Source organism: Sorex fumeus, unplaced genomic scaffold, assembly GCF_029834395.1.
Source record: "Sorex fumeus unplaced genomic scaffold, SorFum_2.1 ptg000003l, whole genome shotgun sequence".
Taxonomy (NCBI): domain Eukaryota; kingdom Metazoa; phylum Chordata; class Mammalia; order Eulipotyphla; family Soricidae; genus Sorex; species Sorex fumeus.
The window spans coordinates 17,945,153-18,017,241 of NW_026606060.1; the positions used below are offsets into that span (position 1 = coordinate 17,945,153).

Below are 72,089 nucleotides of genomic sequence, written 5' to 3' on the forward strand. Positions count from 1 at the left end.
AGTGCCACTCTCAAGAACATTATGCAACTACTGGAATGGGAAGGAATGGGAGTGAAGATAGAGGGCCGGCAACTATACCACCTCTACTTCACTGATGACATCCTTCTAATAACACCAAAGAATAGCCAAGCAGCACAAATGCTGGCCAACTTCGACCGTGAGTGTGGAAACGTGGGATTATAGCTGAATCTCATGAAGACAATGTTTATGAGAAACGGTCTCACTCCTGATGTTCCATTCACTCTCAATGGAACGAACATTTCCAAATGCAAGTTATGTGTACCTAGGTTAAGAAGTCAACATGATGAATGACCTGGCACCTGAGTTGCGCAGGAGGAAGAGAGCGACTTGGAACACTTTCAAGAGTGTCAAAGAAATAGCTAAGAGGACAAAGAACCTCCGGCTCTGGGCACATTCCTTCGATTCCACTGTTCTTCCTGCATTTATGCCTCAGAGACCTGGGCCCTACGAAAACAGGATAAGAAAGCTATTCGGGTCTCCCAAAGAGGAATCAAAAGAGCTATGCTTGGAGTATCACGCTTCACTGAAGTGAGAGAAAGAATCTGGAGTTCCAACTTTCGTCAATGATAAAGAATCAGGAATGCTGTCTCGTTTGCCAAGGCATTGAAAATCAGACAGGCTGGACAAGTAATGCAATATGGAGACGACCGCTGGACTACAGCCATTACCGACTGGATTCCACAGGACATCAAAAGATCAAGTGGCTGCCCACTTACGAGATGGTCAGACTTCTTCGTAAAGACCCTGAACAAACACTTTGATGTTCTTCATGTTCCTGGAGTGAACAGATGCTATTGGGCTACACTAGCACGTGACAGGGATGAATGGAGATGTTGCTAGTGCCTGCTCGAGCAAATTGATGAGTAATGGGATGTCATGTGATCAAGTGATCAAGTGTTTTTTTTAATTTGTTATTAGTCAATCACCATGGCATTCAGTTACAGCATTATATTTCATGCTTGCATTCCAGTCACACGATGATCAAGTACCCATTCCTCCACGAGTGTTCATTCTCTACCATCACTGATCCCAGTATCCCTCCCGCCATCCCCCACCCCATCCCCCCTTCACCCCATCCCGCCTCTGTGACAGGCATTCCCTTTCGTTCTCTTTCTCCTTTTGGGTGTTGTGGTTTGCAATACAGGTATTTAGTGGCCATCATGTTCGGTCTATAGTCTACTTTCAGCACGCATCTCCCATTCCGAGCGGGTCCTGCAAACACCCTTTACTTGATGTTCTCTTCTCTATCTAGCAGACATTTTCATTCTCTCCTCCTTGTCTTCCTCTCTCCTTCCTCCCCACCTGAGGTGTGAGAGGAAGCTCCTTCTTCTGGAGAGCTGATACAATTTGGTGCATGATTCCTGACGTTCATGATTTGGGAACATTCAAACCTAAAATTCTCTGACCATTATTTTTACTCTCTTTCTGCTCGAATAGCCATCTCTAGTTTCCCTGTTTCTGTGAGGTTTTTCTGTTGGTTTGGTTTGGGGGTCATATCCAGGCGTGCTCAGGGCTTACTCCTGGCTGGACTCAGGGTGGCCATATGGGGGTGCCAGGGATCTAACCCAGGTAGCCACATGCAAGGCAAGCATCCCAACCACTGTACTATTGCTCTGGCCTCTCTTGTTTTCCTGCTTCAAATGTCTTCACACCTCCACCTTTCTCTGGGGGAACAAAAAGAAAAAGGTCTCCAGTGTCAATTAAGTTGGCTCTTTCTCTGTGCTTGCTCACTCCACTTCTTAGGCCCGAAACCAGCATGAACAGTGATGATTCCTTGTGTCTCCAGCACTTTCCCACGGGATCTTCATTTGTCCTGACAGACCTGTTTCCCTTAGCCCACGGTCCAAGAAATTCTAGGGCATCTGTAGATTGGTTATTTTTAAAAGTTTATTTTATAAAGTAACACAATGGAAGACTAACACCTGAAGATAGTAGAGATAAGGACGAGGAGGGTTCCTCCACGTCTTGGAAACTGGCCTCACATGCTGGGGGGAAAAGCAGCTGAGACAGGGAAGGGACCACCAAGCAAAGGATGCTTGGTATGCTCGCTCGGGATGGGAGATGCTTGCTGAAAGTTGACTATAGACTGAACATAACGGCCACTCATTACCTGTATTGCAAACCGTAACACCCAAAAGGAGAGAGAGTAAAAGGGAATGCGCCTGCCACGGGGGAGGGGGGATTGAGGATGGGTTTGGGGTAGTGGGAGGGATGCTCGGAACATTGGTGGTGGATAATGGGCACTGGTGGAAGGATAGGTACTCGACCATTGTATGACCGAAATATAATCACAAAAGTGTGTAAGTCTAACTGTATCTCATGGTGTTTCATTAAATATTTTTTTAAATCCTGACAACATAAAAATTAAAAAATATATATTGTATGCCTAAAACCCAACTATCAGTAACCTTGTAAATCATGCGGTAGGGCGTTTGCCTTGCACGCAGCCAACGTGGCCGACCCGAGTTCGATTCTTCCGCCCCTCTCAGAGAGCCCGGCCAGCTACCGAGAGTATCTCGCCCGCACGGCAGAGCCTGGCAAGCTCCCCATGACATATTCGATATGCCAAACACAGTAACAACAAAGTCTCCAATGGAGACGTTACTGGGCCCACTCAAGCAAATCCATGAACAACAGGAGGGCCTTTACCTTTACCTTTTACAAGAAAAATAAAAGTTCAATGCTGCGTCACGTTCTTGAGGCCACTCTTGAGATGTGGCTTGTCTGACACTGTCCTCCATCCTGGCCTTTTTCACCAGAAGCTCTCGCTGTCCAGAGGCCTGTTTTGTATAAACGCTGCACAGAAGTGGCTGCTGGTGGCCTCAGTTGAGTGAGATGGAGAGAAAGTTTCTAAGGCACCTTGAAAGATGTCCACATACCGCTCTGCTGCACTGTCTACAAACAGTTCCTCTTTTGGTTTCTACTGCCCAAAACCAGAGTGGGGAACTCAGTCCTGACTTGGTTTCGATATGCCAAACACAGTAACAACAAAGTCTCCAATGGAGACGTTACTGGGCCCGCTCAAGCAAATCGACGATCAACGGGAGGGCCTTTACCTTACCTTCTCAGCACCACTCTCCCCAAAACAAAGATCTTTAAGTGAGCTACGTGATCAGGGCATGTTTTATAAGACAAGTGAGTGACTTTTTCTAAAGCTATAACTTGCTACCCAATGTTTACTTTTGTCCTTAACTGTCCTACAAATGTCCAGCAAATGCTGTGTTCATTTCTTCAACATGCTGATTAAATCCATGAGCACTGCAGTGTGGAGGGAGGGGTTTAGAATGATGACTGTAACTGACAGGCACCTCCCCACCCCACCCCAAGGAGCCTCCAATGCAGCCCTGCTCTCCTCCCTGGATTGCAAGTTTAAGTCACTTGAGGAGCCTTGAACTATTAAAGCCCAAGCCCCATTGCCATTAGGTAACTCAGAATCTTGATGAGGTGGGGTCCCTACTCTCACTATTTTTTTTTTGTTTTTTGGTTTTTTTTTATTTTTGCTTTTTTTGGGTCACACCCGGCGATGCTCAGGGGTTACTCCTGGCTCATGCACTCAGGAATTGCTCCTGATGGTGCTCAGGGGACCATATGGGGTGCTAGGAATCGAACCTGTGTCGGCCATGTTGGCTGCGTGCAAGGCAAACGCCCTACCCACTGTGCTATCACTCTAGCCCCAACCCTCACTATTTTAAAAGCTTCCCTGGCAATTCTGGCTTATACAATCTGTGTTCACTGACAGACAAATAGAAAATTTCAAGATGGTAGGATGCCACCAACAAGGGCTGGCCCATGGCAGCTTATAACCAACTTTTATCAGCCCAGAGACAGTCCTCCAGTGGAATATAGTCTGAAAGAAGACCTAAAATTGAAGGAGGATTTAGTAGGACTTACGGCATTCCAGGGACAGGGAGCAGGCTAGGCAAAGGTCAGGAGGAAACATGACTTAGTCTTGGTGGAATTCCATCAGGGTAAGAAAGGGAGAGATGGGGCTGGAGCGATACCACAGCAGATAGGGCATTTGCCTTGCACATGGCCAACCCAGGTTTGATTCCCAGCATCCCATATGGTCCCCCCGGGCACCGCCAGGAGTAATTCCTGCGTGTATGAGTCAGGAGTAACTCTTGTGCATCACCAGGTGTGACCCAAAAAGCCAAAAAAAGAAAAGAAAATTTTAAAAAAAGAAAGGGAGAGAGAAGTAGGCGCAGAGAGTGAGCTCCCTGAGCTGGACTGAGCACTCACTCCCATCCGACCGGCTTAGCAGAGCCTTCCCCGTACTTTAAGCGGAGATGTTGCAAATCAAATGGGAGCTCTAGAAAGATCACTCTCGGTGCAATATTGGGAGCTGGGGGCGGGGGGAGGGTCAGAGGGAGTAGAGAGGAAACAAGGAGACCAGTTAAGAGAGATAATGGGGACTAGGGAGATTGTACAGGGGTTGGACACTTGTCTTGCACACGGCCCACCCTAGTTGATTCCTGGCTCTGCATATACCGCACCCCCTCTCTCCGCACTGCCAGGAGTGGTTTCTCAGCACAAAGCCATGAGAAAGCTCTGAGTACTATCAGGTGTTGCCTACGAGAGGAAGAGAGATGATGGGGTGAGCTGGGAAGATAGCTAAGGAGTGGGGTTGCACACCTTGCTATGTCCAAGTTTGATGGCCGGAACCGTCTTCCCCATTTCCCAGCCCAGCTTTACTAACTAGAGCCCAAAAACAAAAGCAAAGACTTTTCATTTACCCCAGTCGCCCCTTGAACTGCCTTGCATTCTCCCAGCCTTCAACAACACGGTGCTAATCTCCACCTCAAGCTAACCCATTCTCTACTGCCTCGGGTAAATTTCCTTTGGCCTGAGCAGTGTGAAAACACTGCTGGAGCTAGTGACCTTTTACAAATTACAAACTCTAAACTCTAGGTTTTCTTCTTTTTTCTTGGTTTTGGAGCCACATGTAGCAGTGCTCAGAGGTTTCTCCCGGCTCAGTGCTCGGAAGTCACTGCTGGCTGTACTGGGGAGAACATGTGCGGCGGGGACCACACCCAGCCCTCCTGCACTCAATGCGCATGCTCCCAACCCGGCATTCTACAGCCCCTGCAAAGCTTTAGCTACTTAATCTGCAACATGGGAATAATTCGGGAATATGATTTTAAAGAGGAGCAAGGCTGGGGCTGGAGTGATAGCGCAGTGGGTGGGGCGTTTGCCTTGCTGGCTACCGACCCGGGTTGGATTCCCGGCCTCCCATATGGTTCCCCGAGCATTGTCAGGAATAATTTCTGAGTGCAGAGCCAGGAGTACCCGCTCTGCATCGATGGGTGTGACCCAAAAAGAAAAAAAAATTAAAAAAAAAAAGAAGAGCAAGGCTGGAGAGGGGATTACAGGCTGGAGAGATGGCGCAGGGTTACAGGCACCCACTTCGCATGCGGCTGGCCCCAGCTCATTCCCCAAGTCGTGCCCGAGAGTAAACCCTGAGCAAAGCTGGACGTGACCCCCCCACTCCCCAAAATAAAACCCTCTCAAGATCATAAAAAACGCGAAGAAAGGGGCTAGAGCAATAGTACAGTGGGTAGGGCGTTTGCCTTGCGAAGGGTTGACCTGGGTTCAATTCCCAGCGTCCCATATAGTCCCCCAACCACGGCCAGGAGTAAATTCCTGAGTGAAGAACCAGGAGTAACCCCTAAGCATCGCTGGGTGTAACCCAAAAAGCAAAAAAAAAAAAAAAAGCAAAGAAAGATGAAGGGAGAACAGGAGGGAGGAAGAAAGGCAGCGAGAGGAGAAATCAGCAGGTGGAAAGATGCTCACAAATGAAAGCCGTGACTTTCGGTCAGGGATACCCATGACGGCTGGTACACCTGCTGCCACGGAACTGGCCTTAAACCTGACAGAAGGGCGGGGGTTAGGGCAGGTGCCTTGCGATACCAGCTCCGTGTGCCCGCTCCACCAGTACTGGTGTAGCCCGGGTGGTTCCTGGCCCCGCAAGCCCCGGGCAGCAGCGTTTCCTGGGTCTCACACTGACCCGCTGGCCCAGTTGGCTGAATATCACCAAGCATTACCGTGGGCTCCCCAAGAACCACTGGAGACCCACCCCCCCAAAAAAATTCTTTAATCCGGGGAATAGAGAGATAGTTCAGCAAGTAGGGCACTTGTTTAAATGTGGCCAACCCAGGTTTGATCCCCAGCACCCCAGATGGTCCCCCAAACCCTACCAGGAATGATCCCTGAACACAGTGCCAGGAGTAAGCCCTGAGCACTACCAGCTATGGTTCAAAACAAACAAAATAATATATTTAAATCAGAACTGAGGAGAGAGCGCAGAGCCCCAAGTACAATATCCCCGGGCACACCCCCAAGCACCAGCAGCTGTGAGCCACAAATTTTTTTTAAAAAATTACTTAGATCTGTTATTTTTCTCCTTTTTAGTTCTACCAATGGACACAAGTCCTTGTACTGAAAGATGAAAATCAATGATTTAAGTGATAGCTTTGTGAAGTATCATTTGGCACAATTTCACACACACACGCGCACACACACACATATATATTTTTAATATAGCAAAATAAAACAACTAGATGCAGTTTTCACCTCACTCACTGGTAAAAATAAAAGCATGTTAGTGTCCAGTAGGCATGTAAAAGTTTTTGGGAAGGAAATGTGCACGCCCTGCCAGAGTGATATACTGCAGATAGGGCTCTTGTCTTGCACACAGCTGACCTGGATTACTGGTATCCCATATGGTCCCCCAAGCACTGCCAGGAGTGATTCCTGAGTACAGAGCCAGGAGTGATCCCTGAGCATCACTGGATGTGAAACAAAGAATTTAAATAGATAGATTAATTAAAATGTACATGTTCTTTGACTGAGAAATTTCACTGTAGGAATCTGTCCTAGGGAAATAGTGACACATGTGCAAACACACATCATATACACGCCTCATAGATGAGGAATCTCCTCGCTGGGTTCATGGCAGAATTACGACAGTGAAAAGTCTCAAACCATCCTTACAATTTAATGTGACCATTCAAATGAATAAGGTAGTTCTTCCTGTTCTGGAACTGAAGGGCACACGCCAAAATAATTTCTCCTCTGGGGAGGGAAGACAAGAAGGTGCTATAGTTTTCACTCCACTTCTTTTTTTGGTTTGGTTTCTGAACACAGCAGTGCCCAGGACTTACTCCTGCTGTGTTGGGTTCAAGATGGGACCCGGGTTGGCAGCATGCATGGCAAGCGCCCTACCCACTATACTAGCTCTCCAGCCCACTCTCCACTTCTGAGCTAGCCCGTACTCTGAGTTAGCCCGTTGGAATGCACCTTACATTTGCAACTCATCATGTGGATTAGGGTTCCAAGAGCTGGAGTGCTTTATATGTGACTGGCCCTGGTTGGATGCCCATCACTGCATAGGCACTCCCTAGGACACCACCAGTGTGGGACACCCAAAAAAAGACTCAAAAGGGGCTGTAGTGATAGCACAGCAGGTAGGGCATTTGCCTTGCACGCGGCCAACCCAAGTTCGATTCCCAGCATCCTATATCATTCCCTGAGCAACGCGGGGAATAATTCCTAAGTGCAAAGCCAGGAGTAACCCCTGTGCATCACCAGGTGTGACTCAAAAAGAAAAAAAAAGACTCAGGAGTCCTCTTATTCTTCCTCCCTGCTAAAGACTTGACAAACGTGGTCAGATTGCCATTCTTCAGATTGTAAGTAATGGATAAGGTAAAGGTAAAGGTAAAGGCCCTCCCGTTGATCGTCGATTTGCTCGAGCGGGCCCAGTAACGTCTCCATTGGAGACTTTGTTGTTACTGTGTCTGGCATATTGAATACTCTCGGTAGCTTGCCAGGCTCTCCGAGAGGGGCAGAGGAATCGAACTCGGGTCGGCCATGTTGGCCGCTTGTAAGGCGAACGCCCTACCCGCTGTGCTATCGCTCCAGCACCAACAAGAGACTTGGGGCTCACGAGAACCATCAGAATTAGTCTTGCTCTGGTTTAGGGCAGAGTGCTACAGCTGCTGTAAAAATCTGCCTGGGTCCTTTTCATGAGATGCCACCTGCTGCCACAGCCAACTGTGGCCGTGTCTGTGGCCGTCTGTCTGCCGTGACCCCTCTCTGGCCCGAGACCCCACCAGTCATTGGAATGCAACCCTGGCATCTGGCAACTGATAGTTTTTTTTTTTTATGACAGAGGAGGGACAGGGCTTCCTTGATGCTTCTTTTTTTCCAGAGGTCAATTGTTTCTCAGCCGAGCTGGTTCTTTTTAGCCACATGAGTGACGATCAATGGGGCGGTCAGACTGACATTAGAGATGTCAGCCTCAGCCTGTGAGGGAGACCCCTCCCACTGCCGGCCGTAAACCATCCAGCCTGAGGCTCAGACCTATTTCCTTCTTCCCCAAACCCTGCAAGACTTCTCTCTTTGCCATTTTTATTTCATCAAAGAACTGTGATTTACAAAGTTATTAATAGTTGAATTTTTTAATTAAATGATCATGAGATAAACAGTTACAAAGTTGTTCATAGTTGGGTTCTAGTCATACAATGTTCCAACACGCATTTCCCAGCACTGGTATCTCCAGTTTCCCTCCGACACCCCCCTCAGTCTGACTCGATGGCACTTCTCTCCTCTCCTCTCTTCTCTCTTCTCTCTCTCTCTTTCTCTCTTTCTCTCTCTCGCTCCTTCTATCTCTCTCTCCTTTTGGTCATTATGGTTTGTGATACGGGTACTGAAAGGTTATCATGTATATGATATCCCTCCTTTCAGCACTCAATTCTTGTCCCGAGTGATCATTTCCAACTATCATTATCATAGTGGTCCCTTCAGTAGTTGAGTTTTAGACACATAATGTTCCAACACCATTCCCATCATCAGTGTCAAATTCCCTCCACCAATGCTCCTAAGTTCACCTGCCACCTTGACAGGCACAGTTTTATTTGGTTTAGTACAGTATTTTGGGGGGGTTTTATTGTTTGTTTTTTTTTTTGCTTTTTGGATCACACTCGGCGATGCACAGGGGTTACTCCTGGCTCTGCACTCAGGAATTGCTCCTGGCGGTGCTCAGGGGACCACATGGGATGCTGGGAATTGAACCCTGGTCAGCCGCGTGCAAGGTAAACGCCCTACCCACTGTGCTATTGCTCCAGCCCCAGGTTTAGCACAGTTTAGTGCTCATGTTTTTGGTGCTGTTGAATCTGTGGTTTGGATATATAGCTACACCCCCCCTTCACATTACCAAAGTACCCAAGGCAGCTGACTCCTGCTGCCTCATTACTTCCCTTTCTCATCTTCCTTCTCAATTTCTTTCCTTCTCTGTTCTCCTCCCTATACTCTAGGGTCAAGGGTGATCTAGGAATCCCCCCTTTGCTACACTGCATTCCCTGGACCAGTTGATCCATATGCCACATGATAAGAGAGACCATTCTTTTTTTTATCCTTCTTCTGGCTTATTTTATTCTATGTGATACCTTCCAGTTCCAGTCAGGTTGCAGCAAATTGCATGATTTGCATATTGTTACCTGCAAAACTTCTTTCCAAAACTCCGGCCAGGAGACAGCTTCTCTCCAAAAGTGTATGAACATATTTCACTACAGGGACACTCAACAAAGAAAAATCTACTGTACAGTCTCCCAGAAATGAAACATCAATAAAAATCAAACAAACCTCAAATCAAAAAAATCTCAATCAAAAAAATCAATCCTCCCGTTGTTCATCGATTTGCTCAAGCGAGCACCAGTAACGTCTTCATTTTTTGAGACTTGTTGTTACTGCATTTGGCATATTGACTACGTAACGGGTAGATTGCCAGGCTTTGCCCTGCAGGTGAGATACTCTCAGTAGCTTGCCGGGCTCTTCGAGAGGGGTGGAGGAATCGAACCCAGCTCAGCCGGGGTGGCTGCACGCAAGGCAAATGCCCTACCGCTGTGCTATCACTATAGCCCTGCCTTGCTGCTTATTATAAATTATTTGTTAAAAGAATGATCAAAAAATATTTCCTTAGAAGAAAATTATTGAAGAGTTCTATCTCACCATGGGGGCATTAAGCCCCAGTATAAGAGATTACTAAAATGTTGTTACAGGTTAAGCCTTCTGTGTTTATATTTCGTTAATTGAAATTAGTTGACTTTTATATTACATCCCCTCCGATCTGTATTGCTACTGCTAGTTTATCAGTGTTACAGAGTTTGGGATGTCACTTCAGAAAGTTCAATTTTTTTTTCTTTTTGGGTCACACCCAGCAATGCACAGGGGTTACTCCTGACTCATGCACTCAGGAATTACTCCTGGTAGTGCTCGGGGGACTATATGGGATGTTGGGAATTGAACCCGGGTCAGCCACATGCAAGGCAAACACCATACCCATTGTACTATCGCTCCAGCCCCCAAATTATTTTAACCAGGTGATATAGCTGAGTTAAATTTTAAACTGGGTGTCGGTTCTGGGGAATGTTCATGACTTCTGGGCTTCCGGAAGTACAGGAAACTGGGAGGAGGTAGCCCATCCCCCATTCATGGAAGCCTGGATATTTCAGTCACAAAAACCCACATATCTGAGTTTTTCAACAGATTAATTTCTGGATGAGGCTCATCATGACCAGTGGATTCTGGCTGGGAGCATGGCCATGACTGTGGAGTGAAAAATCACTTTATTTTTATCCAGTTGGTTCTTGTATTTTTATCCAGTTGGTTCTTCATGTGTGCGGAGAGTGGTCTCAGCCTGGCCGTGGCTGGTTCTGGAGGTCTTCGGCTGCCGGAACCCTGGTCAGGGCGGGGAGGAAAACTCAACCTGCTCCCCTCCAAGGGGCCCCTGCGAGGACAGCCAGGCACAGGGGCAGGAGACTCTGCCCTGTTCTCTTCCGGGAGCTGGGTTTTATAGTCTCTGAGTCTTGGCTGTTGATGGGATTACACGGCGCCAGGGGACCAGGTGGTGGGTGTGACCCCCGCCTACTGGAATTTGGAGGATCTGGGTGGAGGATGATCAGCCCCAATCCAAGTAGGCTTGGAGATCTCAGCCCCAGGACCCGGGTGGCTTTGTTTCTCTGCCGGTACCTTCATGTGTGCGGAGAGTGGTCTCAGCATGGTGGTGGCTGGTTCTTATCATCTCATTCCTACTTTGGACGAACTGGCAGGCTACCGAATGTAACCTGCCCACACGGCAGAGTCTGGCAAACTCCCCGTGGCGTACCCAATATGCCAACACCAGTAACAATGAAGGATCCCATTCTCCTAACTCTGAAAGAGCCTTGAATATGGCATTTTTAAAAAAATCTCAGGGCTAGGATGAAGGAGACATTACTGGGGCCTGCTCGAGGCAATCAATGAATAACAGGATGTTTGTGACTGTGATTGATTGATTGATTCTTGTATAGGTACATGTAGGAATTACTGTTGGATTTCATGTTTCATCTTTTCCATATCCATAATTGCATGGATCTGCTGGTCTCTCGGTCCCATATCTCAGGTCCTCTTGCTCAGAGCTATTGTTGGGAAGCAGAGCTCAGTCAACAGAGCTTGGGCCAAGATCATACATCTCATAGGTGCTCAGTTTAAGTTTACACACACTAACACAGAGTCTGATCTCTCACCTCCTCCTCCTCACACTCCCAGCCGACATCTTCTTCTTGGGGGTTAGACAGCCAATATAGTGGCAAAGGAAGCAAGCTTTCATGTTTGGGTCCCTGGTTCAAGCCCTGGTGCCCCCCAGCACCACCAGGTGGCTAGTGGTCCCAGCATCACCAACCTCTCCTGCCTGGTTAATTAACTGCCTGTCAATGCCCCAGGACCCCCCCAGAGCACTACTTAGGAGACAATTAAAGCAAATTGAAGGGGTGACAGATAGTACAGCGGGTAGGACCCTTGCAAACCCACCCAGGTTTGATCCATGACACCCACTACAGTTTCCCAGGCCCTACCAGGAGTGATCTCTGAACACAGAGCCAGAAGAAAGCCCTAAGCTCTGCCAGGTATGTCTCCCCAAACTAAAAGAAGATGTATTTATAATTTTTGTTATGAAGATTTTTTCTTTAATTTTTTTTTCAGGAGGAATCAGTTGGGCCATATCCAGTGGTACTCAAGGGATATTCTTGGCTCAGTGCCCAGGACCATATAAGTGGTGCCCATAATTAAACTAGCATGGGCCGCATGCAAAGCAAGTACCAAAACTTCCGTACTACTTCTCCAAAACCTAGTGTTTTTTTTTTCTTTTTAAATTTAAAACAACAGGCTGGAGCAATAGCACAGCAGGTAGGGCATTTGCCTTGCATGCAGCCAACCGGAGTTGGATTCCTCTGCCCCTCTCAGAGAGCCTGGCAAGCTACCAAGAGTATCTTGCCCGCATGGTAAAGCCTGGCAAGCTACCCTTGACGTATTCGATATGCCAAAAACAGTAACAACAAGTCTCACAATTTGTTGTGAGATGTTACTGGTGCCCAATCGAACAAATCGATAAGCAATGGGAGGACAGTGCTACAGTGCTTTTTAAATAGGTCCCAGTCCCATTTGTACTTGGAGGTGGGGTAGGGAGAAATCATGTGGTACCGGGGATCAAGCTCAAGGCCTTGCAAATACTAGGTGTGTGTTCTGCCACTTGAGCTGTCCTCCCAGTCCCGCCCGTGGCCCCTATTACGAAGATCTTAAAACACACACAAAGAAGAAACAAGAGTAGAGTGAACTTGGGCTGAGGTGATAGCATAGCGGGTAGGGCATTTGCCTTGCACACAGCCAACCCAGATTCAATTCCCAGCATCCCATATCCCAACTCCCCCGAGCACCGCCAGGAGTAATTCCTGAGTGCATAGACATGAGTAACCCCTGGGCATTGCTGGGTGTGACCCAAAAATAAATCAATAAATAAATAGCACTGTAGCACTGTCCTCCCATTGTTCATCAATTTGCTTGAATGGGCACCACTAACATCTCCATTATGAGACTTGTTGTTAATGTTTTTGGCATATCGAATATGCCACGGGGAGCTTGCCAGGCTCTGCCGTGTGGGCGGGATACTCTCGGTAGCTTGCCGGGCCCTCCAAGAGGGACAGAGGAATCAAACCCAGGTCAGCCATGTGCAAGGCAAACACCCTACCCGCTGTGCTATCGCTCCAGCCCATAAATTAGATAAATTAAAAAAAAAAGAGTAGAGTGAACTTGAAGGCCCCTTCCTGTGACCCTGCTTTTGACCTGGGGAGGAGAACACTGAAGAATGACCTCGATGCCCAGACACACACAGGAAGCAAAGAGCATAGAGTGGGGGCACGGGTTTCAGGAAAGCCAGGGGAAGTGAGGGAGAACGTTCGGTTTTCTGGGGCCACTAGCAACATTCAAAGTTCAGCCCTAAGGAATTCTTAGCTTAAGTCATCTGGGAAGAGCTTCATCATTGTAACCTTGGAGGTTCCATTCCACTGCCACTTGATGGCCAATCAGATGAGAGATGTAGTGACAGAAAGAGAGAGAGAGAGAGAGAGAGAGAGAGAAGATTCATTGGCAGACATCAAGAAAGTCACTTGTCTACAGTGGACCTGGGTTCCATCCCTGGTCTAGAGCCCTGCCAGGAGCGATCTCTGAGCACACAGCCAGGAGGAAGCCCTGAACACCACCAGGTGTGGCCCCAAAAACAAAACTGTTGGGTGTGGCCCAAACCGAAAAAGAAAGAAGTAACCATCATCTAGGCTAAGCCACTGCAAGGGGTTCAGAGAGGAAGAAAACAGGGGCATGGGTGGGTCACAGCTCCAGAGTCATCAATAAATTCACTCGATGTCTGATCCCCGAGGTCCACTTTTGATGTGACTGCAAATAAAAATTAAAATTCCTGCTCTAAATTCGATGGTAGTGGGAAGGTGTAATGTTGGTGGGATTGGTGTTGGAATACTGAATATATAAATCATTGTGAGCAACTTTATAAATAAATAAATAAAAATTGTTGCTTAAGGTTCCCACCCTGTGATTCTTCATAATTAGGAGGAATATTCTCAACATTTTCTTGCACCCCTCACCAGTCAGGCTTTCTGCTCTCTCCTGTTGAACTTCTCATTTCGTTCCCTCTTGACGCCCGCCCAGATCGCCTTTCCAGCGACCACAGCTGACCGGGGTGCAGTCAGGTGTGGGCCTGCAGTATTGTCTCAGCTGCAAAGTGACCTCACCCTTCCTCAGGCATCTGAGCCCACCTAAGGCAAGTGGAGTTCCAAGGTCCCCCGGGGTCTGGAGGGAAGACTGTCACAGCTTGATGTTTCCCTGCCCAGTCTCGCTTCCTTCCTCCCCTTCAACAAGAGTGAAGCCAAGGACACACCTTCATAAACATCCTGCGAGTTAAACCATCTGCTTCCCTGGCAACCCAACCTGCCGCAGTCCCACCCCCTGAGGAAGTTCCAGTGAGTCTCTCTTCCTTACAAGCCAAAGAGCATCACTAGCAGCATCACCATCACCACGTTCGAACCACAGAAAACATACAAACAGCGGGAAAGGAGAGAGACAAAGGAACCAGGAGAGACTTTGTGTGTGTGTGTGTGTGTGTGTGTGTGTGTGTGTGTGTGTGTGAGTGTTTATGAGATTTTATTAAACCACCATGATCTACAAAGTTTTTCATTGCTGAGATTTTTGGGTTGTTTTTTGTTTTGTTTTGTTTTTGGTTTTTTTTTTTTTTTTGCTTTTTTGGGGCCACACACCCAGTGATACACAGGGGCTACTCCTGGCTCTGCACTCAGGAATTACTCCTGGCAGGTGCTCAGGGGACCATATGGGATGCTGTGGATCAAACCCAGGTCAGCCGAGTGCAAGGCAAATACCCTACCGGCTCTGCTATAGCTCCAGTCCCCAGGAAAGACTTCCACACTGAATGTATCCAGGGAGTATGCGGGCCCCAGCTGGGCTGGTAGGGGAGGGGCAGAGAGGCAGGGAATGCAGCTGCTTCATTTCTCTGGGAGGGCCTGGGCCACCAGTCCAGCAGGCCGGAAGTGGGTGAGCTCATTCAAGACGTCCGTACTGTGGGACAGCCTTTGTCTTGCACATGGCTGTTGCTGGTTTGATTCCCATACCCCACAGGGACCTCTGAGCCCCATCAGGAATAGTCTTGAGCGGAGTCAGGAGTAAGCCCTAAGCACCACCAGTGTGGCCCAAAAAAAGAAAGGAGCACACACACCAAAAAAATGGAACTCAGTCTCTTCCTGTTAAACAGTCTCCTAAGTCTTCATTCAACATGCCCTGCCCCTCTTCCCAGGAGATATGCTCAGACTTGGGAGATTTCTCTGCTTCTCTAGAGGGAGGCCCCAAGGCCCACGACTGAAGCATCTGCTGTGCACACACCTCAGGGTCTGTTTCCTTGTCTGAGCATCTGCGTTGGCCAATGACTAGAGGTTGCCTGCACCTTTCTGTAATCCCAGTCCTGGGAAGCCTTCCGGACCCATTCATCTCCTTGAGTAGTTCACAAGCACTCTTAGGCAAGGCGCCCTGGCCTCTGCGTTGTGTCATCTTGGCTAAGTAAGCTAGAGTACAAAGGGAAGAGCACTCAGCACACGAGCTGAAGCGTGCTGGCTCTGTCATTATCACCAGGCCACCCAACCTCTCCATCCCCTCCATGGAACATCCACCACTTATTGCCTAAGGCAATTAGCTCTCAGATTCTCCAGTTCACATCCCTCTTCCTCGGTGAACCACACTCATCAAATCTCTTACCTGAATCAGAGCAACAAGCTCCCAACTAACCTTCCTTCAGGTCAAATCCTTCTGTAAAATGCTAAGAGCAAACACAAAACAGCAAACACAGCCAGCCTCCACCCTGTACTGTCCAGACCTAGGCAATATTTAGCGTCATTATCCTCTTACAGACAGGAATGCAGAGCCCAGAGCTGCTAAGCGCAGGCCAGCTGCTCCTATTTGTCTGCCAGCTTCCAGGCCTCCCTTCCCTCTCTTCTCTGAAGATTCACACCAGTGTAGCTTCCAACTCCAGCTCTACCCCTTTGGACCATGAAGATCTTAGGCACGTTCCTTCAGTTCTGCCTTTGTCTGCTTGGGCTGCCAAAACATACCAGAGGCTGAACAGCTTAGATAAGAGATCTTTATTTCTCAAAGTTCTGAGGCTGGGAAATCCAAGAATGAGGGGCCAAGAATTTCAGTTCTTCATGAGGGTCCTCTTCCTTCTCACCATGTACCCATGTGGTCTTTCCTTGGTATCGCTGTGGAGCGAAAGTTCTGGGGTCTATTCCTCAGTGTGAAGGGCACAAATCCCACCATAAGACTCTGCCTTAGGGACCCCATGCAAATCTAATGTATCCCCTAAGGACCCAACATTGATACCATCACACTGGGATTTAGGGCTCACATATATGAATGTTTCAGTGCCCAAACACTGAGACATAACAAGGTCCTTAGGACTTTGTTTCCTATCTGTAAAATGGTTGTAATAATAAACCCTACCGGGATGCCATAAATGCTCAACAACGTGGTAGAAATTGTTGGGGGGTGATTACTATTATTGTGATAGCAAACAAACCTATAGCCCAGTGAGTCACATAAGAAAGATCCCATAAATGTCAGCTGTCATGAGTTGTACCATCACACACACCCTAAAGACTCAGGTGAAATGTCTGTAGTGTTGTGGGTCAGTCTATACCACCACTGAATCTGATGTTGCCTTGTCCTGCTCCACCCGTCAGGTAGCCTCCTATTACTTATTTATATGTCTGCTTCCTATTGTAGATCATGAACAACTCAAGTTCAGAGTCCAGATTGCCTCAGACGGCCCTTGCCCCCTGACTGAATGCCCAATACCTGATGGGTACCTCGGAAATGCTTCCTGACTGAGATACAAACAAAGGTAAGAAAGAAGGAAATCTGTGTGTTGGGGATGTAACTCAGAGTGAGCCCAAGCGAGGCCCCTAGTGCAGCCCCGTCTCTGACATCACAAACAAAATAAAAATTGAATTTCATGTGAGGGTCAGGGGACGCTCAGATTCCCAGACTCCCTGGTCCACTCCATTGCTTCCAGTCTGTGTCGAGCTGTATTGTACCACTTGGTGTTTGGAGCATGAAACTTGGCGCTTGCGTCGGTTCACAGGACAGGAGTAAGAGTTCCTGATCTGAGCCAGCACTGCATGAACGTGGCATTCAGTGTGGACGGTATGAGGAAAGCTGAGTTTTTTGCACCCCTGGAATTCCTTTGTTGAAGGTCTAATTCTGCACATCTACGAAGATCAGCGATACTGTTGGAGATAAGGCAATTAAGTTCCAATCAGTCCCTAATCCATTGTCAGTGTTGTCCTTAAGGAAGAGGAAGTTCAGACACAGACATCAGCACAGACATGCACCCATAGAGGGGAATCCAGGGCCACCTACCTGCCAAGGAGAGGAGCCCTGGGAGAAACTAAACCTCAACATCTGGATTTTGAACTTCTAGATTTTAGAAATTAATGTTCCTTAGTAAGCCACCGGCTGGGGCTCTTTGTTCTGGCCTCCTGAGCAAACTAATACGTGGGAAAGTCCATTCCCAAATCCCCACCCACCTCCATATCTGGCAGCCTTCCCAGCTTCCTGGCCAACATTTCCTGGTGAATTCCAGGTTGTCTGGTGTTAATGTCAGGACTCAGACATTTTCCTCTACCTCATCATCACTATGTCCTTCAAGAAACCCTGTCCTTTAGCATTTCCAGAAACCTCTTTCTCAGCATTAATATTAAGCTCAGGAACATTTATTGGGTGTCGTGAAAGGATAAAAATAGAACAATATTGAGACCAGCTCAGAAAATACTTCAAAGAAGTAATTAGCATAGTGTGAGAATAATTGTCTAAAGAAACCAAACTAATTGGTTTACTTTTTATATAATAACACTTTTATATAATAAGTCCTCTCAAGGACCAGGGAGATAGTACAGGGGTAAAAGGCACTTGGCTTACATGCAGCCGACCCTTGTTCGATCTCTGGCACCCACTGTGGTTCCTGGAGCATCTCCAGGAGGGATCTCTGGGCACAGATCCAGGACTGCTCTGAGCTTGCCAGTTGTAGCCTAACCACCACCCCCCGCCAAAAAAATGATTATAATAATACATCTCACCTACAAATGATGTCAGATATTTAATCTCACTGATCATCATGCCAGTTTAGCTTTTATCATCATTTCTTAGATGAGGACAGTGAAATTCAGGGATATAAAGTGACTGCAAGAGCCCCGGACTGGGCTGAAACGATAGCACAGCGGGTAGGTAGGGCTTTGGCCTTGCATGCGGCCGACACAGGCTTGATTCCCAGCATCCCATTTGGTCCCCTGAGAACCACCTGGTGTAATTCCTGAGTACAAAGCTGGGTGTGACCCAAAAAGCAAAGGGGGGGTGGGAATAGCCCAGCGCTGTAGATGATGGTGCCGTTCTCAACTTCACCTCCTATTCAAGGTGCTTCATAGATACGTCTCTACTTTCATTAGGAAATGGGGGCTTGTCTGAGAGCATTCATTTACCGCATTCCTTTCTGAAGGCGCAAAGATAGCAAGGAAAGCTTTTGTCTAATTGCCTGTTATAAATTATTACTCCCTCCCAGAGGAGCTGATAATCGTCTTTTTATAAGGTTTTTTTTTATAAGGTTTGATTGGAGGGAAGCTTAGAAATTTGATGTCAAGCCAAAGAGCAATGCATTGCACGGTAGAGAACAAAAAAGAATATGAATTCTGAAATGAACAAATTAAATAGAAAGGAAGTGGAGGCTGGGAATGTAGTTCTGGTAGAATGAATAACTACCAGGGTGAGGCTTTGGATCTGGATTTGCTCTCACACACTCCTGACCCCCAAAAACAATAACAAAAAAAAACCTAAAAATTGAAAAGGAAGTGAAGTTTGGGGGCTACTTTTCTTAAGGTGGGACATAAAGAAAAAAGTAGTATGCAGAAAGGGGTGGGAGTGGCATTTAACGTTTTGCAATTTATATAGAAGTCAGAAATGGATGAACCTTCCAAAGTGAATGAAATGGAGAGAGTTGATCCTACAGAGACAACTGCACCAATTTGCTTTGATTCTTTGCAGCAATGTTTGTAGTGGCTCCTTCTGGAGACTGGGCACATGGGCTGGCACCTTAAAAGACCACCTGAACACAATGCACACAGATTTCCTCTGTCAATGTCCCCAAGGATGACCTCACCCACAGCTGGGAGGCAGGTGCACTGAGCCGTTGCTGGCACTGAAGATGACGCGTTGCTGGGTGAAGGGGTATCTGAAGGAACGGAAGCTGGTATCGAGGCACTTCTGTCACTAGATCTTTCTCTCATAAATTATTATTATTATTATTATTGCTTTTGGGGTCACACCCGGTGATGCACAGGGGTTATTTCTGGCTCTGCACTCAGGAATTACTCCTGGCGGTGCTCAGGGGACCATATGGGATGCTGGGAATCGAACCCGGGTTGGCCGCGTGCAAGGCAAACGCGCTACCCGCTGTGATATCGCTCTAGCCCCTTTGTTATTATTATTGTTATTATTACTGTTGTTATTATAAAATCACTGTGAATTACACACTTACAGAGTTGTTCGTGATTGGGTTTCAGTCACACCATGTTCCAACACTTGTCCCTTCACCACACCAGTGTACCAATGTCCTTAGTTTCCTCCTGCCTCCCCTCTAGCCTGCCTCGACTACAGATGTGTCTCTCTCTCCCTCCCCCTCCTCAGGTTTTTGCTCACTCACTCTCACTCTTTCTCTCACTCTCTTTCCTTCTGGGCATTATGGTTTGCAGTACAGGTACTGCAAGGTTACCATGTATATTCCTTTACCTCCTCTCAGCACTCAGTTCTCATCCAGAGTGATCATTTCCAACCATGATTGTCATAATGGTCCCTTTGCTGTCCTAACTACCCTCCCTGCACCACTTGTGGCAAGCTTCCATCCATCTCTCATAAATTCTTGCATAGCAATGATTCCCAATAAAACCAAGTGCCCATTTTCTTGCTCCTTTTCTGGTTCCAGTTTATGCTTCCCAAAATTAACAATGGCATTCTTGTAGCTGTGGGGATTCCTCACAAGTTAGCACAGTATTCCCAGCAACTACATAGGATTACTGAAGAATATTTTGCAATAGTGAACAGTCTGTATCATTCTTTTAAAAAAAACATAAGGGGCTGGAGTGATAGCACAGCGGGTAGGGTGTTTGCCTTGCACGCGGCTGACCTGGGTTCGATTCCCAGCATCCCATATGGTCCCCTGAGCACCGCCAGGAGTGATTCCTGAGTGAATAGCCAGGAGTAACCCCTGTGTATCACTGGGTCCTCCCGTTGTTCATTGATTTGCTCGAGCGGGTCCAGTAATGTCTCCATTGGAGACTTTGTTGTTACTGTGTCTGGCATATCGAATACATCACGGGGAGCTTGCCAGGCTCTGCCGTGTGGGCGAGATACTCTCGGTAGTTTGCCGGGCTCTCTGAGAGGGGCGGAGGAATCGAACTCGGGTTGGCCATGTTGGCTGCGTGCAAGGCAAACACCCAACCACTGCGCTATCACTGGGTGTGACCCAAAAATAAAATAAATAAATAAATAAATAAATAAAAATTGCTCGAGGTAAAGGTAAAGGCAATTTTAAAATAAATAAAATAAAATAATAAAATAAAATAAATAAAAATAAAAAACATAAAACTTGGAGAGGAGGCCTGATGTGCTTTGGAAACCAAGTGTACTGTGGAACTGCCGAACTAGGGTCAGCTGCATGCAAGGCATGCACTTTGACCTTTACACTATCTCTCTGGCCCTAAGAATCGATTTTCATTGATAGATGTTCAGTATCCAAATTGCAATTCATTCAACTTTTATAAAATTAGTTATTGAGGGCCAGGGAGAGCTCAAATGGCTGAGCACAGTCTTAGTGTGCAGGAGAGCTGGGACTCCCCCACCAGGAGTCACTCCCAAGCACAGATCACCCCCAGCACCACATAGTGGGGCCCCCAAAATACCAAAGCCAAAATGACACAAAACTATTGATTGTGTTACTCAACGCTTTTGGGATTCTTTCTTGAATGTAATTAAATATTCTATTCATAAATCGTTGTAATTTTGTTAGCCATGAATAATCGTATTTTGCTTGGGAATACTAAATGAAGTTAAAATTTTGGATAAAAATATCTAGTTTAAAATGGAAAACTCATTTTAACTGTTTTTTTTTTTACAAATTGGATTCACATTTTTAATGAAAATTACAGTCAAGTCCTACTCATTACAGTCACCCACTTGTTGAAATTTATTTGTAACTCCAAAAGCAATAATCACAGTGATGCTCTGTCATTTGAAGATGTGCACAAAGTTTGAGTCCCATAATGTCCCATAACACTTGAGTTCCAGGTGTCTAAAACTCTTGCCAAGGTCAAGACAGGCACAACTCCCCCTTATGTCGCCTCTCTTACCATAAAATATTGTCATTTATACAGTCTATTTAAGGTCCTCTTTTTCTCCGTGTGTATGTGTGTGTGCGCGCGCGTGGGTACATAGATTTCACTGCTCAAGATGCCTCAAGCATGGCACTAAAGTGCTATGTTCCTTAGCTCCAGAAAACTAAAGTGCCTTAAAAAGAAAATGTGTGTATTGGAAGAGCTTTATTCGTCCATTTCATAATGCTATTGGCTATGTCAGTTCAATGATAAAGAAGCACCAAGATATAGTGAAGAAGGTGTCTTTCAATATAAATGCACATTAAATGATGTTATATATTGATTGCTCACAAATATATTATGAGCAAAGGATTACTCCTAAGAGTAATGATTTCATCCTGCTAATTCAGCATTTGTGTCGACTTTACAGAAAATAACTACCACAAACAATAGAAATCAACTGCACTGCACTGCACTGTCCTTCCGTTGTTCATCGATTTGCTCCAGAGGGCACCAGTAACGTCTCCATTGTGAGACTTGTTGTTACTGTTTTTGGCATATTGAATACATCACGGGGAGCTTGCTAGGCTCTGCCATGTGGGTAAGATACTCTTGGTAGCTTGCCGGGCTCTCCGAGAGGGACAGAGGAATCTAACCTGGGTTGGGCACATGCAAGGCAAACATCCTACACGCTGTGCTATCACTCTAGTCCAGAAATCAACTATAAACTTAAATTCTGTGCTCTGAAGATAATTACATTTTACTCTTTTTAAGTCACTACAATCTGAAGAATACAAGGTATGTGAAAATCTTGACAACAATTAGAGTTACTAATTGTTACAATTAATTACAATTTACACATAGTTAATGTGTAAATAAAAGCAAGACAAAAAATTTGGATAAAATTTCCAATAATAGATTAAATGTATATGAATTTATTTTTCTTTCCCAAGACATGTAATTTTACTATCAATATAATTATATTCAGAAAACTAAATATGAATCTATAATTTAATTTTATTATTTTCAAACATTCTCCAACCCACAAGTAGAACACTCACACCTGTATAGTACTTGCTAAATCACTTTGTCTATATCATTTTAACTATTTTCACATATATAAAAAATAGACCTTTTCACCAGTGACATGGCTCAGTAGTAAATCAGTAAACCAGCAGTAAACCAGTGACATGGCTCAGTAGTAAATACGCCTTGTTCCAGGCCCTGAGTTTGGTCCCCAGCATTGAAAAGAAGTTAAGCATATGATAAGTAGTTCTCCATCTGTACTCTTGCCCTGGGTCTTGCAAACATTATGGGTTTGATATAGCAAACTGCTGGAAACAATATAAATATACATTATTCTATAGAGCAGTCATCTGTCTTCCAGGTGTGAGGCCAAGAGTTTGATGCCTGGCACCAATCCGTGCAGTTGTGATCTCTGGCACTTCAGCTAAAGTGTTCAACTCCCAGAAAAATTGTTAAAAGCAATTTTAACAGTGTGAAAAAACCTCAGCCAAGGGGCTGGAGAGATAGCACAGCGGGTAAGGTGTTTGCCTTGCACACAGCCGACCCGGGTTCGATTCCCAGCATTCCATATGGTTCCCTGAGCATGGAGTAACTCCTGAGTGCAGAGCCAGGAGGAACCCCTGTGCATCCCTGAGTGTGACCCAAAAAGAAAACAAAAAACAAAAAACCTCAGCCAAGTGTGCAAGCTCCAGGCAGCACTGCATTCAACACATCCACAGGCACCACACTAGAGGGTGTGAGTCCCTGCATGAATGCAAGCGTCACGGGCAAGTGTGTGTGACCTCCAAACATGACAAGCACCACCAAGAATGAAGGGAAGAGAGTAGGACTGGGGGGTGGAGGGAAATTAATTGATGCATTCAACAATTTCAACAGATCTCTAGGACATTATCCTTAACAAGAAAGAATGGGGGGGGGGAGCCAATCTCAAGAAAACTTAAGGGGCTGGAGAGATAGAACAGTTGGTAATCACTTGCCTTGCACACAGTAACCCACGATTCTTTCCCCGGCATCCCATATGGTCCCCTGAGCCCACCAGAAGTGATCGCTGGGTACAGAGCCAGGAGGAAGTCCTGAACACAGCCAGGGGTGGCCCAGAACTCACCCTGCCCCAAGGGGGAGAAAAAAAGAACTTTAGAGATGAGAAATGATTTGTGGTTGTCTGGAGTTATAAGTGGGGGGTGGGGCAATGGCAGATGGAAAAACTCCCTTTGCAGTAATGGTTTAGGTCTGTATCTAAATTATAGGTCTGTATCTAAAACATGGAGGTGTTGTGGACACGCAACTACATACCTGTGATAAAACTGCACAACACACACATACATACACAGCTTTAATAAAGGGCAAAATTTTAAGACATTCTCTAAATTCCAGGAATATCAGCTAGCTTCCTGTTTTAGGTACTAAAGGTAAAGGTAAAGGTAAAGGCCCTCCCGTTGATCGTCGATTTGCTCGAGCGGGCCCAGTAACGTCTCCATTGGAGACTTTGTTGTTACTGTGTCTGGCATATCGAATACTCTCGGTAGCTTGCCGGGCTCTCCGAGAGGGGCGGAGGAATCGAACTCGGGTCGGCCATGTTGGCCGCTTGTAAGGCGAACGCCCTACCCGCTGTGCTATAATTTCAAGAGCTGGAGCAATAGCACAGCGGGTAGGGTATTTGCCTTGCACATGGCCGACCCGGGTTAGATTCCCAGCATCCCATATGGTCCCCTGAACACCTCTAGGGGTAATTCCTGAGTGCAGAGCCAGGAATAAACCCTGTGCATCGCCAGGTAAAGGTAAAAGGTAAAGGCCCTCCTGTTGATCGTCGATTTGCTCGAGCGGGCCCAGTAACGTCTCCATTGGAGACTTTGTTGTTACTGTGTTTGGCATATCGAATACTCGCGAGAGGGGCAGAGGAATCGAACTCGGGTCGGCCATGTTGGCCGCTTGTAAGGCAAACGCCCTACCGCTGTGCTATCGCTACAGCCCTGCATCGTAGCTCCAGTGGCACAATTGGTTAGCGCGCATCACCAGGTGTTACCCAAAAAGCAACAACAACAATAATAATAATGATGATAATTTCAAAATAAAATGATTCAGGGGTTAGAAAGCTTAAAGGACTGGAGCACATGCCTGCCAACTCAGGCCAGGTTCGATCCTGGCATCATCCACTCCCCCAAATATCACTGGGTATTGCCCCAGTGCCCCCCCAGAACTACTGGGGCCACCAAAAAAATGATTTTTTTAAAAAAATGGTTTTCAAAGAGAGAAATAGGCTTGGGATGTGGTTCCATGGCAGGATGTATGCTTTGCAATGTGAGGTCTGTGTTCTGTCCTAATCTCCAACAAGAAAGGCCAGAGAGTACATCGGGTAGGGCACTTGTCTTACACAGGTTCGATCCCTGGTATCTCATCTGATTCCCTGAGCCCAGCCAGAAGTAAGCCCTGAGCACAGGCCAGTGTGACCCTAAAACAAAAAGATTAAAATAGAACACAGTAGGGTAGAAAGTATCATCTGCCATAAGGAGTTATTGTTCAGATAAAAATGTTTCCCTTGTACTTGCTGTGAAACTGGGTTACAATATGAAATGGACTTAAAAAATAGATTTTAGTATTTCTTGGTAGGAAAGGGTAGCCTTTGAGGTCAAAACTGGTTTGACCTGGGATATGGTGCTGCCAGCAGGTCAAACTGTACCTTCAAACTTCTTGATTACCCCAAATTGCTATTATGCCTTTGGCCAGACCCCAACAACTTGGGGTCAAGTTTACCAAGAAAGTAAAAAGGCCAAAAGTTAGATATGTGGGAGACACACCCACAAAGCACCTCCAGCTCAGCTATATAGTTGGAGGCAAGGCCTCTTTGGTTCCTGATCAAACTGCTTAACAGCCATGATCCAAGAGACTCAGAAACAAATCTCGGAACCCAGCGGCTTTTGACAAAAATGCGTCCAGTCCCCACAGTAGGTTACCGGTGCCGGGCCACCCCAGGTGGAAATAGGTTTCGTACCTTGGCCTGTTTCCTCTGGCGGCTCAGTGGCTGCCATCCCCCAGAGGCCTTTAGACAGTCAGGTTTGGGCCTGCAGTTTAGAGACACACGGGGCCTCATGTAGTGAAGCTGACCCTTTCCTCCCCACCCCAATGAGACCCCGGGTCGCTGCCCACGAATGATCTCTCTGGCTCCTGATCAAGCTGCTTAACAGCCATGATCCCAGAGACTCAGGCACAAATCTCGGAACCCAGCAGGTTTTAAATCTCTCCAGATTTAATTGTTAAAATTTCAGAATTCCAAAATGGTGCAGCCACTGCTGCAGCCACATGACATCACATATTATTCATAATCAGCACTAGAAAACAAATTGTCTATGGTTGCCTTTTGGCAGATCTGAGTGTTGGGGTAAAATCCCAAATAATAATGGTGGGTCTGGTGTTGAAATATTGAATGTGATCAAAGTAGAGAGAGAGTAATATGGAAATCATCTGCCCCACAAGTAGAGGGAGGGTGTGGGATGGGGTTATACTGGGGTTTCCGGTGGTGGAAAATGGGCACTGGTGAAGGGATGGGTGTTTCATCATTGTATGACCGAGACTTAGACCTGAAAGCTTTGTAACTGCTCTCACAGTGATTCAATAAATAAATGTATAAAAAGAAAAAAATAAAGTAAGGTGGAGTTCATGCCCAATTCAATCAGCCTAATCAATGACTGAATAAATAGCAATACTCCTTCATTAAAATAAAAAAAAAGTGGTCTGAAAACCATGGCTTTTCCAGCTTGTTTCTGGTTCAAAACCCTACATGAGCCAGATATTCTGCATGAAGAAGTGAAATGACCCTGGTTCATGAAGATCATCCTCATGGGCCGGGGATAGTGCAGGCTTAAGGCACAGGCCTAGCAGACACTGGTCCTGCTTCATTTCCCATCACCACACGGTCTCCTGATCATCACCATGTACAGTTCAGAGAGCCCCCAGCACTGCCAGAGGTCCCGGGTAATACCCAGCACCACAGGGCCCGGATAACACTCCATCCCTCAGCCCTGGTATTGAACCACCAACCCCGTTGGCTAAGAATCACCAGCCCCCAGGGCCTCCTGAACCCACTTGGGAGGCCTCAAAAATAGATTGATTGACTGCCATGCCCCATCTTTGTATCTGCAGTTCCGGAGGGAGAAGCAATGCCATAAATGTCCTTTATTCCCACCGATGAAGAGGCTCTTTGTTTTTCACGCGGCCCTCCAGATCTCTGTGTTCTCCCCACTTTTGATAGCGAAGTAGCTTCTCTGTTCTGAGTCACAAATTGCCCCTGAATGTGAGCAACATAAAACTCACCGTGTTTCTGAGAAGCTTTGTTGGAGGGTGTGGCTCAGGGGTCTCCCCAGACTGTAGTCTGAGTGGAGCCTCCCATCCCCAAACTCACTTGTTGACAAGCCTCAGCTCCTTACATGCCGTTGGCCAGACTTGAGTGTCTCGCATTGCTGTGTTCTCAGGACATGGCAGCTGATACCCCCCAACCCCCCACAGAGAGATCAGAGGGGGCGAGAGGCTGGACGCTGGTACAGGAAGTCAGGCACTTGTCTTGTATGCGGTTGACCCCAGATCTATCCCCAGCCCCTATATGCCAGTCCCTCGAGCACTGCCAGTTATTGCCTGAGCACAAAACCAAGAATAACCCCCCTGAGCCCTTCCAAGCGTGGCCCTCTCAAAAAAAAGAAAGAGAAAAAAAATAGAAGAAAGATGGGGGAGAGGGAGAAAGTGAGGCACCAAAGTAGAAGTGACACCCTGTCCTCACTTCTGCTACCTGCACATACATGTCATCAGTCACTAAGCCAAGCCTGGTGCGACAGAGACTGGGCGTGGAGACAAGCAGAGCTCCTGGCACATGCTCTGGGAGACGGACTCCTGCAGAGAGAGGGACCTGAAGACAAGAAATATTTCTCCCGAGTGACACATTTTCAAGTAGGAAGCTTACCACAGAAGGAGATGGGGAAGTTGGGGACACAGGGGTCAGGGCACTGGGACAATGGTCAAGGGAATGGACACTCTGGGGGACGGGGGGGGGCGCATTGCTAAACGGTGATGTACATGAAATCCTAGCAATAACACTATCGTAGACTGCAATGTATGAATTTTTTTAATAAAATAAATATTTACTGTGTAGGGCCAAAGAGATAGTATACTGGGTAGGGCACTTGCCTTGCATGCGGCTGGGCCCAGTTCGATCCTTTATGGTCCCTGAGTCTGCCAGGAGTATTTTTTTTTTTTTTTGCTTTTTTGGCTCACACTCAGCGATGCACAGGGGTTACTCCTGGTTCATGCACTCAGGAATCACTCCTGGCAGTGCTTGGGGGACCATATGGGATGCTAGGAATCTAATCTGGGTCAGCCGTGTGCCAGGCAAAAGCCCTACCCGCTGTGCTATTGCTCCAGCCCCTGCCAGGAGTAATTCCTGAGTGCAGAGCCTGGAATAAATTCTGAGCACTGTTGGGTGTGGCCCCAAACCAAGCCAAAAAAATTTACTGTGAGTAAAACACAAGTATGCATATGGTGAATGTCTACTGATGCTGGTCTCCCTGCTCAGACTTGAGCATAATCCAGGGAAGCGAAGAGGACGCCCCTGGTTCACGTGTCTGATGTCAATCACTGGCTGAGTGCGCAACACCGTCTCCATGAAAATCTTTCGCTGTTGGCGTGTTGGCTGAAGTTTGGGGTTTTCCTCACCTTTTCCTTGCCTTCCCTTGTCGTTGCTGGCATGGTCGCAGGGTCCTGGATTTGCAGGTTTGGCTGTGGTGCCTGCATACCAGGGCTCACTCCGCAGTGCTCAGGACTCACACTTAGAGATGTGGAGCAGAGCCAGAGGTCAAGCTCACGACCTCGACTGTACAAGGCAGGGTGCTACCATTAAGTGGTATCATCAGACCCTGGGCTGAAGGGGCGTTGTTTTCTTTTTTTTGTTCTGGTTAAATTTAATGACAAAATATGTATGACAAGTAGATCTGAAGTGCATTAGCAAACCCTACCACAAGGTCTGGGTGGGTGGGTGGGTGAGGTAGAGGGTAGGGGGTACAGTGGGCACAGTGATTAAGGGTTCAAAGTTTAAGGGCGATCTATCAAATTATAGAATATCTGCCTAGCACGTGCGGAACCCTGAGTTCGATCCCTGCCCAGCACAAGGTCTTCCAGACTCAGCAGGAATGACCCCAGAAGCACAGAGCGAGAGACCGTCTCTGAGCACTACTGGGTGTGGACCCACAACGAACGAAATACACAAAACAGTGTCATTTCACACTATTTCAATGAGCTATAAATGAGAGAGACAAAAAGACTTTAGCACAGGACCTAAAACACATTATTGCTCAGTGTTATGTATTGCCGTGAATGCTGTTCTAGAACCAGAAATGAAAACTAGAATGCGACTATTCTCTCTCACACTCTCACACTCTGGACCTCAACTACTACCATGGTTTACTTAGCTCAAAAGGAGAGAGAGAGAGAGAGAGAGAGAGAGAGAGAGAGAGAGAGAGAAGTGCCTGCCATGGAGGCAGGCAGGGGTGGGGCATGGGGGGGGGTGAGACAGAAACTGGGGACATTGGTGGTGGAAGTGTGCACTGGTGAAAGGACAGGTATTGTAACCTTATGACTGAAATTCAATCATGAACAACTTTGGAAGGGGTTGTTTTTGCTTTTGGGTCACACCCAGCGATGCTCAGTAATTCAGGCGCTACACTCAGGAACTACTCCTGGAGGTGCTCCGGGGACCATATAGGATGCTGGGGATCAAACCCAAATCTGCCGCATGCAAGGCAAACATCCTACTATTGCTCCAGCTCCAATATGAACAACTTTGTAACAGTGTGTCTCACAATGATTTAATTTTTTAAAAATCATAAAAAAATTAAAAATAATTTTTAAGGCTTATTTAGGGATTCAGTCAAACATTTACAGAATAGAACCATCACTGACCCTGAAAAGCCAACTTTGCTTTCTTCCCAGGTTTATCTCGGCTGAGGCCTTAAACTCCCTACAGAGAGATACATTTTGATGAAACATGGTAAGAGAAGTACAGAGGTCACATCCTGGTATCTTCATTCCCTAGGCCACCTCTAGGTGACAATCACACAGCTATTTTCAGGCCAGCAAAACTAGCAGCCAGAAGGAAACTTTCACAACTGGAATAGCATGAAAAGGCCCACGGAATTTATGCAGGGAGACACACAGTTTGCTCACCTCTGAGCCCAGTGCCCCCACCCAGGCAAGGCCAGAACCATGGAAAAGCCCCTGTGGTGACTTTGCCGGCCACTCTCCATTTCCACTCCAATGACAAAGGCCACCTCATTGCCCCCAAATTAACCCGTTCCATCTGGATGGCTGTTTTTGTGCATTTGTTCAAAGACTACTGATGGAGCACTTGGTGTGTGTCAGGCATCGTGTCTGGTGCTGAAGATGCAGTAGTGACCAAAGAGATGGGTCTTCTGTTTCCTCATGCAGGAAATAGGCAAAAAAAAAAAAAGAGAGAGATATGAAATGTTTGGTAGAAATGGATCTGGGAAGAAAAATGAAACGAGATAAAGTTTCAGATAATGACAAGTTTTCTCCAGCAGAGGAGAACAGATATTCAGGAACAGATATGTAAGCAGTTTCTATAAGAAATTTAAAAGTGAATCCAGCTTGCTTTGCATTGACAGAGTTCCATCCTTCCTTGCACAATCAGTGTTCCATTTCTAGCCCCACCCCATTTTAAGAGAAGAAACATCAAACATAAAAGTTAAACTGTAGCACTGTAGTACTGTTCTCCCTGTTGTTCATTGATTTGCTCAAGCGGGCACCAGTAACATCTCCATTGTGAGATTTGTTGTTACTGTTTTTGGAATATCGAATACGCCAAGGGGAGCTTGCCAGGCTCTGCTGGGCGGGTGGAAGAATCTCGGTAGCTTGCCGGGCTCTCCAAGAGGGATGAAGGAATTGAACTCAGGTCGGCCACATGCAAGGCAAATGCCCTACCCATTGTGCTATCGCTACAGCCAAGAGTTAAACTATAATATTTTTCAAATAAATTTTAACAATTTAATTATAATCGGGGCTGGAGCGATAGCACAGCGGGTAGGGCATTTGCCTTGCACGCTGCCAACCTGAATGACCTGGGTTCAATTCCTCCGCCCCTCTCGGAGAGCCCAGCAAGCTATCGAGAGTATCTCACCTGCACGGCAAAGCCTGGCAAGCACCCCGTGAGGTATTCAATATGCCAAACACAGTAACAACAAGTCTCACGATGGAGATGTTACTGGGCCCGTTCGAGCAAATCGATGAATAACGGGAGAACTGTGACCGATAATTATAACCATTAAAATATTTTTAAACTAATGTCCAATTGAACAGGCTTCTAGGAAGAGCGCCACGGGAAACTGGTTAGTAGTCAAGACTGCCTTGGCCTCTTGTTAGCTCTCTCTCTCTTCCAGAGTATCCTTCTCAACAAAGAAAATGGAAATGTAATTGGAGTTAAGTGGTTCGGCTTTCTCTATACCATCTGTGAGCGGTATACAGTCTGTTCCAAGCAGCAGGCTGATGCGCGCTCAGACGCAAATGACACCCCAAGTCATAAGTAAATGCAAAGCACAAGCATTGCTGGCTGACTTAGTCATTCTTCATTCCACAAGACTTGTCACTGAGGAGCCTCTTCATCCTTATCTCTTCCACATCCAGATCACTGCCAGATACCTTGTGGGCCTTTGGTAAAAGTTTACAGAATAAGCCCAGTCTTAGAGAGGATTTTTGGGAGAAACCACTCAGTGGAAGCTAAATTCTATGTCAGGAGCGTTTCGTCTCTGGGCTGCACAACAATGCATCCCTGCATTTAGTGCCATTTCTTTTGCTCATGAATTTGCATCTTGACCAGATTGTCTCTGTGCCTTGCCACATCAACAGGGACCATTTGAAGCTTCAAGAGCTCACTGGTTCGCATGGTTAGTGTTTGAGGCTGACTGGCACTTGGAACTCAGATGAGGCTGTGGCCGAAACCCTACAAAACAGCCTTTCCTGGTAGATGGTGGAGATGTCCTCAGAGAAGCAAAGCCATGGGCTCTTGGCGAGAGAAGTGCCTGAGAATTACAGACATCTTTAAACAATGCCCATAAGCCTTGAAGAAAACAACAGACTTAACCATTGTTCTTCAGAAACAAATACCACAGGAGCTGCCCTATTTCCTTGACAGGAGTCACAGAACTGCACTGGAAGAGAATTAAAATGCCTGCAAATGCCACCTAAAGTTCTTTTGGTTAAGAATCCCACATGTCACTGGTGGAGGGATGGGTATTTGATCATTATACAATTGAAACCCAAGCACAAAAAATTTGTAAGTCTACAACTGTAGCTCGTGGTATTTCACGAATAAAAATTAAAAATTAAATAAGGACCTCCCGTTGATCATCAATTTGCTGGAGCGGGCCCAGTAACGTCTCCATTGGAGACTTTGTTGTTACTGTGTCTGGCATATCGAATACTCTCGGTAGCTTGCCGGGCTCTCCGAGAGGGGCGGAGGAATCGAACTCGGGTCGGCCATGTTGGCCGCTTGTAAGGCGAACGCCCTACCCGCTGATACTTTAAAAAAAAAAAAAAGAATCCCACATGCCCGTATTTTTGAAGTACGTGTGTGACTCTGTAACTCTAGCCAGAAGAAATAGCTGAAGAGAGAGCAAAGGAGAAAGGCGCCAACCTGGTTCAATTCCCAGCACCCCTGATCCTTGCCAGGGGTGATCCCTGAGCACAGAGCCAGGAGTAAGCCCCAAGCACTGCCCTGTGTCGCCCAGAAACTAAAACAAACAAACAAACAAAAAAACCTCAGCAGCAGTCCTGGTCTTTTCTTTCCTGTCTCCTGGCTGGACAAACAAGACTGACAGGGGGACCTGTAGGAAGGAAGAGTAACAACGCAGGAGGGGAGGCCTGGGTGACCAGCACTCCACGGAGAGCCTGCTGCTGCGTTGAAGGGAAATAAACCATTACTGGAGTAGAGTCACTTCCGTGCTGTTTATGCCCATTGTTTGAAAAAAAGCTGGATATTTATTCAGGAAGTCTTCATTCTTCTTCCTCTCCCACCATGGCGTGGACTACCCTTGGGAGTTGATTGGGGCAAGGAAAGGTAAGAGACACGAGGTGCCATGACATACTTTTTCTGTTTATTTATTTTGGGAGCACCCCCCCTCCCAGCTGTGCTCAGGACTTACTCCTCACTCCGTGCTCCCATCACTCCCAGCCCTGGTGGGTTCAAGGGATCATATGGAGTACTGGGGTTGAAACCCTGGTCAGCTGTGCCACAGGAAAGCGCCTTACCTACTGCACTGCGACTTCTCTGCTACCGTTCCTCTTCCTGACATACTTTTACACACGTCTCAACACCTCTCCACGGCCTCGTCAGGCAACCTTCCTGCTCTTTTGCCCTGAGACACCTGTGGAGTAGACCTGGATCCAATTGGCAAGTTGGAGCCCAGCCCAGCCCCGTCAAGGCCAGCAGCAGCTATTCCGTAGATGACTGAGCAAGGCGGAAATGATCCTCCCGCTAAATCACTGGGTTAGTCCTCCTGCTAAATCACTGAGTTAGGAGTGTCCTGTTCCCCAGAGACTGCAGCCACCTTTAATGGATAATGCTAAATAAGTGATTAAGTGTAAAGTGTGGCGTGCCCCTGGGGTTACCTTTCTGCTTGATAACTGTTCTTTCTCTCTGCCTTCATTTTACAGATGAAGAAACTTGGGTGCAGGAAGCCTTACCTAGGATCACACAAGGAGTTTGGTATGTCAAATTCACAAGCCAAAGGGGCTTGCCCCTCCCCCCCCCCACACACACACACCCTCACCCGCCTTTCTGTCCCAGACACACTCAAGGCAAGGTGAGAAAAGCAGATAAAACCAGGAAGGGGGGCAGGGCAGAATGTGGGATGTCCCTCCAATCTCACATGAGCTGCGCTTGGGAAAAGTCCTTGTCATTTGAAGAGGAAAGTTCAGGATCAACCAAACAAGGAGCAGCTCCCCTCACCGCGTCCCCAACACAAGATGTTACACAGGCTAAAAACAAGCTTTCAGATGGGAATGACTGCGTTCTGTCACTTCGGTCATGGGTTAATACAGGGGAAAAGAACATTTGTAGTGGCGTTGTCGAGGTTAACACAAAGAGGAAAGCTGCACCCTCAGACACAGCGTTCCTCGAAGGCTGGGGAGGGAGCACTGGGAGCCCTTCTGGGACCGCCCGCCCCCACCCGCGCCGCCTTGCACACAATATTGGAACACTTAGGGGGCACGCCGCGGGTCCCCAGGGGCTGCCCAGATCTGGGAAGAGCAAACAGCTGCGGTGGAAACCTGTTCCCACCCACACCTGTTCCCACCCACTCTCGGTTCCCGGGACCCCCGCTTGTGGAGGGAGAGAGGGGGAGTAGTATGAAAGCAGAGAATAAAGGGCGGGGAGGGGGGGGGAGGGGAGAGGGGAGTGACTGAGCCAAGGCTAGAGCCTGGGGCTGGGGGAGGTGGGGTGTGGACGACGGTCTCCAGCGAGACGGGATTGCTGCAGGGCAGGCGTGCACGGCCACACGCGAACACATGCACACACGTACACACACACGCGCGCGCACACATGCACACATGCACACACGCAAACACGCACACAGGCACATGCACACGCAAACACACACAGGAAGGTGTACACACATAGGAAGGCACACACACAGGCAGGCACATGCACACACACAGGCACACGCGCGCACACACACACAGGAAGGCACATGCACATACGCACACATATAGGAAGGCACACGCGCACGCATACACATAGGAAGGCACATGCACACACACACAGGTAGGCACACGCACACATACAGTACGGCACATGCGCACGCACACGCACACACAGGAAGGCACACGCGTACACACACGCAGACACAGAAAGGCACACGCACACACACACAGGAAGGCACAGCGCACGCGCGCACACACAGGAAGGCACATGCACACACGCACACATACAGGAAGGCACACGCGCACACACACACATAGGAAGGTACATGCACATATACACAGGTAGGCACACGCACACATACAGGAAGGCACACGCGCACGCACACACAGGAAGGCACACGCGTACACACACGCAGACACAGAAAGACACATGCACACACGCACACACAGGAAGACACATGCACACACACACACACACACAGGAAGGCACACACATGCACACAGGAAGGCACAGAGCACACGCGCACACACACAGGAAGACACATGCACACACGCACACACACAGGAAGGCACACACACGCACACAGGAAGGCACACGTGTACACACACGCCCACACAGAAAGGCACACGCATACACACACAGAGAAAGGCACAGCGCACACACGCACACACATACAGAAAGGCACACGCACACATGCTCACACACAGGAAGGCACAGCGCGCACACACGCACACACAGGAAGGCACACGCGCACACACACACATATACAGAAAGGCACACGCACACACACAGGAAGGCACAGCGCACACACGCACACACAGGAAGGCACGCGCACACACACACGCACACACACAGAAAGGCACACGCACCACATACACACACACAGGAAGGCACACGCGTACACACACATACAGAAAGGCACACGCACACACACACAGGAAGGCACAGCGCACACACACGCATACACAGGAAGGCACACGCGCACACACACACATACAGAAAGGCACACGCACACACAGGAAGGCACAGCGCACACACGCACACACAGGAAGGCACGCGCACACACACACGCACACACACAGAAAGGCACACGCACCACACACACACACACAGGAAGGCACACGCGTACACACACGCACACGCCCCCTCTGCGGGTCGAGCAGGCCCCCCGCGAGACGTGCGGCCGCAGCGGGCGCGGGCGTGGGAACGGCGGCGGCGGCGGCGGCGGGGCCCCGGAGCCGCCCGCGCTGCCCCCGCCCCTCGGCTCGGCGCCGCCCCCGCTGCGGCGGGCGAGGGGCGGGCCGGGGCGCGGCGTATATAAGGCGAGGGGCGGGCGCCGCTCTTTTGTCTCGGCTGCTGCGGCGCGAGTGGGAGCGGCGGACGGCGCAGGAGAAAACCCACGGTGAGCCGGGCTCGGGGCCGGGGCGCCCGCGGCGGGGGCCGGGCAGGGCCGGGCGAGCGAGCGGGCGGGCGGGCGGGGGGCCCCGACGGGGCGCGGGCGAGGGCCCCGGGCCGACCGGCGCGCTGTGCCCCGCCAGGGCTATTGCAGGAAATGGCAGACAAACCGGACATGGGGGAGATCGCCAGCTTCGACAAGGCCAAGCTGAAGAAGACGGAGACGCAGGAGAAGAACACCCTGCCGACCAAAGAGAGTGAGTGCCCGACGGCGCCCCCGCCCCGCCCGCCGCGCGCACAAAGCGCCGCGTCCCCGAGCGCCCGCACCTCGCGGGGGCCGCGCCCACGCCGGGTCCCGGGGCGCCGCGGGCGGGGGTGGGGGGGCCCGGCCAGGGGGTCCTCACCGCCCCCTCCCTCCCCTCCCCTCCCCCGCCGCAGCCATCGAACAGGAGAAGCGGAGTGAGATTTCCTAAGCGCCCGGACGCCCCCCGCCCCGCCCCGGCCCCCGGCCCCCTCGAGACCCCCCAGCCGTGCTGCGGAGGAAGAGCCACCTGCGAGATGGACGCGAGCGACAAGCTGCACTGTGAACCCGGGCGCTCCGCGCGGGCGCCCCCGGCCCCGGGGTGGGAGGGGGACTGCGAGGGACCCCGCCCCGCCCCCCGCCCCCCCCCCCGCCTCCGCCTCCCCCTCGGGACTGCCAAATTCTCCGGTCCGCCCCGGGATGGTCTAGACAATGATTTGTATGGTTCGTGAGAATAAAACACACCTCGTGGCTTGGCTGGCGTGGTCTGAGTGTCTTGGCGGAGTCTGCGCGGGCCGCGGCGTGGCGGGAGGGGTCGGGCAGGGCCGCGCGGGTGCGGGACCTTTCTTGTGGGTTTTTTTGTTTGGGGACCCTACCTCCCGTGAGGAACCGCTTCTGCGCCCAAGCTTCTCGTGCAACGCCCTCGAGCTGCGTTTTGACATTCCTAGAAGCGATTTGACTGCGGGGGGTGAGCAGGAGGCTCCCCCTACACCCCCCCAAAAAAAGAGCAGGCTGTTTTTTTTTTATAAGGTTTCCCAACCTCCCCCCCTGGTTCACACCCCGAGACCCCCGGGGGTTGCAAGTCTCAGGAGCCAGGGAGAAAGACTGAACGGGGCTGGGGCGACGGGTAACAACAAAAAAAAAAAACAAAGGGGGGGATCCTGCGAGGGCCGAGGGGGAGCTCGGGGGAGGGACGCCAGGAGCTGTCGGGAACAGCCTCGCTTTTTTTTTTTTTTGTCTTTTCACCCTGGCTCAGAACCTTCCACAAAAGCATCCGCCGTTAGAGGGAGTTTGGGAGCTGAGGCACCGCCCGCTGTGCTCTGCAGGGGAGGGAGGGCTGCGCCCTCGGACCCAAGGGGATGGGTGCGGAGCCCGCCCCGGGGTGCCCAAGCGGAAGCCAAGTACCTGGGCTGCAGGGCTGTGGGGGGCAGTTTCCTGCCCGGGCGGGGGCGCGACGTGCTTGGGGAGGTGTCCGCAGTCTGGGTGAGGGCAGGGCTCCGGGAAGTTGAGCCGCTTGAGCCGCGTGGGTGAGAGGCCCTGCTCCTCTGCACAAAGGAGCAACTTGGCTGTGACACTTGTGCCACCCGAGGAGAGGAAATGGGCCTGGGGAGCAGAAAAAAAAAAAAACGCCCCAGGGGGGCTGGCTTTCCTGGGGGGTCTGCTCTGGGCCCGGCTGGGCTCCCTCCTTTTGCCAGCCCGTTTAACAGAAGAGGAAACTAGAGGAAGGTATCTGAAACTGGCGACACTCTCACTCTAATGAATCTTGGGAGCCAAGGGCGAATTGGGGGATCTTATAACCCAGAATCTGTGGCTACTAGTAAGTCATGACTGCCCCTGGCTTGTGGCATAGTAGGAGAAAGGGGGGAGGGGCAAGAGCCAAAGGACGTGAGAGAGAAAAAGAACCATGCACCCCCCCCACCCGCCCACCCAGGGAGGAGATGGGGTTCCTGGAGGAGTCAGCAAGAGAATGAAGTGGGGCCCTGAGTGATAGTACAGCGGGTGGGGCGTTAGGGAGTTTGCCTTGAAAGTGGCAGACCTGGGTTCAATCCCCAGCGTCCTGTATGGTCCCCCAGGAGTAATTCCTGAGTGCAGAGCTAGGAGAAACCCCTGAGCACTGCTGGGTGTCACCCCCAAAAAAGAGTGAAGGGGGCCCAGGAGAGGAGGAAGCTGATCTTGAAGTAACTTGCTTGCTGAGGGGGTCATCCTCCCCCATCCCAAGGGCCCTCCCCTCCCAGTGCTCCATGGGGCCCCTGAGGGCAACCAGCCTCCTCTCTTGGGCTCCAACTGAGGTCAGAGCTCATAGCCTCCTGTTTCGGACCCTACAGATTTCCCCACTCTGGGTAGTCCCAGAATATCACTCCTGAGACCCCTTCCCTCCCTTGGAAGACAGACTTGTCCCCTCCATTCTTTGAGGTGGCGTATAGAATGCCCACCTCTCTCTTCCTAAGCGGTAAAAGGAAAAGTCCCAAGGATGATTCTGCTTTTCCACTCTAAGAGAGGGGCAGATTGACCAGCGTCCGCTCAAGGAGGCGAAAGGAAGAGGGGAGCAGGGGATGTGGTGAATGATTTCAGAAACCTCATTAAACTGTAGGGTTTTACTTGGTGCCGCCGCCTTCCCTGACCCCTCACCCAGAGCATTCTGGACACTTCCGCCCCAGTGCTAGGCTAGGAGACAGGCCCAACGGCCATGCGTTGGCTCACAAGCCTGCCGTTTAGGCCCTGCCTTACTCCTTGGCATTATCCCATGGGAATCTGGAGAGAACCCCAGAACCTAGAGATAAAAGGCCAGAGAGCACTGAATCACCCAGATCAACACCTTTCCTCCCTTCTCCCCGGTGTCCCACCATTCTATGAGAATAATGCTGATTCCAGCTCAAGGCCCTTTTCCTCCTACTTAAGAATTCAGGAACCAATTATTAATCACATTGCAAAAGAATTGAGGCTTGCTCTGTAGCTAAAAGCAAAGTATATCACTTCCTTTTAAGCATACCTGAATTTCTAGTTTCACTTTCTCATTTCACTCCTAACTCCAATTAGGCCTTCTCTGGATTGGAGAGATGGCTCAAGGGCCTGGGTGTGTATGCTTTGCATACAAAGACCTCTGGGTTTGATCCCTGACACCAACAGCCTAGGATCTGGGCCTCCTCAGGAGCAAATACTGAACCAGGAGTAGCCCCCGAGTCCGTATGGACATAATCCAACACACCACCCACCCACCCCCACCCCGACCCAACACACATAAAATAAATGGGCAGGAGAGATAGTACAGCAGGTCTATCTCATGCCTTGCACGCGACCCAGGTTTAATTTTCAGCATCTCATATGGTCTCCTGAGCCCCAGCAGAATCCCTGAGCACAGAGCCAGGAGTAAACCCTGAGCACCACCAAAGGTGACCACCAGACCAAAAAGAACCAGGCCTCCTAATTAAGGATTCGAAGCTTGAAACTTTCCATCGCTCCTGGGTGTAACAATGGGCACAACTGCAGAAGGTCCAGGCGTGCCCTTCCTGTAGTGAGACTCGCTGGGCGCCTGCTGCAGACCTCGGCCTTTCACAGTTCTTGTAAATATGGAGGACACCTGGGGGTGCACCTCGTCTGAATCAGGGCTTCTGTTTTATTTCGTTGGGAGAAGCCCCTCCAAGCAGTAGTCAGGGAACCTGACAGTGCCTGTGAGTCTCCCCCTGCCAGGCCAGAAGTTCGTGGCAAGGGCCCGAGTGCTGAGGACTCCAGGGTCACCCTGCAGGGCTCAGAGGCCTCTGGGAACCACACTAGCAGCACTCTGGGTGGGGGGCGGGGGACCATGTGGTCCCAGGGATTGCACCAGGCTAGCTAGCTGCAAAGTGCATGCCTTACTGTACTATCTCTCCAGCCCAGTCAGGGCTTGTGAAATGCTTTCCACCAAGGATCCTGTTTTGCCTGAGAAATTTCCTGGGACCCAGGCTCTAAACAATAAAATTTTTTTAAAGTTTTTGTTATCCTACACGAAGCCTTGACCCAGAGTTAAGAAGCAAGGTCTGTGCCACTCACCCAAAACAAAGACTCAACAGAACTGAAAACATAAGACCGAAGCTACAGCCTCTGGAAACTTGTAATGTGTCTGTCAAGTTGGCAGGGATGGGGCAAGGGTTGGGATGGGAAGGGAATATGGGAACACTGATGGAGGAAGTTGACACTGGTGGTGGGATTGGTGTTGAAATATTATATGCCTTGGGTGGGAGCAATAATATAGCAGGTATGGCACTTGCCTTGTACACAGCTGACCCAGTTGGACCCCCGACATCCTACGTGGTCCCCTGACCAGTGCCAGGAGTGATTCCTGAGCACAGAGCCAAGAGTAACCCATGAACATTGTCAAATGTGGTCCAAAAACAGAATAAATAAATGAAATATTATATGCCAAACACAGTAATAAGTTTCCCGATGTTACTGGGCCCGCTCGAGCAGATCCATGAACAACGGGAGGACAGTGACAGTGATATGCCTAAAACTCAACTATCAATAACTTCGTAAATTACTGTTCTTTAATGCGCTGTAGCACTATCCTCCTGTTGTTCATCGATTTGCTTGAGCGGGCCCGGTAACATTGTGAGACTTACTGTGTTTGGCATATCGAATATGTCATGGGTAGCTTGCCAGGCTATGCCGGGCTCTTCGAGAGGGGTGGAGGAATCGAACTCCGGTTGGCCGGGTTGGCCACGTGCAAGGCAAATGCCCTACCCGCTGTGCTAACTGTTCTTTAATAAAAAATTAAAAAATAATTAAAATAAGAAGCAAGGTCTACAAAAGGAGAGAAAGAACAAAAGGGAATGCCCTGCCATAGAAGCGGGATGGGATGGGGGTATGAGAGGGGTGGGAGGAATACTGGGATCATTGGTGGTGGAAAATGGGCACTGGTGGAGGGATGGGTACTCGATCATTATATGACTGAAACCCAAGTACAAAAACTTGTAAGGTCAACAACTGTACCACATGGTGTTTCACTAATAAAAAAATAAAGGAGAAGCAAGGTCTAGATTAAAAGGACACTTCCTCTCTTCTCATTATCTCCCAACGTCAGGCCAGAGAGCTAGAACAGCGGGTAGGGGAACTACCAGGTGTGGCCCCCACACAAACAAACAAAAACAATTTCCACATCTCTCCCGCCATCTGCCATCCTCCGGCAGACTCCTCTTCTCAGACAGGCTCCCTTGCCTTCCCACGTTCTCCTCTTCCTGCCCCCAATCATAAAAAAAAAAAAAAAAAAAACAGTTTTCGTTCTCTGCCCTTAGCACACTACTCAGACTGCATGCAGAGGGAAGAGCCGGCTGTTTCTCATGTCCACTCCAAATTCTCCACTACAGGTCACCAGATGGGCCGGTTTCCACTCCAAGCCATGCCTGAGTCCCTAGACACCGTTTCCGAGTTCTCCACCTCCATCACCATCAACACTATCTGCCCAGGGATAGCATCTGGGCTCCCAGAGTAGTGGGCTTAGTCCACAAACCGACCACTTCACTTCAGATGGCTGCACACCCCTCGGCTAGTGTGTTTACGAAAGCGGCACATCAGCAAAGCTATGAGCCCGCAGCATCTCCCTGAGGAGACACCACAGAGAAAAGCAACCCCTGAAAGAATAGCTCGAGAACGGTTCCACACTGAGCTGGAGCCACTGTACACAGGGCAGGGTGCTTGTCTCACACTTGACTGACCCAGGTTCAATCTTGGACACGGAGACCCAGATTTTTTTTATTTTTTTTATTTTATAAGTGACTTCATTATATTTGATTACATTCAATATTCAAACACCAATCCTACCAGCACTACACCTTCCTTCCCACCAGCAAATTCGGGATGTCTCCGTCCCAAGCCCCAAGTCCTGTCCCAAAACACAAATGAAAGAATATATTTTGTATTGTCTGTTATGAAGAACTGCTGAACATGCTTATTAAAAAAGTGTTCATATAGAAAACAGTGTGAAGATTGTTCTGTTTTGGCGGGAGCCATTAAATAAGACATTCTATAGGACATCACTAACATGTTGTTATGGTTTGGGTGATGTGAGCTCTGGTATATAGGTCTGAAAATATGTATATATACATATATGTGTATATATATATATATTTCCCTCTATGATTTGCTGCCTACTGTCTGAATCCCATCAAATATGATGTGGTAATTATGGAAAAATGGGTAGAGAGTGTCTTATGATGTGTCCAGGAATATGTCCACTCATATGTGAAGCTCGGCCCGAGCATGTGGAAAGTGGCCTGGAGCGTGGCGGGGGTTGGGTAGTGGAGGTCAGCTGCCGGGGCTGGGTCCCTTGGGGCAGGGAGGGCTCTCACCCGTCCCCCTCTGGGGCACCCCAAGTGAAAACAGCCTGGCTTGGAGTCCGGTGGAAACCCAGATTCAATCCTTGGCATCCCATATGATCCCCAAACACTTCCAGGAGTGATTCTTGAGCATGGAGACAGTTGTGACCCAAAAGCCAAAAATAACAGAAATGAAGAAGAATATTCCCACAGCAGCTGGAGTGGAGTCCATATGTAAATGTTGTCTTGCATGCGGCCAAATGGGATTCAATCCCCAGTACTGTCTATGGTTCTCTAAGCACCAACAGGATCCCTGAGCATCCCTGATCCCTGAGCACAGAGTCAGGAGAGAGTTCTGAGTACTACAGGTGTAGCCCAAACCCCTTCACTGTAGAAAAAGGGGGAAAATAATCCGAGGGGGGTTATACATATTACACAAAGAGCAAAAACAACCCAAATGTCCATCAACACAATGGACAGACAGACAAATTTGATAAAGTCAGTTGTAGAGTTATAGAAGTGTGTATTTATGATTAGCACTCCAATGCATTTGGCTTCCATAAAAATAGTTTCAAATCTTCTGAAGAGCTAGATTCCCAGTTTTGAGTTTTATGTTTTGTTTTGTTTTGCTTTGCTTTTTGTGTCAGACCCGGCAATACACAGGGGTAATTCCTGGCTTTCCACTCAGGAAATACTCCTGGAGGTGCTCAGGGGACCATATGGGATGCTGGGAATCGAACCCGGGTCAGCCGCATGCAAGGCAAATGCCCTACGTGCTGTACTATCACTCTAGCCCCTAGAGTCCCAGTTTTTTTTAAGACTATATTCCATTAGCACGTGTGAAGTTCTATATTAGAACCCCAGCACCATTTGATCCCTGAATACCAGTAAGTGTGACCTTTAGGGTTCCCAAAGACCCTGAGACTAGAGTACCACAACCTGACCATTGCCAGGAATAGCCCATCGGTCCCTGAGCCCCCTACGAGAACCCTGCGGGGGAGCCTCTCCAAGAGTGATCCCCAAGCACAGAGCCAGGAGTAAGTTCCTAGGCATTGCCCTGACACACACACACACACACTGTGCACTACTGTGTACTATCACTCCAGCCCTCTTTTCTCTCTATAAGTGTTGGGCTCAAACCCAAGGTTTCACACATGAGAGTCAAGCAAACAACACTGAGCTGATTTTATCTCCGACTTCCATTTCAGTAAAGAAGTGTTATAGGGGAGGCTGGAGCAATAGCACAGCAGGTAGGGCATTTGCCTTGCATGTGGCTGATCCGGGTTCTATTCCCAGCATCGCATGTGGTCCCCCAAGCCCTGCCAGGAGTAATTCCTGAGTGCAGAGCCAGGAGAAATCCCTGAGCATCGCTGGGTGTGACCCAAAAAGCAGAAAAAAAAAAAGATGTGTTATAGGGCTATAGGGTTGGAGCAATAGTATATAGCAGGGAAGGTGCTTGCCTTGTATGCAGACAACCCGGGTTCAATCCCTATCACCCTTTATGGTCCCTGAGCACCACCAGGAGTGATCCCTGAGCACTGCAGAGTGTGGCCAAAACACCCCCCACCAAATAAAAGTGTCATAGAATATTTGATACAAAAATACATGTTAGTTCTGAAAGATTGAAAACCAGTGGTATGAGTCCATCATAATCCTTGCCACCACCCCCTTTCGGTGAATCACTGAGTGATAGGTCTGTCCATGGGTCCCAGAAAGGAAACTCCTTGCTGGGAGATTCCTCGGAAGATTGTATTTGCTCTTTAAGGGACATAAGGAGAAGTAACACATCATGTAAAGGAGAAGTAACACACGTCATTGTAAGTGGATGTGATCTTTGAACCATGATGGTCTCTTTGAAACATTAAAGGGAAATATGAGCATACAAAGAATAGCCAAAAGAAAGAAAATAATTTAAGTACCTGATGAGTTCATTAGCTGCTGAGTATTATCAAAAGTGACTTACCTCTTTGCAATGAGAAATGATACAAGTTTCTTATATTTATTTTTTTTTTAAAAATTGTAAGTTGTTTTTTTCTGTTATTTCTAGTCAAAATATCCTACAATAATCATCTGGAAAGAGAGCATTCTGGGCGTAGAATGCTCGTTAGCAGGTTATTGTAGTAGCTGCGACAAGAGGGACTGGCTGGAGTACAGGGTTTAAGACACTTGCCTTGCACACAGCCAACTCCGGCTCAATCTCTGACACCATGGATGGTCTTCCAGCGCCACCAGGAGTGATCCTGAGCACAGAGTCAGGAGTAAGCCCTGAGCATCACTGGGTGTTGCCCTTTTTTTTTTTTCAAAAGTTTCAATAAGAGGGGCTAGAGCAATAGCACAGCGGGTATGGCGTTTGCCTTGCACACAGCAGACCTAGATTCGATTCCCAGCATCCCATATGGTCCCCCGAGCACCGCCAGGAGTAATTTCTGAGTCCATGAACCAGGAGTAACTCCTGTGCATCGCCGGGTGTGACCCAAAAAGGAAAAAAAAAGTTTCAATAAGAAAGAATAGTCCAGGACTGGAGTGATAGCACAGCGGGTAGGGCATTTGCCTTGCACACGGCCCAACCCAGGTTCAATTCCCAGCATCCCATATGGTCCCCCTAGCACGGCCAGGAGAATTTCTGAGTGCATGAACCAGGAGTAACTCCTGTGCATCACTGGGTGTGACCCAAAAAGCAAAAAACAAACATGAAAAAAAAAAGAAAGAATAATCCAGATAAGAGGTATTGAAGACGTCCTAGTGGCTGGTTAGTTGTTGAACAGTCAGCTCTCAGTTCCTGGTAGAAGTGGGTAGGAGCTGATGTGAAGCACTTCCCGATTTCTATGGTGTAAATTTTGCCAATTTCAAGATTCCAAAAGTTTGACAATTAGCTTTTCTGGCTTACAAAAGTCAAACAAATGGATCCTTGCAAGATGGTGTCAGTTGGCTCCAGCATAATCTGGCCACAGCTGCAGGAGTAAGAAGTCAAAGCACAACTCTGCAGCTCAAAGGGCTCCAGCGCATGCTTTGTAGGCTGGAGTCCCAGGTTCAGTTCCTGGCACTACAGGGTCAGGAATGCACACCTTCAGGAAGGAGACCCCCTCAAGCACCAAGTCAGGGGTAGAATAGCCCCTGAGCATTACTGGGCGTGGCTCAAAAGCAAACAAAACCTGGAACAGGAAACAAAACTTGCAGAGGGAGAATTAGTAACAGGTCAGATTATGGAGGCAGTTACAGAAGCTGCCGTCTGACAGAGCATGCTTTGTCCACGAATGCTTCCACATTCAGAGGGGAAAACCAAAGCCACCAACGCCCGGGGCATTTCCCGGAGAGTATATCAGGAGATAGAGTGCTGCTCAGGAAGACTTGACAGTTAGTGCTCTAGCCAATACATTGGAAAGAGAGACAATAAATCCAGACCATATAGTGTTGGTATCTAGAGCCCAGAGTCTCGCTAGGGGCAGAATGAAGTTATAGGCATCGCAGGTTTGTCAGAACTGCATCAGGCAGAACCTTGAAGTAAACACTCTCGAGAACTGCATAGAAGTATAAGGTGGGAGAAAAGTAGGTTATGTTGAGCACTGTCTGTAAGCTGGCTACGGCCAGCCAAGCTGGAGAAGGTATAAAATGTTGTTTTCGCTTTTCAGGGCCTACTTCTGGCAAGGTGCTTGGCGGTTGGAGGAGTTATGGTTACTCATTAATCCCTTTCTTCCTTCATTGAATTAACTGTAGTTATTAGACATCTGCTAAATCCTAGGTCCTAGGCTTGATCTTGGCTCCAGATAAAGAAAATGAATTGTCCCCCTCTCTTCCAGGTGTGATGAATGGATACTTTTGAATAGAGACAAAATATGGGATCACAAAATTCTGCATTCTGATTTTAAATTAAAATATCTCTTATTGGGAATGGAGCGATAGCACAGTGGGTAAGGCGTTTGCCTTGCACGTGGCTGACTCGGGCTCTATTCCCAGCATCCCATATGGTCCCCTGCGTACCACCAGGAGTAGTTCCTGAGTGCAGAGCCAGGAGCAGCCCCTGAGCACCTCTGGGTGTGACCCAAAAAGAAAAAAAATATTAAAAAACATTTAAAAATAAATAAGATATCTCTTATCTTCAGAAAGTTGAATCTTTAACAACAATAACTAATGGTCTGGGCTCAGCCCTGGGCTTTATTTAGATTTTACTCTGAATTTCTATGACATTCATCTCTATCTGTGTCATTAAATTGATGGGTAGTTAAAAAAAAATAAGCAAGGTCAAAAGAACTTAGGTATTAGCTAAAAGGTTCATTACGTTGACTTCATGAATGCTATCAAAAGTTATCCAGCACCCAAATCCCAGCTAAAAATTTTTTCTCCTTTGCGAAGAAGTCTGTCGAACATGAAGGTCATTTTCCTAAGAACAACTCTCAGCCTTAATTCAGCGCACCCCTGGAGCTTATTCTGAGACATCCGTGGCTTACAAGTGACAACGCTTTGGGGGGATATTTGGGCATGGAGGGGATGGGGTGGGGGGGGGATACTCAGTGCTTCCTCCTGGCTCTGTGCTCAGGGATCACCATGCAGTACTGGGAATCGAACCTCGGTTGACTTGTGCAAGGCGAGCTCCCTCACCCCTGCATCTCTCCAACCCAAAGTATCAATTTTTGAAGTCACTGTTTTGGGTACAAATATGATCTCCTGCCAAACTGTCCTGTATTTTGTTTCTTGCTCCTCAGATGCCAGATGACTTGATCTAGGTTACTTTTAGAGAGGAAAAAAAAAATCAGTAAATACATAATCATATCATGGGGATTCTTTGTGGTTTGATTTTCAAAACTGAATCCTGTCCTACCTGGTTTAAGCAAAAAGGATGTATTATTGCTTCATGAAAATGAGAGGTCCAGGGAGCTGGTTTGCTTTAGGTGAGGTTGATGGAGAAAGTCATTGATGCTGCGGGGTTGCTTGCTCCCCCTGTAGCCTCCCTACAAGGCTTATGTTTCTGGATGAAAATTGGGGACTATGATTAAAAACAGAGTAAATGGGTATGAAGTGCCCAGGCCCATGAATGTCAGCCACAGTGCTAAGCTGGTGGATGAGGTCCCAAAGAGAACCGAGAGTCTCTGGGAGCCACTGGGGGTCCAGTCCTGCTAGGCAGGCATGCCTGGAAAAGACTTCCTTTGTCATCATGGCTTTCTTCCCCAAAAAAACGATGCTGCAGCAAGGGTCCTGAGGCAGAAGACAAATGCACACCTACAGACATACTTAGACATACATGCATACAAAATATTATATCTAAGCACTGTATTATATGTATATGTATACAGAGAGAGAGAGATTGTGAGATTGTCTGTTTTTGCTTTTTGGGTCACATGGCAACGCACAGGGGTTACTCGTGGCTCTGCACTCAGGAATTACCCCAGGCAGTGCTCAGGGGACCATATGGGATGCTGGGAATCGAACCTGGGTAGGCCATGTGCAAGGCAAATGCCCTACCTGCTGTGCTATTGCTCCAGCCCCGAGAGAGAGATATTTTTAAAAATTTATATGTGACTGTGGGGCTGGCTAGTCTAGAATCCAGACAACAGTTCAGCAGGCTGGAAATTCAAGCCTTTTTTTTTTAATGCTTTAGTCAATTCTGTCCTTTAGAAGGGCAGAATTCCTTCTCAACTAGAAAAAATTTAATTTTTAGCTTTAACAGCAAAACTAATCAATTGATTGCATAAACTTTCCTTCAAGTTAGCTGACTGTAAATATTATCGCACCTACAAAATACTTTCACAAACAGCACGGCCAGAGTCCAGACCAGTGTTTCCCAAACTTTTTCTAACCTTGGCCCCTATCCCATATTATTTTCTTCCTGTGGCATCTTGTCCTGCGGGTTGTCCCCTAGTCCCATGATGTTCCCTAACCCCCTGAGCCCCAACCCATTTACACAATTTTCACCTGTGTCCCCTTTGGAATATCCTGGTGACTTCCCGGAGGGGATGTGGCCTCCAGTTGAGAAATGCTGGACTCTTAGTATTTGTTGACCCAACAACAGGACACCACCAGAGTCTGACTTGGCTGACACAGGAAATTCTCAGTGTTTGAGTCAGATTTTTACCTTGTCCTCACGGGCTCTGAGTCTCAGCGGACACTGTCTCCCTGGACACTGGCTGGCAGCAGGGGGCACAGAGCACAGAGGTCAGCCCCCTGCCCAGCCCCTCCCCACACTTCCAGCTGTGGGCAGAGGGGAAACTGAGTCCCGAGCTGGACCCCAGGGCCACTCCTCCAGGGTAGGTAGTGTCCTTCCTGTTAGGAGGAAGAGAAGCAGGCTCTGTGAGTCACTAGGCCTCAGAGCCGAAGTTCTAGCCTATAACTGAGGTTTGTTCCATGCAGCTGAACCCAATTTTGTGGAACATAAAAAAATACAGGAAATGCAACTTGCTTAGGGAAAGATTTGATAATGGGATAAGCAGGGAAGCAGGTTTGTTTTCATTCAGTCTTGATGTTTGTTTGTTTGTTTGTTTGGGGTCCACACCAGGCTGTGCTCAGGGCTTACTTTTGGGGGACCACACAGGGTGCTGGGGCTCGAACCTGGGTCAGCTACATGCAAGGTAAGGGCCCTATCTGTTGTACTGTCTCTCTTGCTCAGGCTTTTTTGCTGTCGTTCAAAGAGGAAGCATCATACAAGATGACATAAATGAAACTAGAGTCTTTCTTAAATCACAAACAGAATTTTTGTGTGTGTGGGAACCTCAGGGATCAATATCAGGAAATTGTCCCAGGGATTGAATCAGGCCTCCAGCAAGCAGATCGTGTGCTCAGCCCACTGAGCTCTCTCTCCAAATACTGGTTTGGGGGCCACACCTGGCTGTGCCCAGGGACTTCCTTCTGGCTCTGAACTCAGGGATCACTTCTGGAGGTGCTCAGGGATCCCTGGGGCGTGGGGATCAAATCCAGGTCAGATGCATGCAACATAAATGCCCCACTCCATCCATTTGTAAGCAAATTTCATGACTTCATTTTTCCTAACTGCTGCATAGTACTCCACTATAGGTATACCAGAGTTTCTTTAACCAATCGTCTGTTCTAGGGCACATGGGTTGTTTCCAGATTCTGGCTACAGTGAATAGTGCTGCGATAAACATAGAAGTGCAGATGACAAGCTTATCATGCTTGTTCCTTTACCCACTCTCAGTACAGAGCTCTTATCCAGAATGATCGCTTCCAACTATCTTTGTTGTAGTGATCCCTTCTCACCCCAACAGCCTTTTCTCCAAGCACTTGAAGCAGGCTTCCAGTCATGGACCAATCCTCCTGGCCTTGTTTCTACTGCCCTTGGGTATTAGTCTTACATTATATTCATTTACATCCCACAAATAAGTGCAGTCCTTCTGTGTCTGTTCCTCTCCTTCTGACTCATTTCACTCAGCATGACAATCTCCATGTCCATCCATTTGTAAGCAAATTTCATGACTTCATTTTTCCTAACTGCTGCATAGTACTCCACTATAGGTATACCAGCGTTTCTTTAACCAATCGTCTGCTCTAGGGCACATGGGTTGTTTCCAGATTCTGGCTACAGTGAATAGTGCTGCGATAAAACATAGAAGTGCAGATGACATTTATGCAGTGTGTCTTTGGGACCCCGGAGTATATTCCCAGAAGTGGTATTGCTGGGTCGTATGGAAGTTCAATTTCTAACTTTTTTGAGGATTGCCCATATTGTTCTCCAGAAAGGCTGGGCCAGTCGGCATTCCCACCAACAATGAAGGAGAGTCCCCTTCTCCCCACACGTGATTTTTTTTTTAATTATTGAAGCCAAATCCAGCTATCCTGGAGGACCACCACAGTCACCCCCAGTGGTACGGAAGAGGGGCCCAGGCATCTCCAGGAGTTGAGCTCAGGACATTTCACATGCTAGGCAAGTGCGCCCCCACTTGACGAATATCGATGGCCCAATAAATTATTTCTTAATCCTTGTTAGAGACACTCAGATTGGGTCAAACTATTTTTCCAGAAAAAGAAGATCTTCACGTCTTCAGGAAGGTAAGCTTAGGGTGTTAATATCATCGATCAAAGTAAAATTCAAACAGACAACAGTAAATAATTTAGTGCTGTTTAATATTGGCAGCTCGATGTTTAAAAAACTTCCGTAAACTTTTATGCACTGAAAACATAGCGCAGGCGCACACCCACTGGAGCCGCTAGAGACGGTGCCAGGCGCAGATGGAGCCACAGATTTCTCTCAAAGCTGCAAGAAAGCAGTAACTTCAACACCTCAAAGTTTGTTTCAGTAACTAGAAAAGGACATATGCCTACCAGTATATTTTACAAAGCCAATATGATCCCGAAAACAAAACTGACTGTGAATAGCTTTGTAAAATTTTATTAAACTACTAGCATTGTTTTTAGGAAGCAGATTAGAGTAATACTACAGTGCTGTTCATTAAAGTTTATTACAAGATGTGGGTCTGAAGAAATAGTGCAGGGGTTTAACGCGCCTTGCAAGTATATCTCTGGTGCCCCACATACACAAAGCACAATCCTGACGGCTTTGCTGTCTGCAATCCCCAGCAGCACAGATGATTTCTGGCTGCACTGCAGCCAGGTGTGTGAACACCACAAAAGGGGGATGTATCCTTGAGCAATCCCTGCCACTAAAAAGCATGCAAGCCTCATGACTGGGAAGCACATCCCCTGACAAGCCCGTGGGAGCACTGTAACAGCACCCGGTGGGCACAGTCATGACTTAGCAAAACTAAGAGTGAGGATTCCTGGAGCCTGTGCACAAGCTCAGCCACTAAGGGCCAAGAAAACACTCGTCTGAAGGGATGTTTGCACCCAGGCTCATAGCAATGATGTTTACAATAGCCCAGACACAGAATTACACCAGATGCCCATGGGCAGGTGACTAGCTAAGGGAGTTGTTCCATACTCAGACTCAGTGGAATACTCTTCTGCCACTGAAAAGACAGACTTGTACCTTTGGGGGTCAAGTAGAGGAAACTGGTAATGACTATGCTAAGTGAAATAAGCAAGGAAGAGAGCTAATTACTGGGTGATTTCACCAGAATATGAACAAAGAATTGGCATAAAATTACAAAACTGAACTTGAACTAAGTGGAAGTTATGGTGGTTATTGACAGGAAAGGAGGAGGGTGGGAGAGGCCACAGGGGTCCGTGGGTGGTGAGAGGGCCCTGGAACAGTGGCTGGGGGATAGAGGGCTCTTAGACACCTATAAAGTATAAAGTGATGTCCCTGAAATGCTGTGGTATTGTCAACCAATGATGAATCAATTAAAAATAATTTTTCCATTATTAAAATGAACCTAGGGGGGCTGGAGCAATAGCACAGCGGGTAGGAAGTTTGCCTTGCACGCGGCCAACCCAGGTTCGATTCCCAGCATCCCATATGGTCCCCTGAGCACTGCCCGGGCTGATTCCTGAGTGCAGAGCCAGGAGTAACCCCTGTGCATCGTCAGGTGTAACCCAAAAAGCAAAAAAAAAAAAAATGAACCAAGGGTTGAAAGGAAGGAGAGAAGGGAGTACTAGTTGAATCGGTAAAGGGTTTCATTGAAGAAGATGAAGAGTTTTAGATACAGATGGTGATAATACTTGTCTTCCAACATGGCCAGCCTGGGCTCTATCCTCGAAACTACATAGGGTGTCCTACACCAACCAGGCATGACCCCTGAATGTAGAGCCAGGAGTAAGCCCTGACCACAGCCAGGTGAGGCCCCCAAACAAAACAATGAAACAAATAGAGGTAATAGCTATACAACACTGTGAATGTATTTAGTATTTAGTACCAGTGAGTTGTGCTCTTAAAAATTTTTTCAAGCTCCCTGTACTTTCGAAGCCTCAGCAGTCACATCCACATCCCAAAGCTCCCACCCAACTGAAAAGATACTCCAGCCTTACCACCCGGATAAAAATACCAAATGCCCTGAACAAACACCAAACACCATGGCCTCTTAGAACCTGTAAACCATAATGCACAAAAGGAAAAGGAGAGAGAGAGAGAGAGAGAGAGAGAGAGAGAGAGAGAGAGAGCAAGAAGGAAAGTGCCTCCCATAGAGAGAGGCTGGGGGGGTTGGGGGATGGTAGAAGGGAAACGGGGGACATTGGCAGTGGGAAACGAACACTAGTGGAGGGATAGGTGCTGGATCATTGTGTGACTGAAACCCAATTATGAACAGCTTTGTAATAATGGTCTCTGAATGTACAATTAAAAACAATTTTTTTTTTTTTTTTGCTTTTTGGGTCCCATCCAGTGATGCATAGGAGTTATTCCTGGCTCATGCACTCAGGAATTACTCCTGGCGGTGCTCAATGGACCATGTGGGATGCTGGGAATAAAACCTGGGTCAGCCTCATGCAAGGCAAACGCCCTATCAGCTGTGCTACCGCTCCAGCCACCCCCCCCAATTTTTTTAAATAATGTGGAGTTCATGCCCAATTCAATCAGCTTACTCAATGGCTGAATAAACAGCAGTATTTCTACATTAAAAAAAGTATTTTAAAAAGCTTCAGGGATAGTACAGCAAGTAGGATGCTTGCCTTGCATGAAGCTGACCTGGGTTCAGCATGAAATATAGTCCCCTGAACACTAGGAGACATCTCTGAGTACAAACCCAGGAGTAAGTCCTGAGCACAGCCAGGTATGGCCCCAAAGTCAAAACAAACAAATTTTAAAAAAAGGTTGAAGTGGTCAAGAGTAGTCCCCAAGTTCCACCACATGTGGTCCAAATACACCCCACCCAATACACACACACACACACACACACAGTATTGAAATAAATCAGAGAAATGGATCAATGGGCTGGGTACCTGGTTTGCATGCGGGAGGCCAGATTTGGAGGACCACACAGTGATTCTGGAGTGACCTGGCGTGACCCTAGAGTGATCCTTGAGCACCAAGTCAGGATTAGTCCCTGATCACTACCCAAATACCAAAAAGGAAAGGGGAGCAGAGAGATGGCTCTATGGGTGAAACAAACGCCTTGCAGGTATTTTTCTACACACATACACTCACATAGACTTGCACATGCATACTCACACACATAAATACTCACATACACATATACATATACACATGCATATACTCACACATACATGCACACACACTCTCACACATACTCATATTCACACACGCATACACTCACACACATAAACTCATATACACATACACTCACACCTAAATGCTCACATACACATACATATACACATACACTCACACATGCACACACAAACACACACACACGCATACACACAGGCCATTGCTTCTTGGAGTGATCCAATGTGCTGTGACATTGCTCACCAGCAGACTCGACACCCAGGACATGATTTGTATGAAGAAACACTCAATATCATGATAACATTTATCACTCTCCTATATAAAACACATTAAACTTTGTAATTCATGGGTGAGCTAATTTTAAAAACCCGATTGTACCCAACCTGTGTTCAACCCTGCGCATCCCATAAGGCCCCCTGAGCCCCACCAGGAGTGATCCCTGAGTGCAGATAAAGGAGTAACCCCCAAGCACCCTGGGGTGTGATCCAAAAGTCAAATAAAAATTTTAAGCATTTTTTTTAAAGCTTCAAGGCGAACGTGTAGGTGCCTTGCTCACCTGGTCTCCCAACCAGGTCGCGGGACCTATTTGCCTTTCTGGGAATCCCTAATCCCTGCCCACCCCCGCCCCCTACGCCAGGATGCAAATCCTACAGATGAATGGCCCTGACACAGCTGTTCCTCCACTCACAGGAGCCACCGCTGTCAGACTTTCCTCGACTACAGCGTTGGTGTGCTCAGGGGACCCACCCAGTCGCCAGGTCTGACCATACCCAAACTAGTAAGAGAACTCAGCTGGCCCTGGGCAGGTCTGAGGAATGGGATGCAAGGGGCTGTTCCTGTGCAGTTTCTGCATCCCAAGAGGCTCTGGAGGAGGGTGCTCGGGTGTGGGCACAGGCTGCAACCAACATGCTCCTCCAGACCTCTGCCAAGCTCAGGTGGTTTGAACTGCGCGAGTCCCTACATATATGCATAAACTATCTCACCATCCATCAGCTGGTGAACGGGGAGCCCCCCGAGGCTAGATGAGCGCCATCTGCTGCCTCTCTGAAGGTGTCCACTGAGGAGATACGGAGGGGTGGCGGAGGGCCGCGTCCCATTCAAAGTCCCACCGGATACCTGGAGGCGGTGCGGAGCATCTGCCCGACACTAGGGGGCGCCATTCTCAGTTTGCCCTTGGGAATTAAGCAAAGCGTGCGCCAGACTCTCAACCATTAGCAAACCCACCACCCAATGGAGGAGAGGTTCCCCCTCCAGCTGGATTTAAATGAGGGAGGACAGACCTCAGGGACAAAGGACAAAGGCGGGAGAGGAGGCTCGTCTGTTCGGTCTGGCTAGAAGGCAAGTGCAAGTGTCTGGGAGAAAATGAGAGGTGAGGCTGCAGACCGCAGAAATGCAAAAGGTCACCAAAGTCAGGCTGGGGACTTTGGACTTTACCCCAGGTCGGACGCTTTGTTAGTTAACTAGATCTATTGTGAAATAAATCATATCATGGGGGGGTGGAGCCATAATGCAGTGGGTGGGGCATTTGCCTTGCATGCGGGTGACCCTGGTTCCATCCTCAGCATTCCAAATGGTCCCTCGAGCAACAGCCAGGAGTGATTCCTGAGTGCAGAGGCAGAGGTAACCCCTGAGCATCACTGGGTGTGACCCAAAAGGGTGTTTTTTTTTTAATTACGTTAGTAACTACTCCCAGTGGAGCCAGGGACTGTGAATAAGTGTTACACGACTGGAGTCACATTTTAAATATCCAAGGCAGTAGCTGTTCCTGGTGAGACACATGCAGTGAGGTGTTAAGAAACCCTGAACTGCAGCAGCAGAGAAAAAGAGGGCATGCTCTCACCCCACCATTCCCAGGGGTTCGCAGTTTCTCCCAGCCTCGCCCATGCACACGTCCCTGGCCTCTTGAGCACGTGAGGGTTGATGGCCCTGGAAGGGTGCTGATTCCCGAGAACACCTGCGGGACTGGCAGGTGACGCCAGCCTCCATTTCTTCTCACTGGACAGTTTGGGAGAGGTGTCCCATAACCATCATCGCTCCCCGGTGACATGCAAACAGAAGACCACCCCCTGATCCTAGGTAAGCTTTGCTGCTTTCCTGCTCTTGCTGGAACCCAACACTGACCGGGTTACCCTCCCCCCCCCCTTTAAAGCATTGCATCTTCCTTCCAGCCTGACTCCATCCCCTACAGCTCTGTCTTCTCTCCTCCAAGAAGTGCTGGGAGTTGGGGCTGGAGTGACAGCACAGCCGGTAGGGCGTTTGCTTTGCACGCAGCTGACCCAGGTTCGATCCCCAGCATTCCATATGGTCCCCGATCCTCGCCAGGAGTAATTCCTGAGTGCAGAGCCAGGAGTAACCCCTGTGCATCGCCGGGTGTGACCAAAAAAAAAAACCCAGAGTTTTAGAGGAAGAGAAGATTTCTCTTATGTGGGGCTAGAAAGATGGGGTGGGGGTGGGGGCACTCAACCACCAGCCTACAGGCAGCAGGAGATGGTTCCAGATTCCCAGGGGACAATTCAGCTGTCGGCGGCAACTTGGACAGGGGACGGACGCCACCTGGTGGCCATTTCTGGAGAGGTGCAGTAGTGTAACAGGCTAGTCCATGACCTTGAGCAAAGCCAAAAAAAAGGCCTGTTGGTGTAGTCAAGGGCCACACCAGGCCAGAAACAACAAACTCACAACCATCCCACGACCCCTGACTCACCTGCACCTGCAAACAGGTCGCATATTTGTGTCTTCTGTCCCTGTCTGAATGTCCTGCCCAGCGTTCTGGCCTATCCTTAGAGACAAGACTGAGGCCATCCCTTCTGTGCAGCCAATGCCCCCTTCCACACCGGGCCTGCAGCCACGGCCGTGTACAGTCAGCCCGACCGGCTCTAGATGCCCCCTCACCAAGGAGGGCGGCCCTGGACTCCTGCAGCTGGAGTTGAAATGGCGCCTGAGAGACACTTGGAAGAAGGAGAGGCAGAGTCCTCCCTGATGTCCCCTGTGGATTTAACCACTAGGGGGACAGAGCGGGCCTGGGACTGCTAAGATTTTGTTTGCTTGTTTGGGGGGCGCCTCTCTGTAGAACTGAGGATCAAACTGAGAGTCTGCATGGGCAATGCAAGCCCCTTCAGCCGTAGGCTCTCTTGGGTCCCAGAAAGGCTTGAGTATGCTTTGTCTCAGCTCTTCCAAACTCAGAACTAGAAATAACACCGGTGTGATCAAACAATCCACGCCCTTCTTTGTGTAGAAAAAGACATACTAGAATAAAACCAACAACGATAAAAATACAACCAGGGGCTGGAGGGATAGCACAGTGGGAAAGGCATTTGCCTAGCCCGTGGCCAACCTAGGTTCGATTCCCAGCATCCCATATGGTCCCCTGAGTACCGCCAGGAGTAATTCCTGAGTGCAAGACCAGGAGTGACCCCTGTGCATCGCTGGGAGTGACCCCAAAATCCAAAAATAAGTAAATAAATAAAAATACAACCAAACAATCTGGATCTGTGATGTCTTTCAGGCTAAGAGCACCTGCGAGCTCATGGCCACAAGTTCAAATCCCTGGGCCCACGTCCACCGAGGGTGTTCCTGGCATCTCTGCTCTCGGCGACCCCTGACACCACAGGAGGGGGTGACAGGGCTGTGGGCCTCGGGGGGCTTACAAGAGCTGTGCACCCCAGGCCAGGAAGTGTGTGAGCCCAGAGAGCATTGCCGGCACCACAGCGACCCCTGGCGGGCACCACGCCCACGACTTGTTAGCCTCAACTCCTGGTGAGAGTCCTTTCAGCCCGAAGGAACCGAGCTGCTCAAGGAACCCAGCACAGCCTGGTTGAGCACTTCAAGGGTGCGAATGAGCCCTGCACCCCAGTGCAACCCTGCAGAGCACCGCAGCCAGGTACGGGCAGCTACTACCACAGCAGCCCGACAGTGAAAAGGCAGGGAGAGAGAGCAGGTTTGGGGTTTGGTTGAATGATCACATCCAGCTGTGCTCAGGGCTTACTCCTGCCAGCAGCTGGGAAACCAAAAAGGGAGCCAGGGATCAAACCCGGTTCAAGGGGGCTGAAGCGATAGTACAGTGGGTAGGGCGTTTGCCTTGCATGCGGCCAACCCGGTTGGATTCCCAGCATCCCATATGGTCTCCCGAGCACCACCAGGAGTAATTCCTGAGTGCAAAGCCAGGAGTAACCCCTGAGCATCGCAGGGTGTGACCCAAAAAGAAAAAAAAAACCTGATTCAACAGTCAGCAAGGCAAGCGTGCTATCCACTGTACTATCACTCCAGCCCCTGAGAATTTTAATCTAATTAAATTTAAAGTACATTTAAAATTTGGAGTAGCTATGTTAATTCTAGCAACACAGACTTCAGAAAGGGAGCTCTCAGTGATAGAAATAGAGGTCATCACATAACCATAAAAATGGGCTGAAGTCATAGTACACGGGTTAAGTACATAGTACATGGGTTGCCTCTCATGTGGCTGACCTGGATTCCACCCCAACATCCCATTGGTCCCCCTGAGCACGACCAAGAACCATTCTCAAAAAGGTATCCGTCATCAGTGAACCTTTTAAATTCATAATCCTTTTCTCTTTTTCCTTTTTTTTCTAATTATGATGATGCCTCTTCTGGCTTCAATTCCTTTAAAAAATGAATCTAACCATTTTAAAAATGAACCAAACCTGAGCATCACTTAACTTCCCTGACAGAGCGAGGAGTAATCCCTGAGCATTAATGGATGTTACCCAAAAATTCAATCCCCCCAAAATATATATATATATACATACATAGTGACAAAGAGGTCACTTCTCCAAGCAGATGCAACATCCTTGGCCAGTAGCAGTGACAATAGTATATGAAAATACACAAGATAAAACTTACTGAAACTACAGTAAGCAATCAACACTTTCGCTTTTCATTAGAGACTTCAAAGCTTCAATCAGTAACTGACAGATAAAGCAGAAATGATAAGGATATATTTTAACTGAATAGCACCAGCAATCAACTGGATCTGATTGACATTTCTAGAACACTTCATCTAGTAGCAGAATACACATTCTTCTCAAACTCATGAGACTTTCCCCAAGACAGATCTGGTAAGCCACGGCTCAACAAACTTAAAAGTAGAAATCGCATCAACAGTCTCTCAGTTCCCAATGGAATTAAATGAGATTTTTTTTTTCCAGTTGGAAAAAAAATTGTGGGACTTATAGCAATAAAGGCTTTAAGGGAAATTTGTAGTATCGACCTCTCTCTTCTGTTTCAACGACAGAATGATATCTTCATCTGGGGGGTGTGGGGGGATTGTCTTTCTGTATTCTGCAGGACTGCGCTGTCAAAGATTCCCACTTTAAACGTGGTCCAGATTATTACAAAGCAAGTCACAAGGACGGGAGAGCAGGGATAAAGAGATCGTAGTCCAGCTGGTAGGGTTCTGTTCTTGCCTAGCACAGAGCTGACCCCAATTCGGTCCCCTGCACCTGAGGTGGTTCCCCGAGTCCTTCCAGGGGTGATCCATGAGCAAGCACCAGGAGTAAGGCCAGAGCACCAGCAGGTAGGCATGACCCAAAAATGAATAAGAAAAGGAAGAGTAGGGGCTGGAGCGATCGCACAGCGGGTAGCGCGTTTGCCTTGCATGCGGCCGACCCGGATTCAATTCCCAGCATCTCAAATGGTCCACCCCAGCACTGCTAGGAGTAATTCCTGAGTGCAGAGCCAGGAGTAACCACTGGGCATCGCTGGATATGAGGGAGGGAGGGAGGAAGGAAGGAAGGAAGGAAGGAAGGAAGGAAGGAAGGAAGGAAGGAAGGAAGGAAGGAAGGAAGGAAGGAAGGGTAAGACTAAGACTGCAGTGCCCTCCTGCCCAGCATCCCAAATGGTGCCCCCAGCACTGCTAGGAGTAATTCCTGAGTGCAGAGCCAGGAGTAACCACTGGGCATCGCCGGATGTGACGAAGGAAGGAAGGAAGGAAGGAAGGAAGGAAGGAAGGAGGGAGGGAGGGAGGGAGGGAGGGAGGGAGGGAGGGAGGGAGGAAGGAAGGAAGGAAGGAAGGAAGGAAGGAAGGAAGGAAGGAAGGAAGGAAGGAAGGAAGGAAGGAAGGGTAAGAGTAGACTACAGTGCCCTCCTGCCACCCTGGGGTCTAAGCATGTTACTCCTGAACTTGCTGGCAGTCCTGGTGGGGTCCACTAAGGGCAGTGGCAGGAATAGGCTTCTAACTTCTGGGAGTAAACCTAGGAAAGCCATCTGTGTGAGTCTGTTAATCAGCTCATCAGAATCCCGTCCCCAGCCTTGCTTCCGTATTCTTTCCCTGATGCCTCCGGTCATCCCCTTAACAACTGTCACACCAACATAGAACATTTGAAAACTAATGCACAGTCAGCACCATCTCTGGCCGTGGCACTTCACTTTTGTTTGCAATTCCCAGCATGCAATAAAAGAGAGCAGAAATTGCTAAAGAAAAAAAAAAAAGTCCGCACTGGGCGTGGTGCAGAGCTCCAGCGGTGCCTGGTTCATGGTTTGGTCAGTTTCCGGAAAGCCGCAGTTAGCACTGTGTCTGTCCACCATCTTGGGTGTGGCAGTACTTCCAGATGCTTCTACCCGAGGCAAGCTCCGGATTGGCTGAACTGGTCATGTGACAACAAATGTCCGGTTACTTTTCAGCATCTACTGGCCTTTCTAACCTAGTACGTATTAGGGAAAATGGGCAAGTGGGAGGAGCACTGCTAAGAAAGCACTTTACTACAATTGAATTACAGGCCCACTAAGCAATAATATTTAAGGATATGGAAAAACAGCATCTATTGTTTAATTCTTTTTTTAAAAAAAAAGATTGTGAGATAATACATACCATGTATAGAGATTAATGGTACTGTGCTAAGACCAGAAATTTAAGTGATAAAGTGATACCCCTGGCGTTAGCTTAGTAAGATAGTGGCTGGTTTTTATTTTTCTCATTTCTATATTTCTTTTTATCCTGAATGTTTGCCAAGGTTAATGGAATATCCACTAGGATGGTTGTGATCAGAGAGATACATAGGACCAGGATTAGGGTTCAAGTGGCAAAACATATATCTTGCCCATGACAATGTCCTGCGTTGAGTACTGAGCCCCACATGAGCCCCCCCAACCCAAGTACCACTGAGAGTGCCTTTCCCCAAATAATAGCAATAAAATGGGGGGGGACAGATAATATTAAATGTTGGGGCCCTGGAGATGGCTTAGAGGGCTGATCTGTTTGCATGTAGGAACTCTAGATTTTTTTTTTCTTTTTTAAATTTTATAAGGTACTTCACAATCTTGGATTGCATTTAATATTCAAACACCAATCCCACCACCATTATATCTTCCTACCACCAAATTTTGCTTGTTTTCATCCCAAGCCCCAATCCCTGTCCCAAAGCACAACTGAAATAATATATTTTGTATTTTAGCACAGCTGTAGGACGTTTGCCTTGCGTGCAGCCAGCCCAGCTGAGCCGAGTTCAATTCCTCCACCCCTCTCAGAGAGCCAGCAAGCTACCAAGAGTATCTCCCCTGCACAGCAAAGCCTGGCAAGCTACCCTTGATGTATTCAATATGCCAAACACAGTAACAACAAGTCTCAAAATGGAGATGTTGCTGGGACAGCTCTGAACAACAGGAGGACAGTGCTACAGTGCTACAGTTATGAAAAACCCTGAAAATGCTACAAAAAAGTATCCATAGAGGAAACACTGTGAAGATTGTTCTATTTTGGCAGGGGCCATTAAGACATTCTTTAGGACATCACTAACATGTTGTTAAAGGTTGAGTGATGAGAGCTTTCATATATATCTGAAAATATGCATATATTCATATAAATATACATATATACATATATATATTTCCCTCTATGATTTGTTGCCTACTATTTGAACCCCATCAAATGTGATGTGGTACTTACGGAAAATGAGTAGGGAGTGTCTTATGAAGTGTCGCGCAGCCACATTCGCGGCCAGGAATCCATTCACTCAGCCCGAGCATGTGGGGGGCGTCCTCGAGCATGGCGGCAGTTGAGTTTTGGACATTTTTGGCTGCCAGGGCTGGGTCCCTCGGAGAGGGGAGGGTTCTCACCCGCCCCCTCTGGGGCACCCCAAGTGAAACAGCCTGGCATGGAGTCCAGTGGCATGGCTATGGCGGGCGTCATGTTGCTCCCTTCCAGGAGAAAAAGCATGTGATCTGGATGGTGGCCAGAGACGAGATTATCTGGCGCCGGCAGGAGGTGGCCTATGGGCGTGACCCCTGATGAGCCCAGATTCAATCCTTGGCACCTCAGGGTCCTCCAAGCCATCAAGTGGCCCCCGAGAGTAGACCCTGAGCACCACCAGAATTGGTCCTCAATCAAAACAATGATAATAATATAGCTGTTGGCAAAGATCTAGAGAAACTGGAGTCTTCATACAGTGATGCTGGGCACGTAAAGTGAAGCAATTACTTTGGAAAACAGCTTCACGGTTCCTCAGATGGCTTATTGTGGTGGTGGTACCGTGTAACCAGCAATGCTGCTCATGAGAAATAGAAACCTTCGTCCACATAAAAACTTGCACCTGACGGATGAATAAACAAAATGTGATGCAGACATATAATGTAATATGATTCGGCTTTTATAAAAAAGAATAAAATGCTAACATTTTATTTTTCTCATTTCTATATTTCTTTTTATCCTGAATGTTTGCCAAGGTTAATGGAATATCCACTAGGATGGTTGTGATCAGAGAGATACATAGGACCAGGATTAGGGTTCAAGTGGCAAAACATATATCTTGCCCATGACAATGTCCTGCGTTGAGTACTGAGCATGAATGAACTCCAGATGAACTTTGAAGCCATTTTGCAAAATATAATAGACAGTCCCTGCAGGATAGTGTGAGATCCTACTTATATGAGGGCTGACCCTAGGCAAGTTCATAGGGAAAGAAAGTAGAACTGGGGCGGGGGGTGGACAGGCACTGCACTGTAGCACTGTCCTCCCGTTGTTCATTGATTTGCTTGAGCGGGCACCAGTAATGTCTCACAACAAATTGTGAGACTTTGTTGTTACTGTTTTTGGCATAGCTGTTGCATTCAGAGATGGTCATTCCATTGAGAGCGAATGGGACATCAGGAACGAGGCTGTTTCTCATAAACATTGTCTTCGTAAGATTCAGCTGTAGTCCGACCTTTCCACACTCACGGTCAAAGTCGGCCAGCATTTGTGCCGCTTGGCTGATGTTTAGTGTTATTAAAACAATGTCATCAGCAAAGCGGAGGTGGTGTAATTGCCGACCATCTATCTTCTCTCCCATTCCTTCCCATTCTAGTCGTCGCATGATGTTCTCAAGGGTGGCACTGAAGAGTTTCGGTGAAATGGTATCATCCTGCCGAACCCCTCTCTTGACATCAACGATCACTTCTTTGTAGAATGGTGAGATCCTGGTAGTGAATCCGCAATACAGCTCACGGAGGATCTTGATGTATTGGGCTTGAATGCCCTGATTGGCTAGGGCTTCAATGACCGCTTCTGTCTCAACAGAATCAAAGGCCTTTAAATCAATGAACGTTAAACAGAGCGGCATCTTGAACTCCCGAGAAACCTCAATCTCCGAATGCAACAGCTATGTGTACCTAGGTCGAGAAGTCAACATGACAAATGACCTGGCACCCGACCTGCGCAGGAGGAAGAGAGCAGCTTGGAACGCTTGGAACGCCTTCAAGAACGTCGAAGAAATAGCTAAGAGGACGAAGAACGTCTGGCTCCGGGCACATCTCTTTGATTCCACTGTTCTTCCTGCATTAACATATGCCTCAGAGACCTGGGCCCTATGCAAACAGGATGAGAACGCTATTCAGGTCTCCCAAAGAAGAATAGAAAGAGCTATGCTTGGAATATCACGTTTCACTCAAATGAGAGAAAGAATCCGGAGTTCTGACATCCGTCGACGATCAAGGATCAGGGACGCTGTCTCATTTGCCAAGGTGTCGAAAATCAGATGGGCTGGTCACATAATGAGATTTAAAGACGACCGCTGGACTAGAGCTGTTACTGATTGGATTCCACGGGATGTCAAAAGACCGCGTGGCCGCCCACCTACCAGATGGTCAGACTTCTTCGTGAAGATCATGAACGATCGGTTTGAGGCTCTTCATGTTCCCAGAGCGAACAGATGTCATTGGGCTACACTAGCTCGCGACAGGGACAAATGGAGACTTTACTGGCGCCCGCTCGAGCAAATCGACGACTAACGGGAAGTTAAGTGATTAAGTGATTAAGTTTTTGGCATATTAAATAAGTCCCGGGGAGCTTGCTAGACTTTGCCGTGTGGGCAAGATACTCTCGGTAGCTTGCCGGGCTCTCCGAGAAGGGCAGAGGAATCGAACCAGGGTTGGCCATGTCAGCCACGTGCAAGGCAAATGCCTTACCCACTGTGCTATCGCTCCAGCCCTGCAGTGGGGGCGGGGGAAGAGAGGGGGACAGGAGAATTTATTATTTAGTGGGAAGAGTTTTAGTGGTGGGTGGAAGAATCAAGATGGGGAATATTCCAGAGATGCGCCCAGGATGGTTTAATGGCAAAAGAGCCATCAAGCTTGTGTCACAAAAGCTTGAGGCCATGAGTTCTACTCCCTGGTACTGCCCATACACACACACACACACACACACACACACACACACACACACACACACACTGAGCACTGGTGGCCCAGTAATTTGGGACCTCTGGCACCATAACATAGCATGCAAGTCCCGATACCCCACAGCCACATGTGTGCAAACACCAGAACTGAAAATGTGCAAGTGTGCCACATCCAGGCACGTGATCTAAGCCCAAATGTCCAAGCAAGTCTGTGACCTGCAGTCAACTCAACAACGAACAGTAACACAGGAAATGGGAAGGGGGAAACCGTGGGACTGTTAAGTGGTGATGGTCACACAACAGGATTGCGCTTCACGCTGCTGGAGTGACTAGTTTGCATTCAAGGGTCCTGGGCTCAATCCTGGGATCACATGTTCCACAGGCAGCTGTTCTCCCTCCTTCTCACCCCTCCCCCCCACGCACACCCCTCAATTTGAAACTGATTTGAGGCTGGGCATATAGCTCAGTACTAGTAGAACACATGCTTGTATGTAAGAGGCCCTAAGTTTGATCCCGGAATCCAAGAAAAATAACAAGATAGCATAAGATAGCAATCACCAAAGCATTTAAATAAGTGGCTAGCAATGGCTTAGAGTACAGGGTTTGCACGTGGGAGCCCTGGGATTGGGTTCCAGCCATTCATGATCCCTGAGCACTGCCACGTGTGACTCCCACCCAAGCACTGAGCCAGGAGTAGCTCCTGAGCACTACCAGAGATGGTCCCTAAACTGAGACTAAAAATAAAAGACAAGAAAGCAGTAAAGCACCTGCCTTGCCTGTGTGAGACTCTAGGTTTGATGCCCATAAAAACAAAGCAACACGCAACTGCCCCCAGGCAGTCCCAAGAGACATAAAATGACACATAGACAGACAAGCTAAGCAACATAAGTAAAACAAACAAGTATAATTTTATAAAGTTAGGCTAATTTGGGGAGGGCGGCAACGTTGAGGACACACCCGGAGGAGGTCCACAGGATTTACTTCTGGCTCTGCACTCAGAGGTCATTCCTGATGGAGCTTAGGGGACTCTATAGGGTGCTGGGTATTGAACCCCCTATGCTCCAGCCCAGAGGCTAACTATTTTTTACAACAAATAAAAAATTCTGCCACTAAAAACTGGTTAAGGGGTTGGAGCAATAGTACAGCGGGTAGGGTGTTTGCCTTGCACACAGCCGACCTGGGTTCGATTCCCAGCATCCCATATGGTCCCCCGAGCACCTGAGTGCAAGTGTAATTCCTGAGTGCAAAGCCAGGAGTAGAGAGTCTGGAGCGATAGCACAGTGGGTAGGGCATTTGCCTTGCATGCAGCCAACCCAGGTTTGATTCCCAGCTTCCCATATGGTCCCCTGAGCACCGCCAGGAGTGATTCCTGAGTGCAGAGCCAGGAGTAACCCCTGAACATTGCCGAAGTGACCCAAAAAGAAAAATAAAAGAGAGAGAGATCCTTGAGCATAGAGTCAGGAGTAAACCATGAGCAATGCTTGGTGTGGCTCCCCCCCTTAAAAAAATTAAAAACCAGAGCACTGGTACTTGAGTGACATAAAGTTGCTGTGGTCTCAATGTTTGTGTCACCCTGAATTCATATGTTGAAATCTTAACCCTCAGGGTGATGGGATTAGGTGTCAAGAGACCCTGATGAGGTCCAAACCCTGTCCCCCAGGGAAGCTACTCACAGCATCATTAGTCAGTGTGCTCAGGAGTAAACCCTCACTAGACCCCAAATCTTCTTGCTCCACCACCTTGAACTTCCTGCCTCGAGCACAAAGGGAGATACAGTGCTGTGAGCATAAGTCACCCAGTCTATGGTAATTTGTTAATGCAGCCTGAAGGACTAAGACAAAGGTCCCGTAGCCTGCAACCTCCTCCAGGCAGTCCCAATGGACTGAAGGCTTCCAAGGCAGAGCCATGGGGGTGGGGACACCGGAAAAGTGGGAGGGGGTGAGAAGGGGGGGACGAGGGGAAGTCCTAAGGCATACCCAGGAGAACTGCCCTGGATTGAGACACTGACAATGATTGAAGATGCAAGGGATTTCACATCAAAAGCTCACCATGCCTTTCCTGCTCTCTTCCACGCCCACAGAAGTTCCATGTGCCAACCCAGGCTGGAGCAGGGAAGCAGACGGCTCCGTGGGTCTGACAGTGCTCAGAGCAGCCCCCAAACCCTCTCACCTAAATCTTGAGGGACCCCTCTCATAGGCTCTACTGCCTGGCTCCTAACACACCACAAATGACCCTCCCCCCATCCACGATTTCTAAAGGGAAATAGCAGAGGTGGAGCATTTCTTCAGTTCTCTTTGATTTGAGACAGACAGACAGACAGACAGAGACAGACAGAGAAAGATGGATGGGGGAGGGGGAGGGGGGTTCTTGTTGTGCCGACGCCCAACTCTGGCTCAGTTGCTGTTATCCCATATGTTATCCCATGCATGACCTGCAGAGTCAGGAGTAACCCTTGAATAGCGCTAGGTGTGAACCAAAAACAAAACAAAACAAAGTTGGCCCAGTGCCTGGAGAGATAATACAGCAGGTTAGATGCTTGCCTTACACACACCCAACCTGAGTTTGATCCTTGACACCACATATGGTTCCAAAAGCCTTTCCCGAGCACAGAGCCCGGAGTAAACCCTGAGCTCGGCTGGGTGTGAGGCCCATCCACCACTACCAAACAGACAAATGTTGGTTCAGAGCCTAGAGAAATAATACAGCAGGTAGGGCATTTGCCTTGCACGTATTTAACTCAAGTTTCATCCTCAAAACCCCATATAGTTCCTGGCACTCACCAGGGGCGATCCCTAAGTACAGAGCCGGAGTAAGCCCTGAGCACTTTGGGGGGGGGGTGAGACAAAACAAAATCAAACATATGTTTATCAGAGACCCAAGAGACAGGACAGAGGTTAACGCACTTGCCTTGCATGCAGCCCACACTGGTTCAATCCCTGAGACCACGTGGTACCCATTCTGAGCACTGCAAAAGAGTGACCCCATGATATAGAGCCAGTAGGGATCCCCAAGCACCGCTGGGTGTGCCCCAAACTTCAGCCCCTTATCCCTGAAAAAAATAAATAAAAATGCTCTGTAGGCTGGAGCACTTTCAGGAGGCCCAGTTCGATTCCCAGCACCACACGGTCCCTTGAGCACTGTCCAAAGCAACCCCCCAAATTATATGCATAGAGCCGGGAGTATCCCTGAGCGCCATCAGGTATGGCCCTGAAACCCAAATAAAAATTAATTTTTGTTTTATGTTCTGCAATTCTTGACTTTTTAAACTCTTTCAAACATGATGAATGAATGAGAAGTCACAGCAGGGAGGCAGGAGCCCAAAGAACTGTCTGTGGAAGGAAGATGGGTCAGATTGAGAAGGTACAGGAACTTCTTCAACACATCCTCACCATGAACTTCCTGCAGAGGAACTCAGAAAGCTTTCGGAGATGCTGAGACCCCACACCACAAGCCCTGGCATGGCATTATTTCCCATTATTGGTGGTGGCAGAGTCTGTTACTGTTGGGTTTCAGTTTTAAGCATAGGAGTATTCCCTGAGCATTGCTGGGTGTAACCCCCCAAAATTTTCACAATTACCATCCCATGTTTGATGGGGTTCAGAGAGTAGACAACACATCATAGAAGGAAATATATATATTTTATATATAAATATATATGTATATATGTATACATATATATGTATACATATATACATATATATGTGCCCCAGCACTGCCAGGGATCACTTCTGAGCACAGAGCCAGGAGTCGCCCCTGAACACTGCTGGGCGTGACTCAGTAGTCACCACCACTGCCCCATGGAGAGAAAGTACATAGACCTGCAAAAGCTTGTCTTTTAAATTTCATTGTTAAGAACAAAACAAAAGCTCTCAGAGATGAAGGATAAAGGGATCACTGAGACAGAACAAGCTAAGAAAACCTTGTTTCACCCTTTAGGAGAGAGAAACTACCCTAGCCTCCTCCCCTACCTAAGGAACAGGTGGGAGGGGGCTTTAAAAAATAATAATAATAAGGGGCTGGAGCGATAGCACAGCGGATAGGACGTTTGCCTTGCACGAGTCCAACCCGGGTTCGATTCCTAGCATCCCATATGGTTCCCTGAGCACTGCCAGGGTAATTCCTGAGTGCAGAGCCAGGAGTGACCCCGGTACATCGCCAGGTGTGACCCAAAAAGCAATAAATAAATAAATAAATAAATAAATAAAGGTAGGGGCCAAAGAGATAATATAGTGGGTAGTGTGCTTGCTTTGCTAACTGCAGACCCAGTTGAGCCCTGGCACCTCATAAGTTCCCCCCCACTCCCCCAGGAGCGATTCCTGAGAACAAAGCCAGAAGTGAGGCCTCACAGGGTGTGCCTGCCCCTCCCCAAATGCAAATGCAAATAATCAAAAAAATCAGTAAACTTTTCCCTTGCCACCCCGCGGGCACCTAGCTCTGCTTACAAAGGAACCTGTTTCTTTTTTTTTTTTTCCCCATACATTTTTGCTTGTGTAGCTTATTTATATAATAGATTCACGATCAGGACCATCCTGTTGTTCATCGATTGCCTCGAGCAGGCTCCAGTAATGTCTCCTTCGTCCTAGCCCTATAATATAATAGATTACAACTTATAATACACAAATATATGGTACTTAAATGTATATAGGCTACAACATATAATTTATAAATTATACTCTATAAATCATTATGTTCTAAAATACTTTTTTTTCCTCCTTTTTTTATGCTTCTATTTTTCTTCAATTTGGGGGCCACACCAGTCGGTACTCACAGGCATCTTCCAGTTCCATGCTCGAGGATCACCCTGGGCAGTGCTTGGGAAATAATGCCGTGCCAGGGCTTGAACCTTCACCTCCCACATACAAAAAACATGTTGGACATCAGCCTCCTTTTGTTTTTCTAACAGTAAAATAGCATGGCACGGCTCAGATCAGACACTCCATTTTTCACATGTTGGTATGTTTGTTTGTTTGTTTTTCTTTTTGGGTACACACAGCGATGCACAGAGTTTACTTCTGGTTTTGCACTCAGGAATTACTCCTGGCAGTGCTCAGGGAACCATATGGGATGCGGGAATCAAACCCGGGTTGGCCACGTGCAAGGCAAACGCTTTACCCACTGTGCTATCGCTCAGTGAGAATGTTCCAGATAAGCAGAGTTTCCTGTGATTTTAGAGTTGGATAGTATTTTTCACGTGACGATATCATCTTTTTGTAATGCTATCCCCAATCTTTCTAGTTACCGATAACACTACGATTAAAAATACACTTCACACAAGGCTAGAGAAGGCTGCAGATTTGCTTGTGGGAGCCCCAGGCTGGATCTATGATACCAAGCACCATCAGGTGTGACCGGAAACCACACACCCCCCCAAAAAAGACAACCTCATTAACTTTTGCAAGGGAAGTTTTATTCCTGGAAGAGAAGAATCTGGGGGGGGGGGGGGATTTGCTAATTACTTCCCCTCACAAAATTCTTGGTTTATGGGCTCCCCTGCAACCTCAATGGAGATTAATTTCAGTCCCTTTGTTCTATGAAACTTCCTGGAGAGAGGGAGAATTTACCCAGGGCATGGGGTGGGGAGTAAGCCCCAGGGGTCCCTTTATTCCACTAATTTTATCCTTTATCATTCAGTCATCAAATTTAGGACCATCATTTGTTTACTGGTTTCCCTGAATACCTAAACTAAAGCTGGCCTTATCTTGATACCTTCTTTGTCTAACCCAGAGTAGATGATTAATAAATGCTTATTAGATGAATAAATTGGGTTCCAGGTTCCAGGGAGAAGAATTGGAAACTATGGAACAAGGACTATGACTAGAGAGAAATTCCAAAGATTTTCTTTGACTCAGAAACTTGCCATGTTTGGAATTTTGTTTTCTTGTTTGTATTTCCCTGAGGTGAGCAATTAAGTATAAAAAACTTCAAAAGAGCCTGTACCTTGCAGATAGTTCTGTGTGGTGTGTGTGTGTGTGTGTGTGTGTGTGTGTGTGTGTGGCTACAAGGCATAGTGTGGCGTGTGTAGTGTGTGTGGTGGGGTGGTCTTGGTGTGTGTGTGGTGTGTGTGGTGTGGTACTTGTGCATGTGGGGGCTGGAATATGTAATGGGGAGGTTGGTGTGTGTGATGTGTGCCTACGTGGGGTGTGGCATGTGGGGAGAGGTTGATGCGTGTGTTGGTGTGTGTGATGTGGTATGTATGTGTGTTGGGTGTGTGTGGTGTGGTATGTGTGTGAGTGGGGACTGTGGATGTGGGGGAGCTGATGCTTACATGTGTGGTGCCTGTGCGTATGTGAGGGGATGCGGTGTGGTATGGTGTGTGTGAGTGTGTGTGTGTGTGTGTGTGTGTGAGTGTGTGTGTGTGTGTGTGTGTGTGGTGGTGGTGGTGGTGGTATAGTGGTGGTGCCCACCAGGCCTGTCCCGAGTCCTCCCCAGGCTTTTCTGGAGTGTTCTCTTTCTCTCTCTCTTTTTTTTTTTAATCACACTGGTGATGCTCAGGGGTTACTCCTGGCTCATGCACTCATGAATTACCCCTGGTGGTGCTTGGGGGACCTTATGGGATGTTGGGAATCGAACCCAGGTCAGCTGCGTGCAAGGCAAACGCCCTACCCGCCGTGCTATTGCTGCAGCTCCGGAGTGTTCCCATCTTGTGCCCACACTAGCCATCAGGCTGAGTCGTTTCTGTCCAGTCACGGTGGTGCCAGACTTTCCAGAATGCTGATGTGTTTTCTGGGAGGTGCTGAGTGCCAGGCGCAGGGCTACCTGCGTGCCAACCCCACGGGAGCCCCAAGTATTGGCCCCCACCCCCTGAAGCCTTGTAGCTTCCCCTCCAGACCTCCAGGACCCAACCCATCTGTCCAAGCCCCTCCCTCCAAGGGGGGCTTAGGGTCCGAGAAGAGATCAGCAAACAACCTCGGCGCAGTCCCTGGTCATGCTGGCTCTTCTGGACAAAAGCTTTGCTCTTTCTGCCTTGACCTGAGCTGGGAAGGAATGTGCTGGAGCTACTACAGCCTCTTTTTTTTTTTCTTGTCTTTTGCCAGCAGACAGGGAGAACTAGCCACGAATAGACCTTAGAGGCAGGAAGTGAGCCGAGCATCAGGGAATGAAATCGAGGTCGTGACATTTCTATCTGGCCATGGCTAAAGTAAGACCTGCGCCTGGAATTTTCAATTACATGAGTCAATAAATTCCCTTTTTGCTTAAATCTGTGTATGTCAAGCTTTCAGTTTCATGATGCTAGAGGCCTCACGAGGTGGCCTAAGAGAAGGGATTACTTGAAGATTTCCTTTCGCAACGCTACCAGAGGCCCAAACAACAGATCTTGGTACAGGTAGGAGGCACCTTTATTGTGGTGGGTTTTGTTTTTGTTTTTTAATTTTTTGTTTTTCTCATTTGGTTTAGGGACCACACCCGGTGATGATCAGGGGTTACTCCTGGCTCTGAACTCAGGAATCACTCCAGGTAGTGCTCAGGAAGACCCTATGGGATGCCAGGGATCGAACCTGGGCTGGCTGCATGCAAAGGCAAGCTCCTTATCTGCTGTACTACCTCTCCAGTCCCATTCTAGTTCTTTGTGAGTCTCACTCAGCAGTGCTCGAGGCTAAATCCTGGCTCTGTGCTCAAAAGTGACCCCTGGTGATACTTGGGAGACTGGGAGACCATATGCAGCACCTGAGCTAGAACAGGGGTTGGTTGCAAAGCAGGCAAGCACCTGGTAATAATGATAATTAATGGGAAAAAATTCACAGAATATCTCAGTGAAACTGTGACACTAAACAGTCACAGTTCCTGGCACCTCATATAATCCCCTGAGCACCATCCAGAGTAATTCTTGAGTGTAGAGCTGGGGCTGGAGTACAGCGGGTAGGGCATTAGCCTTGCATGTGGCTGACCAGGTTTGATCTCCAGCATCTCATAGGGTCCCCTGAGCACTGCCAGGAGTAATTCCTGAGTGCAGACCCAGGAGAAACCTCTGTGTATCACTGGTATGACCCAAAAAAGCAAAAAAAAAAAAAAAAAAAAAGTGTGGAGCCAGGAGTAAGCCCTGAGTATTACTGGGTGTGCCCTACCCCACTCCCCACCCCCACACACAAAAAGTTTAAAACAGGGAAAAAAAAAGAATATCCGAGCACATTCATTCATGTATATGGCCTAAGTTGTGTGTGTGTGTGTGTGTACACGCATGTGCATGTACACACACATGAAGAAGCAGCAAAGGGAAGAGAAAGTGAATGGGTTAAGGCGTGAAAAGTCAAGTCCCATATCTGGTCGTGTCATCACAACAGACCGCCAGAACAATCTTTCCTCACATCTGTTTTTCTTCCCCTAACTCCTGCCTTTCTGTGACTAATATATATCCGAATGTCCCCCCTGTTTCTGGCCCCTGGCTCAGAATCTCCAGAGCAAAAACTTGTCTTTTAAATGTCAATGAGAGGATCAGGGCTGGGAGGCCCTCGAGAGCTTCAGAAGGGGTGCTGGCCACCTGGTCATCCCGGGCCCTCCATAAGGTCCCCTGGGCACTGCTAGGAGTGATCTCTTACTATCACTGAGTGTGGCCCCAAAACAAAGATGTAATTACTGGAGATTTAATTACTCACCAGTGGTCAATGATTTCATCAATGGGTTCAATGTGATGAAGCCACCTTAGAGACTAAACCAGGGTTGAGAAAGCTCTGAGGTGATTCTGAGAAACATACTGAGGTGTTAGAAGGGTTTGTCCCCAGCAC

The 72,089-nt window shown here is 48.1% G+C and overlaps 1 protein-coding gene across 1 annotated transcript; it reads left to right on the forward strand.

Annotated features, from left to right (window-relative positions):
* Positions 1-35,295: 35,295 nt before the first annotated feature.
* Positions 35,296-36,209, forward strand: TMSB10 (thymosin beta 10). Its single transcript, XM_056117740.1, has 3 exons — positions 35,296-35,437; positions 35,574-35,687; positions 35,869-36,209. Exons 2-3 carry the CDS (start codon positions 35,588-35,590, stop codon positions 35,901-35,903), a joined length of 135 nt encoding a protein of 44 aa, XP_055973715.1. The 5' UTR covers positions 35,296-35,437; positions 35,574-35,587; the 3' UTR covers positions 35,904-36,209.
* The last annotated feature ends 35,880 nt before the right edge of the window (positions 36,210-72,089 follow it).

What these genes read in the sequence shown, in the direction of transcription:
- TMSB10 (XM_056117740.1), top strand. Translation starts at nt 35,588, where the DNA reads ATGGCAGACAAACCGGACATGGGGGAGATCGCCAGCTTCGACAAGGCC. An exon ending in CACCCTGCCGACCAAAGAGA is followed by an intron (nt 35,688 to 35,868) that starts GTGAGTGCCCGA and finishes CCCCCGCCGCAG; the next exon opens with CCATCGAACAGGAGAAGCGG.